The sequence below is a fragment of the Dicentrarchus labrax genome, unplaced genomic scaffold, assembly GCF_905237075.1.
Source record: "Dicentrarchus labrax unplaced genomic scaffold, dlabrax2021, whole genome shotgun sequence".
In the NCBI taxonomy this organism is placed as follows: Eukaryota; Metazoa; Chordata; class Actinopteri; family Moronidae; genus Dicentrarchus; species Dicentrarchus labrax.
Window position 1 is genome coordinate 11,053,319 of NW_026136708.1, and position 71,530 is coordinate 11,124,848.

Sequence of the window (71,530 nt, forward strand, 5' to 3'; positions counted from 1 at the left end):
CATATCTATTTCTTTCAAACTTGAATTTTTCCTCACTATGATAGACTCACAAGAGCGCACACACACACACACACACACACACACACACACACACACACACACACACACACAAAGACACTAACCATTCCAGCATTAAGAGGCTAAAGTGCTAATAAATATCCACATCCATTTTTCTTAATTGTGATCATGTTCACCACTTTATTGTGATAATGTTGTTAACCCGAGTGGAGCTTCACCAGGTCAGACAGTCATAGAAATTCCAATCCAAACACAGGTGAAGACTATAACTGAAATGTTTGTGATTCTAATTATAAGTTCACAATCATGTGCAGACTTGGCCCTCGAGACCCCACCATTACACGTGACTAATCAGACTAAACTGTATGTTTAAATAATGCTATTTAACTATGCATTGGGAGTGTTCAAAGATCTATTCCAGACATATTTTAGGAGATATAGATTTAGAATTTTTTAATTCTTTGAATAATAATAAGTTTTTTGCCTTATTTGAAATTCTTAAAATGACAGCTTCTGCCTCATTGACAAAAAACATATTTTATAAATACGCAAAACATTTTTTGTTTCAGAAGTTTAACTGCTGGACACAATATGTATCCAACTTCACTGAGAAGTTCACGCTCATAGTGTCAGTGTTTGCCCCGGAGGCTTCAGGTTTCCACCGTACACGTGTATAATATGTATATTGAACCTAGCTGTGATGTCGCAGAATCATGCTCATACTCATCTTAAACTAAGATTTGAAGGTGAATATAATGTATTCAGACCCTTACTCACTCAATAAAGGAGAGAGAGAGATTTAAAGGTGATCACAGAGAAACTTTTCACTTCAAGCAAATTAATGTGAAAATATCCTTCTAGTGTCAAACTCTGCACAAACACTATTCTACACAGTGAAGCTCAAACATCCACCTGAAGTTTTATAAGCAAAACATATTTTTGAGTAGAGGGAGGACCACCACTGTTGATTTTTTTGACTAATGACAAATCACACTGGAGTGTGACTATTTTGCAGTCTCTCTTTGTACAGCCGGGGTAAGAGATACCATTGGACCAAGTGAGAGAGAACCCAAAAGGAACATTCACTTCACTTAAGTCACTTAATTATTTCTGATAGTTTGACCAGGTCCTCGCTGGTTTCACACCAAAGCACCAATATATTTTCTCCCAGTCATTATAATATACTTACAATATATTAAACACTTTATATAACTAAATATATTGCATTATTCTTTTTAGTTACTATTGAAAGCGATCACAGAAATGCTACAAATACATTGTAAAATTAGATAGTTTGGCACTTGTCAAAGTGAATTGTCACTTCTTTATCTACCAACGATGGCAAGGAGTGGGAGATGAAGGTCCTTTGTTTTAGAAATGCAGGGAAAGTCACAGTGATCCTGCAGGAAAAGAATCAGAGTGTACCCGTACTCCGGGCCCAGACAACAAGGCAAAAAAAATCTTTAAATGTGATTGAATGCACACATGAGAGTATGGTTGTGTGCAAGGTAGCGGCACATTATGATAGCCTTCATTTTCTCTTCTTCCTCAGGGCTGTTAGGCCTCCACAATGACTTTTGAGCAGCACACTAGATGCACACTCAGCTCTAATGTTCACAGGAGATGGTAGGCAGGTTAATGCCACGCCGGCCTCACAGCAATAAAAAACAATCAAATCACAAGACATCAATTCAAATTATAAAGCACTTTTTAAACCAATTTGTCACAAACCGCTTTACAGGTCAACAAACAGGCATTAGTCATTTTAAACAAAAGAAAAACAGATCACAGGGCGAACATGTGAGCCAGAGAGAGTGGGTGAATATTAAAGAATACAAGGCAGGAGTTGCAAGAGAAACTCAGAGGCCTCTTGAGGAAGAGATCAGGATGAAGGCTGGTTAGGGTGGCGTAGGCTAAATAAATCAGACAGTGTGTGTGTGTGTGTGTGTGTGTGTGTGTGTGTGTGTGTGTGTGTGTGTGTGTGTGTGTGATTTCCACGCAGGGTCCAGGAACCTGCAGAGGGAGGGAGTACTGATTCTTTCTAGCCAGCTGTGCTTCAAATGTAAATCCTCCATCCTGTGAGCGACATGTTCAGGTGGAGCAAATCAATGATGCATTGTGGGCAAGGCTATTTTATGTTTTGTAATCAATACAACTAGCAATGAAAAAAAAAAAAAGTATACAGGATTTTTTTTTTCTATTTTGTGCTTTGATGCTGAGGTTTACCAGGTGGTGTTTAGGTCATACAAAGACTGTGCATCTACCAGTGAAGCAAAATAGGGCATACAACTGAATAACATGATACATTGTAGGACTCTAACATAATGAGTAATGAGTAGGTGTATTGCAAGTGACTAGCAGCTAATGGCAGAGTTCACTTTCGTCCATAATGATCAACAAAAGTCTAACATTTAGCAATGTATTAATGGTATCATGAGCAACAAAAGTACTAATTTAATCTCTTGTCTGTTCTGTTCTAATTTGAATGTGCAAAGATTGGTTATCTATATAAAATATCCAATATAAGGCAACAGATTATATCATATTTGATTAGATTCTTGTTAACCTTTACAGAGGAGTGGTAGAAAGCATAAGCCCAGGACAGGAGGACTTGGCAGCAAGTGACTGAAACCGACCAGAAGATTATTGGTACTCAGCAACCCAGCATCACTGATATTGGTGAGGTGAGGTGCCTGTGCAGACCCCAAAGGATCCTAAAGGACAGCACCCACCCCAGCCACAGCCTGTTCACCCTGCTGCCATCTGGAAAGAGATACAGAAGCTTCCACTGCTGTAGCACCAGACTTAAACACAGCTTCTTCCCTCAGGCTGTGAGACTGCTTAATTCAGCCTCATGCAAAATATATATTTTTTTATTGACTTGTAGATTCAAATGTATTGTCATTGTACAGAGAAGTCTGCAAGTACCGAGACAACAAAATGCAGTTTAGCATCTAACTGAATGAGCAGAATGATGTACATATGTATGTTGAGATAAGATATATACAATATGAACAGTAAACAATACGGGTGTAAATGCTCGTAGCAGACATTAATAAACAGCTGGATTTGAATATGATGTATACACTATAGGTACAGTTTAGACAGTAGTACAAATATGCATACCCATAGGGCAGATAGGTACCCTACATTGTTTTTTGTGACTATGTTTCATTAAATGATCTCATTCTGTGCTTCTATACATGAAATACTACAAAGCAGTTTCTTCCTCAAAACAAAAGAAAGAAAGAACAAAACAAACAAACAAACAAAAGAAAACAGTTTTTAAAACATATGAACATTTTATGAAAGCAAATAGGGAACCATATTGCTCGGGCTGTAGACAACATTTACAGTAGCATACATGTGCTACATTTGCTTTATAATGCAAATAATTTAAATAGTGATGAATCCTTCTGGAGCTTTTTCAGTTTTACCCATTGAGGTACCAGATGATAACTGTAGCTGTATTAAATGGGAATGTCTCAAAGCAAAACTCCTTCATTTGACACAGACATGACATCACACAGACGATAACTTAAATGTACAATTCCAGAAGAAGAAGAAGAAGAAGTAGACAAAGAAGAAGAAGTACCACAAACAGCTACATTTGAATAAAAAGATGAACCCAAAAACTGCTCTACCATTAATTTCATGAGCTTGATAAGACATAAAATAGCATGGCAGTGGGGTTACTGTTGGAACGTTGAGTAAAGAAATCAAGTTTCTCACAGAGCTTATGCAACAGATTTTTGTATTAGACTTGCACCCACGTTTAAGTCATCGTTATCTGTCGTGACAGAATGCTCTGATTTACTGGACATGCCCAAAATAACGAAACAACATCAGAACAAACACCAAAAGAACAACATTCAGAACAGAAGGTTGGATGAGACATTGTCTTTACCAGAAATTGAAAGAAAAGCCTGAGTGAGTAATGGTGTAGGTGTGGGTACAAACTGTCAATCCCTAAAATTTGCCGGAAGATGTTTGGCTCAGAACTCGTCAATAAATGTCAAAATCTGATCTGTGTGACGCAAGCAAGCATTTAATTCACTTAAGACAGATTTGGAAACTCAGTCACAACTTGATCACAATTTGACAGTTACTGTTGTAGTTACTCATCCAAGTCTATTAATGTTCTTTTAATGGGAAATGTAGTTTTGTGTTTGACAAGTTTATTAATAATTTTCCCCCAGATTCCTCCTAGGCACAGTGAGCAAAGTGTGTTTCATCAACTGTTATCTCTTTAAACATTCAGCTGCTGCCATAGAAGTTAACATTTTATTACCTTTCATAACAGATGCTAAAGTAAATCATCTCTGCCTGCACCAACACATTTGTCTAAGCATCCTGTTAAATAAAACATAGAGGTTAGGTTCCTCTATTGTATCCTGTGTAGGGCTGTGAAGTGAATATTTGCTTTGAAAGCTATTTTTTATCATCCCATCTTCATCTTTAAAAAAAAAAAAAACCCCATAGCAAAGCATCTTTACCTCAGAGGAAGAGCAGTTATTTGGTTTGTAAAGTAACGCTGGGTTTCACATTCAATTGAGCCCTGGCATCTATACATGCGTTCTCTATGATGTGGGCTGGAAAGGCCCAGAGCAAACCATTTATTGTGAAGCTCAGACAGGCTGCAACTGAAGCAAATACTGCACTGATTTGCAATACATCACAAACACACACACACACGAACACACACACACACACACACACACACACACACACACACACACACAGTATACATTTACACACTGCCCTGACAAATAAGTGACTAAAACGAACAAGCCGGCTATAGCCTTCACCAAGCCATCTGCTCTTCTTCTTCTCTCTCCAAAAATGTTCACCTCCTTAGGGAGCCTCCCATCAAGGTCGGTCTTTGTTCCCTCATGTGCTTTAAGGTCTCAGCAGGCAGACCTCTTCGCGAGCCCAAGAACTGAAGATGAAATCCTCAGGCAACAGCTTTTTCCTACCACACCCCCTTTCTGTAGAATAAACTCCCAGCTGCGATGAGAAAGACAGGCTCTCTTTTGACTTTGATTTCTAGACTCAAGTTGTATTCATTAGCTCTATTCTGAGTGCGCATAGCTTTCGATTTTACAAATAATAAAGAAATGACTTGAGTGTCTATAATGCAGTGTTGTGTGTAGTTCATGCTTAGCTAGCGTGGCAGTAGTGGAGATTAGCTGATGGAGCACATCAGCCAGCTGTTAGGATCCTACCTGATTCTCTACTGGGGTTAGTGGTTAGAAGTACTAATACCACAAAAATCTCCTGCATTTAGCAAAAGTAAACGTATATAATTATGATCAGGTACTCAAAGCATTAAGGAAGATTCTGAATCATATTACATATCATTTTTATGTATTAATCACTTTTTATTGCCAGTGTGGGAACAGGTTTTAACCTAACTTAAAATATAAGGCCTGACTTTCTCAGTTGCCGGTGGATTGTTTTTTTAAATTAGTTTTTGTGTTTCTAAGCTATAAGCTGGGGTTGGCTGTGCTGTTGGCTAATGGGAGTCAGTGGTCTAGATAAAAAATATAAGCACATTGCAGATAGTAACAACATTATAAATATGACTGTAATTTATTTTGCAGCATTCAGTCTTGTGCATGTCACTTTTGGCCGATTCCCAGGATGATGCTCCCTCGCCTTCGGACTGTGTACCGGTGTGAGTAACAGGATGTTGACTGCAGTTCACCTAACGGCCATTGGTGTGCATATTCTGACTATATAGTTATCCTTAACCTGTTTTATGTGCGTCAGGACCACTCATCAGGTCTACTGGCTCTGCCCTATCAGACAAGTTAGGCCTTCTGTGTTCCCAGGATTCTCTACTGCTCTTTCTTTCATTTTTCAGGTTACACCACCCTCTGCTTCAAGCTGCCCACACTGTCATACTACCTATCCTCCCAGGGATTCAGCCTACTGAACTCCTTGTTAACCCCTGCTACACCAACCTGGAACTGTCTATTTGGAACAATGTGAAGAACTGACACTGGACTTTTTTTCATTGGACTCATTTCACTGGAATCATTGCTGTTAAAACTCTCTGTTCAGTTTACTGTATTTTTTCATATGGCTCCTATTTCTTCATCCGCCATCCAAAATAGGGATGAGCCTCTCTATTCCTTCTCCGGAGGGTTCTTCCTCTTTCCATCTCATGTTGCTCTGCCATTGCTTGTTAGTCTGGTGATACTGTATATACACTAAAGATGCCAATTTACTTTTTCCTTTAGTTGGATTGTCTAAGCAGCCTTTAGCCTGTTCATGAACCTGTCTTATAGTTTTTATTGAATCTAGTCCACCTGGGTTGGCTGCCTGTCAATAGTTATTTATCTAAAGATCACCATCACCAGGTAGGTAGTCTAACTGACCAACTCAGAGCTTTTAAATCACTTTTCTGTCTGATTTTGAGCCAGGCCCCCCCCCCCTTTACAATCTATAATTGGTTAAAGAGGCAAACATTGCTTTGCATTGCTACACAATAATGTATGTATCATCATGCAGAATGTACATTCCAGGCATCCTTATTGAATTATGCAGTTCAGTATTTTAATCCCACAAATTTCTTAGAACTCTTTCAATGTCACCACCTAGTGTCCCTTTTTGATATTGTTATAAATTTCATAACAGCAGGAGATTAATAGATCACAGATGGATGAGTCTTAAAAATAAAAGCAGCATATACAACAGCACTGTGAACAAATGTGCCATGGAGTAAATCCATTAATCCAAAATAGGTTTTCATTAAGAATAAGAAATGAAATACCTGTGTGATTTTAATAATCCTCTCCATCTCCAGAGGGTTCATGTTTGGACACATAATCAGTGAAAACGGTTTGCACAGCCTTCGATAGGCATGGAAATCTAAATAGTCTTGTTTACTTCTGAGACCTATCCCTGTATCCTAATTTAAAAGTTTGACAATGCAGTGGCTTCAGGAAAAGACTGTGTTTAGTTCTTTTAAACAATGTGGTTGACTGTCAGACATCAGTTTGAAGAATGAGGCTCCAAGGACAGACAGATGTTAGTTGCTAGTCTACTGCCAGCAAAATACTAAAGTGATCCATGACTAACACATGTATTAAGACAAACTGTGTTTATCTAGGCAACGACAAATGATGAAATTTTTTGGAACAATTTTGCTATGTTTGTCCACGTTAGCAAGCAAGCTACATCAGCTAACATTAACCAGCTAAAACCACAATGCTTTGCAGTAATGTTTTGACTTTGGACTCTGGGTGCTGACTCTGTTTCAACGACACAGCAAGACATTTGCTCTTTTCTCTACACTTGTTTCCACTGTTTTTCTGCCGCCACAATGCACGCACAACTACAATGACGTGATTTGAAATAGGTCCAGAAATATAGTTTTTGAAAATATTATCCAATCAGGCTCGTTCCTCCAGCAGTCTGCAGCTGTTAATGTGTATACTGGACTGATATGTGTGGTGAGAGAAGCAATCAAATCTGCTTAGAAATCTGGTTACATAATTCAGAACAATAGCTGAATCAATTCTAACAGCTAATATTACTATACTTAAATTAGATGTTAAAAAGTGCAGGCTGCATGAGTATACAGACTGAGCTTGTGACTAAATAAGTCTCCACGGGACTTTGCATCTATCTTCATTTTTTCCTGGACTCACTTTAAACCATAATGCAAAAGAATTAATAAAAAGATTTTATTTATAAAAAGTGTGAATCTAAGAGCGGGTCCACACCAGCGTGCGAACCAAACCACTGCTCTTTGGTCTTGGAAAGGGGGTCTCCTGCTGTGAAGTGAACTCTGGAGAGGTTAATTTCTGGTATCACCACCATTCAAACCATTTACAGGCAGCATACCGTTGTATGTGTCATTTCATTGGTTAAAATGTTTTCTCTTCCTGTTTTGGTGACTGATGAACTACTAGAGTTTTTGCTCATCAGAGCCAGCCGTCTTCTGTGTTAAGACCGTATGACTGCAGAACGTCTTTGTAGAAATGCCTGCATCATTAAATTGTTAACTTATTAATTATGAATAAATGATCAAGTTCTTTGAAGCTGAGAAGTAAAATATTAATTAAAAGATTTGTCAGTGCTGTCCTGGTGAAGTAAACAGGTGTTGTTCTCATGTCATTTTAATATTTTGTTATAATTGTATTAATAGTGTAGTTTTCCCAGTCATGTTTATTGTCCCACTTGGATGGAGCAGAGACCCCACTTAAAAAAAGAAACCAAAAACCAGCCCAAAAATTATCATTTTATTCATAAATGTTTATTTTATATACATGTGTTTGTATTATTTCTTAGTGTGGTTATGTAATATTTCAGTTTTGTTTTATGTTAACTTACACCAAAGCATCCTACTGTCACATTAAAACAAAACATGATGTCCTTCCACAGCTTCATAGAGTCCCTGTGAAGGGCCAGTTCCTGGAGGATCACACATCCATGGGGCCACTTCAGTGAACAAAGCACAAGATTGAACAAAGAGAATTTCTTACAGAAGACACAAACCAGACGACATCAAATCGTACAGTTCTGAACCTTTTGAACTAAATGCACATCTTGATAACGGACCTGACTTCGGCGGCAGCGTCCAGAGACATCTTACTGACGGAGGAAGCTCTGCATGAAGGTCCTCCCTGCTGTGAAGATTGCGGCTGCTCCCAGTCCGTCAGCCAGCAGGTGAAGCTGCTGAGCTGGGCAGGCTCTCACTGCAGCGCTCAGGTGGCTGTGGAAGAACAAAGACAAACAAATCTATTAAGTTTGTTTCATTTCATTTCCTTTGAATGCGGCTGTACTACACTTAGATTCATAGATCCTGATCATCCACTGTGGTCTTACCTCAGCCCATTATTCAGCAGAGTGGTGAAGACACGAGCAGTTCTGCATCAGGGCTTCCAGGGCCTTGTTGGCCTCCTGCATTCAGAACTTTTAACAAATATGAGACCTGACTACATAGCTTATCCATTGTTGAAGTAAAACCACAGTGTGGTGTCAGAAACTCCTGATTCTTTTGAGCTGAGCAGCTTGAAGCAAAGACACCTTTCACAGGGTTAGAAAGCAGCTGCAGTTCCTTGAGTTTCTTGTTGTCAGCTGTGTGGAGGTTGCATGTATGTCTATCTTCTTGCCTTCAGTGACAGTCTTTGCAGGGTGCAGCAACATCCCATGTTGCTTTTCTCTCTTCTTGTGTGGGACCAGTTTTGGAAGAGGAGCTGGAGTAACAGGTGTCACTGTAGGGTTCCTTCTAGGTACTGAGGGAGCTGTTGGAGCAGGAGAATGAGTAATGGGTGCCTGAGGAGGTGACATCTCAACAGGACTTCTAATCAGCGAGATGGCTCTCAGCCCATTAGCAGTGCGAGTATCGAGTGAGCTGACGGAAGCTGATGGGCTGGAGCTGCGTTCCCTGCCGAGATGCTCCTCCTCTACCTCCTTGTGGTGTCTCTGGGTCGTGGATGTCAAGCTATTGCTCAACACCTCTGCATTCATGGTAGGTAAACAGGATGTAGGTCTGATAATCTGTCCTGGGACAGATGATTTAGGCCTTGATGTGGGTCCTGGGACCAGCTGGGGGCTGAGGTGAAAGTTTTTTAATAAGACTAATACGGAATTCAGTATTTTTGAATAACACTACTTCAGTGGAATTAAGTACTGTTGATATAAACAAATGTACACAATATGATCATTTCCATACCGGTAAACTGTTGCAACCTTATAAACAGCCTCTCTGTTTGATGGATCAGAGCCTCTGTAAGTCCAGGATCTTGCACTGACAGCTGAAGACTCCAGTAGTCTTTTGTCCCTGTTGGCTCTCAGTACTCAGAGTACTAGAAATAAACTGCTGGTTCACTTTACCACTGACGTCATTGAATAATGAAGTCGTCATTCAGAGCTGACGGAGGTTGAGAGGCGGACATTTCATTCAGAGCAAACAGCATGACAAGCTCCTCATTAGCAACAAAGAAAGAGTGTGCTTCTGTCAATTAGACACAAGTGTGATTCAGTACTGAACATAGGACACAGGACGTTTTACTCAACATATTCACTCTTAGTCTCTGATTAGTGCCAAAATCCCTTTAATTAAAAAATGCTTCAATAAAAACCAGATCAGTATTCACAGATGAACTAACTGTCTCCAAGAGCCTACAGCACTGTGACGTGCACACCTGACCTATTGCTTTCTAATGAGATCATTTTGCTCCAGCTCTCGTTTAAAACAGATCACAAGTCATGCTATCTGTTTGTGATGCATTGAATAAAATGAAAGGCTTGTGTATCTCTATCAATCAATCAGTCAATATCAATCTGTCTGCATCACCCGACTGCACCATTCTCAGGACAGATGTGTATCTGGATCACATGCCCATTACACCTGGTGGTTACTCATCATGATGCAACCATATCCATCAGATTTCAGTCTACCTCATACTACACACACACACACACACACACACACACACACACACACACACACACACACACACACAAACACACACACACACACAAAACAGCTGTAGATTTCGAGGTCTAGCTTAAAGCTTTTTGGCTGTAATAAATTGAGAAGACACTAGACTTAATCTATTCTATTCATCACTGTAGTCCCTTTGGTATCATGTATCATATCAACCCTATTACCTGAACGCACCACAGGGACATGTTAGACTTGAACGTAAGTAAGTAAAAGGCAGAAACGGCTAGAAGAGGGGGGCTCAAGCTAACACAGATGGTTACTGTCTTTGATGTTAGCAGCCCCAGAATCACTTTCTGAGACTGAAGGATGGAGGACACATGGAGCAGATGGACTAGTCTGTCTGGGGTAATGCATTTTAGATGTTAACTTAATCCTGGCGTCATTTGTTTGGAGAAGGAGAGTTGAAAAGTCTAAGGCAAGAGAGCCATGATCTGTCATTTTTCTAACTGACCTTAAATGCATCATCTGGCCTCTGCAGGAATGTAATTTTTATTTTATAATAGAGGTAACTCAAATGTTTACTGACTAATCTCTGCAAGTTTAATCAAAGTCTCTTAAATAAACCCAGTGGAACAACAATGAGGTGAGTTTTATGACCTTATAGTACCTGATGGAACAGCACATGTATGCTATGCATCAATATATAGATACTGTCAAAGGTATCAACTCACGACTTGCATTATGCAGTTTACCTCTGTGCCACCAGAGGGCACCAAATTGTTATCCATGACAAGACATTTTAAGTGATATTCTAGTCAGTTTTTGTTTGTAGTTCACACATTTAGTAGGAGGCAGTATTTGTCATATCATCTATGGACAGAATAATAGAATCTGGCCAAAACAATCACTGTAGTAATCACTAAAGAAATATGACCCCATAAGTCATTATATTCATAGACTGAAGCTTCATGTAAAATCTATTGTTGCTTTGACTTTATCTTTATTTTACAGTGTCAGTGTTTGGTTTGTTGTTTTAAAGGCTTAAATAAAGGTTTGAATGAATGAAAAAAGTAATTTACTATTGCTATGTTCGAATTATGAATAAATAAATTGGTCCCAATGCTCATGGGTTTCCCACATGTTGAAATTTTATTTTGTGCTGTTGAGAAGGGTGTGAAGCTGTAAAGCAACATGAGCCGTAAAAAAACACAAGCAAACAAACAAACACAATGCAGTATCCTTGCATCCTTATTTACCTAATCAGCATATCCTGTTGCATTTTCCTGCAGATCCTCAAGGAAGAAAGAATAAATTCCAAAACGTGAGGATAAATCTGTTTGGGTGAGTTGTAGCCATGCTGTCCCTAACTCCCCAGGATTATAGGAGATGTGTTGGAGAGATTACATATTTATGGGGCATGGAGGAAATGTGGAGCTTTTATTTTCGTAATGAATAAGTAAATAACACCTGTGTGGCTTTGTTAATCATCTGAATCTCCAGAGGGTTAATGTTTTAACACATAATCAGGGAAAACAATTTGCAACAATTTGTCTTTGGTAGACATTTCTTGTTTACTGCTGAGACCTATCCCTGTATTATAATTTAAAATGTTTGACTACGGCTCAGGATAAACTGTTTAAATGAGTTTGGCTTTCAGAGGAAAAGGGTTATGAGTGTTTCCAGACCTCAACCTCCTGAATGACCCTCTCTAGTTATGTTCTACTATATATTAAATGTTAAAGGGAAGAACCACCATCAATCACATAGAGCCACTTTAACTTAAGTACAATTACAAAATAACTGCATTGTGACCTGATCTGACTGTATCGTTAAGGTTCAAAACCAGTGGAAAGCCCAAGGCAACCGTTCCCCTTTTTTATGAAGTTTTTTTCTATTTCGCAAGTCCGTTGTATCCAGCCGGCGTGTTTTTGCGGACGTACCGGTCTCGTCAAACAACAAATTAAAAGAAAAGCCAACCAGGTAATTGTACGATAAATCATTTTAGCATCACTTAAAAACGTGGGTTTCTGTTGTGTACATTTACAGTGTGTATAATATTAATATGTTGCCTCAAATATAAACATGACGGACGAGCTCTACGACCTGTCACGATTAGCTTGCTAACGTTAGCCACTTCATTTCCTGAATCAAGCTAGCTTTAACCAGCTGACAGATTGTTTCAGTATTTACCAGCTCAATGTTTATTGACATCGACTTATACGATATGTTTCTTTTAAAAGCAGCTCAGCAGGGCTTTAGTTAGCTAACCAGTAAGTCATCGTGTCCATATGCACTGAAAAGCCCCACACCCACATCCTTTCTGTGTGTCTTCTGCAGGTCTGATAATGGAGTTTGCAGAATTGATAAAGACACCCAGGGTGGATGGGGTTGTCCTGCATCGGCCTTTCATGCCCACTGTGGAGGGGACCCTGTGTTTGACTGGCCATCACCTGATTCTCTCCTCCAGACAGGACAATACAGAGGAGCTGTGGCTGCTTCACTCAAACATTGACTCTATAGAAAAGAGGTATTGAGCTTCTTATTTTTTCTTTACTATTGTGGGGATTTTAAACCTTTTTACTGAATCGATTCGCTGGTAATGTCAGTGTCAAATTGTTGCTTCATTAGTTGCGGTTTAAAAAGACTGACACATGAAAAAGAGGAGAGGACATTGAGCAATGCATTTTTGCCTCGTTGCACTTCTTCATGAAACTAGAAAGATCAGCGGGACATGTATTTATGAATTTCATGAAATCATTTTGAGTAACAATGGAGAAAATGGAGTGAAAATAAAGTTTTGTGTTTGACTGTGGTTACATTTCACATTGCATGCCCCAGATTTGTTGGTTTTCACTGGCATTTTTTTTTTTTGACGGTTGTGGCAGGAAGTTCAAGTCTGACTGTGTGCTGTCACTGTGTGCTATCACTACAGTTTTTCCCACAGGTTGAGAACGTATTTTGTGTTGTTGAGAAAGGTGCGGAGCAGTAAAGCAGCATAGAGGATTAAATGTGGGCCGTAAACACATCGCAAGCAAACAAACAAACTAATGATTGCACGTGAATGCTCTATCCTGGTATCCTTATTTCTTAATCAGCACTTTCTGTTGCATTTTCCATGCAGACCATTGGAAAGGAAGAAAGAATAAATTCAAAAATAAAACCTGTAAGGAGGAATTGTAGCCATGTTGTCCCCTACTCTGCAGCCTAATAGGAGATACATGGGCAGATTACCAATTGTTTACCTTCGTGTATGCAGTGAGCATGGTCTGCATTACACTTTGGAACATTAGAACACATAAATGGGACTGTTTACACCACAGGTGTTCAAATCTATAAAAACACATTAGTGAGTTTGCTACAAGCAAGTCCACTTGATATTGAAGCTGTCATAAGATAAAGTAGACTTTACTGATTTACTGTGGAAATATCTATTCTCACCTGGGGACCCACTGGGGACCTGGGGACCCACTCTAGCTCTGAGGCCTGTGCCTCTAGTCAAATGAGTTTTCTCAGGGCTATTCTCGCTGCGAAACAACCTTGCCAGCATTGAGCATTTGTGTCTTTCCCATGACAGTAATTGTGCCTGCTGTGCTGTACAAGTTGAATAAAATCGTTAACTTCTCTTTCAGATTCGTGGGGTCTCTGGGAACCATTATAGTCAAATGCAAAGACCTGAGAGTGATCCAGCTCGACATCCCTGGCATGGAGGAGTGTCTTAACATTGCCAGCTCTATTGAGGTAGTTAACAAAAAAAAGAAGATTAATTTCACTGCAAAAGTTTTCAATGTTACAAGTTGCCATATTTTCACTGTACAATACAATTCTACAATTTGATTAACCAACACATATACTTTATTCCTCTCTAGGCTCTGTCTACGCTTGATTCAGTCTCCTTGATGTACCCTTTCTTCTACCGACCCATGTTTGAAGTCATAGAAGATGGCTGGAATTCATTTCTTCCGGAGGATGCCTTTAAAGATTTGGAGTCCATGGTATGAACATGATCAGTGACAAAAACATTCACACCTGACATTCGCTCAGCCGTCTGCTGAACACCCCTCTTTTAACCTGTTCCCATTCCTTTTATCAGACAGACGAGTGGAGACTGAGTGACGTCAACAAGGACTTCAGTGTGTGTCCATCGTACCCCCCTCTAGTGGCAGTGCCCAAAGATATTGACGATGACACACTGAGGAAAGCAGCGACCTTCCGCCACAGTGGCCGTTTTCCAGTACTTAGTTACTACCACAAGAAGAATGGCATGGTAAGCACCTGGGAAATGGAGTTCATATGATTCCGTTTCAAAATGTTCTTTGTGTATTTAAACTTGTCCGTCTAATGGTCGATTGTATCATAATAAAACACCATCCACTTTCAGGTGATGATGCGATCAGGGCAGCCTCTGACAGGCACCAACGGGCGCCGGTGTAAGGAAGACGAGAAGCTGATCAATGCCACCCTGCGGCCAGGCAAACGGGGCTACATCATTGACACACGCACTATCAATGTTGCACAGCAGGCCAAAGCTCGAGGTGGAGGATTTGAGTCTGAGGCTAACTACCCCCAGTGGAGGAGGATCCACAAGGCACTCGAAAGGTACGAGCACTGTGTTTTTCTTATGTTCTTTTTCTTAACATGAATAGTGTTAAATCTCTTTGGTTAGAAAGTGATACTGATACCATGCGTCAAAAATTTGTTTTTCAATGTGTAATCGTATTGTGGAAATGTATATACAATATATATGATATATTCAGACATTTCTTTTGATGTTGTCATTTCCAGGTCCAATGTCCTCCAGGAGAGCCTGATAAAGCTGGTAGAGGCGTGTAACGACCAGTCACACAGTATGGACCGCTGGTTAAGCAAACTAGAGGCTTCCAGCTGGCAGACTCATGTCAAAGAGATCCTCACCACTGCCTGCCTGGCTGCCCAGTGTATCGACAGGTCAGGGAACGAAGTTTGCTTGTTAGAATAATCCTGGACCAGTAAATACTAAGCTGTACAATATAGGCAATACCTTCACCTTTCATCTGCTCTGTACACACTGAGTTGATAAAATCATAGTTTTCTGTATTAAATCAGACAGTAGAGAAGTATGTGACACTCTGTAACAAACTGTAATCATGTGTGTTCATGTCAGGGAGGGAGCGTCAGTGCTGGTTCACGGTACAGAGGGGACAGATTCCACCCTGCAGGTCACATCCTTGGCTCAGATCATCCTTGATCCAGCCTGCAGGACCATTAGAGGCTTCCAGGGTCTGGTGGAGCGGGAGTGGCTCCAGGTGAGCTTACCTGACTTTTCAAGCACAGACCAGATCTTTTTCACCTTATTGATCAAATAAATAACTGAGAATGATCTTGTTTTAAAAGCTTCGCATTTTGTTTTTAATTATAGTTTGGTATTTAAATTTAAAGCACAAATTACGTTAAAGAGACATATATCACCTCACATAATCTGAAGTTCATAAACTTTTCCATAAAGGAATACTAATTCTGTCCAGCAAGCATTTTAGTGTCATAATGGATGTATTCTTTGCATTTCTCCTCATGACCCCTCTCACATCTGTGATCTTCTATCCCAGGCGGGTCACCCGTTCCAGCAACGCTGCGCCCAGTCGGCCTACTCCAACAGCAAGCCTCGCCAAGAGTCTCCTGTCTTCCTACTCTTCTTGGACTGTGTGTGGCAGATCCTTCGCCAGTTTCCGTGCTCCTTTGAATTCAGCGAGAGCTTCCTGGTTCTGCTCTTTGAACATGCCTATGCTTCTCAGTTCGGCACCTTCTTGGGCAACAGTACAGCTGAGAGGTAAGTTTGTGGAGGTTGGCCTACCAGCTTATGTTAGCCATCTGATTAATGATTTTGTTTAACATTGGTGCATTTAGCATTGTGCAAACAATTTGACTTTCCTTCACATTCTTAAGCTATAGGCAACTTCTGTTCCACAGAACTAGACTCTCTCTGCCTGAGAAGACTGTATCCCTGTGGTCATGGGTGAATCGGCCCCAAGAATTGGAGCGTCTGACCAACCCGCTCTATGAGGCCAACAGTCTCGTGATCTGGCCCTCCGTGGCCCCCCAGAGTCTGCTGCTGTGGGAAGGTAAGACACAATCAGTTGGTAACTATAATTATATATAGAGAGCCTAGAAGGTCATTCTATTTAAGAGAAGGCAATAGTCATTTTACAGTTGTAACACACTGCAAGAAACAACTGTCTCAACGTTAAATATAATTAATTAAAGCAGCAACAGTGGGTCTGTGTAAACACACTAAAGCAGGTTTGAGATAAACTAATATGCCTTTGTTTGAACAGTTGATGGAAGAGCCTTAGAGTTACTCTGCTTACCATAAAACTGTTCAACTGCTCAGTGTCACACTAAGATGTACATTGTCTAAATTAAATTTCCAGGGCGCAAAACTTTAATATTTTGTCACTTTTGCATGGAAACTATCCATTTGAGGAATGTGTTAATCATTCTATCCTTTCAAAATACTTGTGTACATACACAATACTGCACATTTGACTAGTTTAAATGGTGAATATACGCCAAAGCAGACTGGGAGTAGGCTACACCACTGATAGCAATCCTGATATTCTCGTTTGATACAGAAAGCCTACTTCTGTGTGCATCAACCAATAGCACTGCCTGCTGTGTACATGATGTTGTGGGTTGTACTGAAACCAAGTCTGGTTTATCACAAACCTAAAGGAGATGTTAGCAATATGTGGGAAATATGTTGTCATAGCCACAGGTATGCTACCATAGCATTAGTCATTCGTGATCTATGATTTTTTTGCTCAGCCCCTTTGAAATGTAACCAGAAGGGGGCGCCATTGATTCCACCATTTGCACTACTGATAAACTGAGAGACCCTGTGAGCCACTAGTAAATTATGTGATTTAAATATTTGGCCCCCATATACATTCACATACATAAATGGCTTTGTAACATAGTTCAGTAAATAATAAACAATCTAAATACTTTTTATTGTAATAATATCATTATTAATAGATGTATTTTAACTGATATTTAAAGTACAAATATAACAAGATATAATAAAACAGTGAGCATATGTGTGTATATATATATATATATATATATGCATATCTAAGTAGTGAATGTCTTCCTTATGAACCATAAAGAGGCCAAACTCTGTATGTCGCCATTTAGCTTTTTTTCCCCCTCATTTGGCTTTCAGCACCTTTCACATTATCAGCATTTTTCACATTGCTTCCCGGGCATCTCAAATGATGTGTTTGCCTTACATGTTTGTCTTATTATAGGTTGCACAGAACGTATCCTCCTCCCTGACACCTGAGCCAGTGACGGTTTACTATTAGTTATCAGTTTGCAGTCACATGCACACTATTCTTAGTCCTGTGGCACGCTTTCATTCTTTTAATTCTTCCATCCTGTTCCTTTGAAATGAACTATGTTACATTTCAAAGGACCAAATGGTGGAAAACTAATTGAGCAGCGATACATTGATGGTTCCATAATGCTTAAGAGAATTTGTGTGGGTGAAGTGAGCGAGAAAGAGCATACTGCTTTTCTTTTTTCTCAGCAGCCTCTCAGCTACAGGGTGAGACTGAGATTGTATCAGCCGCTGCCTTTTCTAAGCAGAGATAGTCAGTTTTGTCGTTTAAGAAGAACTGAGTTAATATTTCTATAATTTTGGGCTCAGTGACACCAAAAACGTTCCAGTGGAATCTATGCTTGAACGTGCTAGATGTTGCATCAGCTCATTCATAAAGAAAAGCCTAGGGGTGGGGTCATCAGGTTCAGGCGATCCTGTGTGAGAGGCCCTATTTTCCTGCCTAAAGTCTAAAAAGCCACACCCTCATTTTGAACTGCTACTGTATGTATGAGAACTACTGAAGTATGTGAAATGCAACAAAGAACCTGCTTTCACAACCCCTTCATAGAAAATTACAAGCACTCCTGGGCCAACTTAAAAGACCCCATAGAAGTGCATATCTGTACATTTCTGAGGGCACACTTGCTTCAACTAGGCAGATGACTTCAAAGGGAATATAGGAGATAAATACGACTACAAATGTGTGACACGAGTTGCTGTGTTTGCATTTGTTTAGATTTGGAGTTGAGTTTTTTTTAGTAAAAATGCAGAGCAGTGTCGTAAAGACTCATAGCTCTGTTTTCTATTGCCTAGTATTTACTGTGTAATCCAGAGACAAAGATGCTTAAATCCTTTCAGTAATGTATTTTTATAATATTTATGTGCCATCCAGGAAAGGAATTTGCTCCTACTAAGCTAGAACACTGTAATCCTCCAGCTACTTTAGAGGCACACGTTTTTTTTTCTAGGTTTATTACTTCTGTGAGTTTGAAGGCGTTTTCCTATTGACTAGTGAGTTATGCCTTTCTTACTGTCATTATGATGGACGAGTCACCTCCTTATTGTGTTGTACATTCCAGTCATGCAACACATCTCTGTGGTCACATTTTCCAGTGTATCAGTGCCTCAGCTGCTCTGTCAAAGTCCCCCACCCACCATCATAGAGAAAGTGCAGAAGAGGAAGGTTTTGCAGTTCTTTTTAAAACTAGTCAGATCTGATTGTGAAACCTCAGTAACCCTTATGTGTATCTATTAATCTCAATGTTTCTACATAAAACTATTTATGTTGATCCAGTTTATCCCATGTCTTCTGATTTATTCTTGCATTTTTGCATAAATTGGACAGTCAACAATAACAAAGTTTGTTTTATTTACAGTTTCATATTCTTTAACAACCCTTTGTGTATTATAAAAAAGATAGATATCCTGGTTGCGGTTTTTTAGCCAGCCTGTTGAATAGCACATTTGGTGCAGATGGGCATGGTTCCAAGATGATGAATCCTACTGACTTTGGAGATCTTTTGACACACACACACACACACACACACACATATGATGGTAAACATGGTAAACAAATGATTATGATCATTATGATCAAAGCACTGCTGTGGCTAAGCAACACAGAGACTCTTGCAGGGTTGTAGACTCTAATTTAGAGTTAGAGAATAAGAGAAACCACTTCCTTGTAATAGGTTTTGATCTCCACAGATTACTTACTGTTCTTCACCCCTTTTTCAATTACAGGAGTGTTCCTTCGCTGGAACCGCTCCTCGAGGTGTTTGGACGAAGCCTACGAGGAAATGGTACACATAATTGAATACAACAAGGAGCTTCAGAACAAAGTAAACAGCCTGCGCAGACAGCTGGCCCAGCTGGAAACTGAAGATCCTCTGCTGCAGACACCATAGTGTGTGAGAGAGAGTGAGAGAGAGTGAGAGAGAGTGATAGAGAGCGAGAGAGAGTGATAGAGAGCGAGCGAGAGAGAGAGAGCGCTGCAAAGGGAAGCGAGATGGAAGAAATAGGTAGAAAATGTGAAAATATGATCATTGTCAGCCCTGTTTTAGGCTTAGGTTAGGTTTAAATGTTTTTCAGATGTTTGAGAATATCCAAACAATTATAATTTTGGATTTAGTACATGATTGTTGTTACATTCTGGTGTCCTGCACAGAAAGATGCAATGGAAATTCCCATAGCAGAAATGAACTTCAAAATCAACCTTTCTTCAATTTTGCATTCATGCACAGTTTACATATCAGAAAGGACTGAACGAGTGCCCTGACACTTACATACAGAGAGAAACATAAAATTGTATCTCATTTTACATTTCACATTCAAACTAAGCCGGATTCAGAGTACTATTTCTCAGAGTGCTGCTAATATAAGCCAAACACTCATCATCTCATAGTCCTCTAATGTAGAGCTGACATGATTAATTGATTAATAAATTCGCAGACAGTCAAAATGTTTTGGCAGTATTTAGATAATCGATTAAGCATTTCAATTATTTTTACAAGCAAAAATGCCAGACATGCGCTGTTTCCAGATTCTAGAATGTGAGAATTTGCTGCTTTTCTTTGTCATAAATCATTGTAAATTTGAAAATGTCAGCTTGAGACATTTTAATGGGATATTTTATTTTTTTTATTTTTTTTCATTTGCTGAACTGATTTATCAAGAAAAATAATCAACAGATTTAATAATACTGACAATAATTGTTAATTGCATCCCATTGCATCTTAATATTAATGTGCACGCAGACCTGTGTGTACAGAAAATCCTGTTCCGTTACTTAAATTATGCTTCGGCTTGTCAGCTTGATTTCACAGTTGCTTAGCCTTGTCGAACCCCCGCGTCTCACACTCGCTGACTCCCATTTACATACACAGATATCTAAAACTTCACTGAGCGAGTCCATTTCCTCCCAATGCGTGTTAATAGATTTCTCTGACTTTCTGGGCATTAATCTCGTTCAGGAGGGAATACTGGTCCTTCGGATGTTCCTTTACTTACAGGGTACACATTTGCACCAAACATCCTGCTGAATGTATATGCCACTGAAGCACTGCGGAGTAACTATGGAAACATATAGGGTGCTATAAGGCAGCATGTGACTTGGCTGCACGTTGAGATGATATAATAAGCGTAGGTAGGGTCAGCACCTACTGTACTGTACAATGAGAGGGGAGGCTTATTTAATAGAAAACCTGACCAAAATATCCAGATTGTTGAATGTTTATGAGATCAGTACTTGACATTCCAGTAAGTAGCATTGCCAGAGGTATTGAGAAAGACTTCTTTAACTCCAATGTTAAAATGTTAATGCGCATGATTTGGTTGTGTTTTTGTCACTATCTTTAATTAACTTTAATCAAACTTATTAAGTATAATAGTAAAGTAGTCAGTTATGTTTGAGCGTATGATGTAGAATAATGGTGGTACAGAGGGTCTTGTTGCCACAGTAATGGGGGTCATGTCGGTCGTATGATTATTATAAAGACTTTACAGAGTTAAACACGAAGAGTTTTGTCTGCTTAAAAACTGAACATATTATATTAATGTGAGATTATTGCTTTAAAGACCAAATTATATTTTGGTAGTTAAAGTTATATTTGTTGTGTTCAAGAACTTTTATTGAACAAAATGCATATCTGCTGTTTAAGTTTAAGATCCAGAACTAATGCACTTTGTATGAAAGGCATACACAATATCAGAAACGTACTCCTGTAATTCTTGTAATCAGCATCATTTTTGTTGTAAGTACTCACCAGCTGTTGCCATATTAGTCAATAAATGTCTTACTATTAAACATGAAAACATGCCATTAATCAGCTACTGTAAACTCAGACTATTAGACTTACTTCAGATGACACAGGCAGTGTCTCATAGGAGCATTCTCACTGACCCAGGACTCGTCATATTAAGACCAAAACCACAAAAAATGTTCTTCTTCTTTTAAACCTCCTTAAAGAGGCTGCTCAACACGTTAAAACAACTTCACCTAAATTCTCTTTGCTCATCTTTCAATGCTGTCCATGGTTGACGGCAGCTTCCATTGGCACAATATTACACTATAACACTATAATAAGAGAGCTTAATGCTGCACGTTAAATACAAACTGGCAGTTTTGGGGTTAAAATTATATCCAGTGTTCATCCTGGACCAAGTTTTGTTTGTTTTGCCAGTAAGAAAAGGCATTTTCTCTGCTTTCTCTTGTCATCTTCATACATTTACTCTATTTTGCTTCAAGAATTATGTAATGATCACACTAAACTGAATTCCAGCTACTACATTAAAGTGCTTTTATAAAAGGAAAGTTGCTTATAGCTGCACTATATACATATTTTTCTTTTGCCAAAAAAAGACACCTTACCTGCCGTTGCTTTGTGTGTGCATGAATGGAACAATTAGTTCAATCGAGGTAATGGTGTGCGAATGTCCTATGCTTGCATTATAAATAATAGTATCCTTAAATGATGGTTGCTTTGTCAAAGTCAACAAAACTCTAAAAGATTATCAGCACTGTGGACAAATACTGCTTTTGTATGTTGTACTCGTCAGTTTTGTGCAATGCCTTACTGCAAAATCCGAATTCAAAATAAACATTTCAGCTCTTTTATCACTGCTGATCAGATGTCTGTAAAATTATATTATTGTTCAGAAGATTGAATGTTTTTTTAAGTTTTCATGCCATTAAACATTATAGCACAAAGGATGTTTGATTTTGTAATTATTCATTCTCTATTTGTGTAACCAGGTTTTTTCCCCAGTCTTAACATTTCATACTAGTATATTACTAAACTTTAAAGCTGCACTAATTTATATTTTTATATATAAAATGAATCAGATAACTCTGAAAGGTGTAGCTGGTAGTGTTGAACCCACAGAGAATTATCCCCTCAGCTCGTTTTAGTGTCTTTCAGCTCATTGTTTTGGTTTTACAGCCTCCAACTTTCTTTAGCAGCCAATCAGCCATGCTAAAACGTTCATCATAGCAACCTTATGTGGTTATATATGTCAACGTTGTCATTCATCTGGCCTCAAGTGGCCAACAAAATCATTTATTCTGACTTTAAAGATATCGGGATTGGTGGTTTATACAAACAAAATACCTATTGGGGGCCATGGTCACGTTTCCACATACCCTGTCCCCATATGGCTCGTCCAAGGATTAGTTAACAGCAACCCAGCCACCTCACAAATGTTGCCATCCCTGTGACGAAAGGATCATCTGATGAGGTGACCTGGGAATAAATAGCCAGGACTCAGCTGCTTCATGGAGGCATGTGATGGCAGCCAGTGTTTACAGTGCTATCGTCCAGCCATCACTCTCCTTTCCATATTAATGTGGCCTTGCCTATGTCACTACTCTGATTTCCAGACTGACTTCCAGTGGAAAAAACTGGTTGGCGCAGTTCGCTGAACAGTTTTTGTCAGTGGTGCTTATGTTCTCAGCTGGGCTTACACAACTACACTAACACTGAAAGAAAGATTTAATCTAAAACTGTTTTACACAGTTATCAGATTACATTTTCCTCTCATGTTCCCTGGGAAAGAAGGTGTGGGGGGACTTGGGTTATATAAGTTCATCCACATAAGGCACAATATGTCTGATTTTTTAAAATGGATGCAATCTAATTTTTACGATAACCAGGTTTTGTGTGTCAGTTTACAGATGAACTTGTTTTTAAGCAAATAATGACAGGCATGGGGGTGTGCACCCGTCCACCACTCACGTTTCAGCACCAATCTTTATGTCCACCCTTTTGCTCGCTCCCCTCAGAGATATCGTCATCATCACCCTCTTTGGCCCTCCCTATCTACCGCAAACAGACCTCAAAGTCAAACAGAGGGTGCGTGCATATTCACATCTTCTCTAGATAAACATGAATGAATTCTGTTACATTCAAATCAAATGCTGTAGAGTTTCACCAATCCCTGCCAGGTCACAAAAACCTGCAACGATTTGGTTTTAAGTGCCCTTTAAAACAATATAATTTGCTCATCTTTAAAAGTGTTTGATTACAAGGACACATCAGGTTTATCCTTTGTTTTGCTTTATGTATAGTCCATCCACGTTAAAATTACTCATTGACTTGTCACAGTATTTGTATAGACTCATGAGGTCAATTGGCCCCACTTGTTGACAATGTTGTTACATTGGCCAAATGTTCAAACCCAGAAAAACTTTGTTTTGAATTCAAAATCCCAAAGTTTCCAGAGACAACAAGTATGTCAGGCTTTAGTGGGAGCATGTATACAAGGATGCTTAAGATGAGAATAAAATATTTCTATATGATGAAATGGATCAGCCAGAAAAACATGGAGTCATAGGTTTGACGTGTAAACATCTTACAGCTTTAAGATGCACAGTTTGGAACAAGATGATTTTTTCCAACCTTAAAGTTAGTTAAGTGGAAAAGGACAATACTGTATGTTAAGGAAACTAGTAATATAGATGATAATAAACTATATATTTAAGTGTATTTCAGGTTTAGACGGTTACTTTAACCAAACATGCAATTTAAAATCTAAAATAAAAGTAAATCTGGGCTTTGGTAAATTGTGATGTGCACTTCTTTGCTATTTTCTTACATTTAATTCTAACATATGATCATAACCGAAAATTGAATTGGCAGATGAATCTAATATAGTCAGCCATATTGCAGTTAGATGATCCCCTTGTTCTGCTACATAAACCATAAAGTTCCATCACTCCACACGCAGTATCAATCGCAGGAATAAGGAATCATTTTTTTCGGAGCCAATCCGTACTCGTGGCCCTCGGAGCTGGACCGGCAGTGAATGGACCGCATTAACGGGATTTGGCGGCGGGGGCGCTGGGTGTCGGCGAAGCGCTGTGGGAGTGGTCTGCGAGGGAGGACCGCACCTCCGAGGCTCGACCAATGCGAGAGAAAGCCGGCTTCCTCTCAAACCAGATGGCCGCTGATATATAGCATGAAGACGCAGCTGATGCAACACTGGACCGAGATAACACAGACATCGCGCCGGAGCACTGTAGCCTACAGGATCAGCTCAGAGAGGAAGCAGCGTCTCATTCTCATAAAGCGAGTCAGGCAGGAGTTCGCTGCTTATATCCTGTACATTAACCGGTGAGTCCACTGCTTCCTGCATTTGTCCGCCCATGTGGAGAGACTAAATGTGTTTTAAAATGAATGTTTTAATTTGATTTATCAATATGTGTAATGCTGTTGGTTTATTTCATTTGCCTGCTTCGACCATGTGCTTCTTTTATTCATTTTAGAAAGAGTTTTATATATATATGTTTAACTAATATTTCACAGTTTGTGTGATCATGTGGAGCTGCCTGTCTAGCCAATTGAGACCTCCTATTATTTTTTTTGTTGGCCCAAGCAACCAAACAGTCCTTAATTATATCAGACATCAGGTTGCCAGCTAACAGTGACGGGTTGAGCTCAGGCAGTGTGCCATGACAGCTTCACTCATGCGCACTGGCCTGGTTTCATTTGTCTGGCTTCTCAGAGACCCCCATTCTTTAAAAAAAAAAAAAAAACAGTGTATAGGCCTATCTAAAATAATATGCTGGTTGTTCCTCAGACTGTTCTCCATCACTTTAGTCCACGTGGACAGCATCCACACTAAATGGGGCTCAGCAGCCTTCTATCATTAACTACAGACATTACCTAGACCCAACGTGGCGCGCCGCTTCAGGTCCAAAAGGAGGGACTGCTCTGAGCACCCACCCTGTTACACAACTGGCTTACATGATGATGTTGGCACAACAGTGAGCAGCACATGTCAGGGTGGCAAAAAGGGTCAGGAAAGGAGCCAGGAGCGGCTTTTTTTGCGCAAAATGATCTACAACATTAACTTTTACTGTTGCTACTATATATGATCTGCCCAATAACCATAATACTAATCATAAAGGTCTTGTATTATATGATATAGTCTCCACATGAGATTTCCTCCCAATAAGGTGTTAGAGATGAAAGGTCCCTTATTCCTAAAACGTTCCAAAAATATTTCCAAATCCTGTCCCGGTGATTGTGGACCTGATCTTGGCACTGTTTTCGTCTGCTACTGTACGCCCTCTCTCTCTGATTGGCTCTCGTTGAAGGCAGGGCAGTATAAATACTCAAGTTACTTTCTTCCTTCCTTTTTTGGAAGCTCGCAGCTCCCTCGGTAAGTTCACCTTTTAAAATGACGCGTTGCGCAAAAAGTGGAGGCGGCTCAGGGATGGAATAAGTTCAGAAATGTCGGGCAGACTCGGGGCCGCTTTTCGTTAAATTAAACCCACTTATCCTCTTTTAAAATACAGGACACAATTGACAGCTGCTTTCTGTGTTCTCACTTAATGTTTTAATGTGTTCTGTAGCCGTGCGCGCTTCTAAAACTGCAATGCATGTTGGATTATTTATCCACAGTAAAGTCCCATTTTAAAGTTTTGTAAAAGTGTAAAAAGAGGTAGTTGATAAAATGTTTGGTGTTGCTATGCGCTCTGGCGCTCCTTTGCGCCTCTTTGGAGACAATAGCCTATCATTTGCATTTGAGTGTAGTCTACGTGTCTTCCCCTGCTGGTGTATTCTCTGCATCTCGGACCGTTTTTCTTTGTTCTGTAGATGTGTTGGGGGTCTCAGCATTTTGCCGCAGATACATTTGAAAGCGGTCAAGAGAAAAGCCATTTTTTTTTTTTTTTTTTTTTTTTTTTTTTTTTTTTTTTTTTTTTTTTTTTTTTTTTTTTTTTTTTTTTTTTTTTTTTTTTTTTTTTTTTTTTTTTTTTTTTTTTTTTTTTTTTTTTTTTTTTTTTTTTTTTTTTTTTTTTTTTTTTTTTTTTTTTTTTTTTTTTTTTTTTTTTTTTTTTTTTTTTTTTTTTTTTTTTTTTTTTTTTTTTTTTTTTTTTTTTTTTTTTTTTTTTTTTTTTTTTTTTTTTTTTTTTTTTTTTTTTTTTTTTTTTTTTTTTTTTTTTTTTTTTTTTTTTTTTTTTTTTTTTTTTTTTTTTTTTTTTTTTTTCACCTACCTTTTTTTTATTTTTTTTTTTTTTTTTTTTTTTTTTTTTTTTTTTAAATTTAATTTTTTTTTTTTTTTTCTATGTGATATTTTACTATTTTTGATTTTTGTAAAATAATTTCTCATATTTCTTGTGAAACACAATAAAAACACACAACCAATATCAAGCATTTTACTTAGCAATTGGAGAAATAACTATAAAACCTTATTTTTACCTCCAAGTGCACACTTACCATATTTGAGCTACTTAAAATAATATTCTCAATATTCATGGCTAGATGGTTACTGACTACACATCTAAGACTACACACACATCAATATCAACATTTTTACTGTAGCAATTTGGAGAAATTCAACTATAAAAGTCCTTATTTTTACCTCCAAGTGGCACACTTTACCATATTTGAGCTACTGTAAAATAATACTGCTAATATTTCATGGCTATGATGGTTACTGACTACACATCTAACTACACACACACTCAATATCAAGCACTTTTACTGCAGCAATTTGGAGACATTCAACAATAAAGGTCTTATTTTACCTCCAAGTACATTTCACCATATTTGACTACTGTAAAATAATATTGCTCAATATTTCATGGCTAAGGATGGTATATCTGACTTCAACTAACACTACACACATACTAATATCAAGCACTTTACTGTAGCAATTGGAGAAATCAACAAAAACTTATTACAAGTCATTACCATATTGATACTTAAAAAATATTGCTCAATATTCATAAGTTAACTCACACAAAACACACACACACTCAATATCAACTTTTTACTGACAATTTGGAAAATAAAACAAAGTCCATATTTGTACCTCCAAGTGGCACATTTCACCTATTTGAACTACTGTAAAATAATATTGCTCAATATTTCATGGCTAATGTATACTACTCTACACATAACACAACAATACTCAATATCAACACTTACTCAGCAATTGAAAATAAAACAAACCATATTTACCAAGCATATACCACAAACTTAAAATAATATTAAATTTCATGGCTAGGATGTGTACTTAACTACACACAAGACTACACACACACTCAATATCAACACTTACTCAGCAATTGAAAATAACAAAATTCTTATTTTACTCAAAGTGCACATTTACCATATTACTACTTAAAATAATATTTTAATATTTATGGCTATGATTTACACTACACACAAGACTACACACACACTAATATAAGCACTTTACTACCAATTAAATAAACAAAATCATATTTACCAACAAACACTTAAAAAACAAAACAGCCACATTAAACAAACACAAATATAACATTACACAATAAAATCAACAATAAATTATTTATTTTTTTTTTTTTTTTTTTTTTTTTTTTTTTTTTTTTTTTTTTTTTTTTTTTTTTTTTTTTTTTTTTTTTTTTTTTTTTTTTTTTTTTTTTTTTTTTTTTTTTTTTTTTTTTTTTTTTTTTTTTTTTTTTTTTTTTTTTTTTTTTTTTTTTTTTTTTTTTTTTTTTTTTTTTTTTTTTTTTTTTTTTTTTTTTTTTTTTTTTTTTTTTTTTTTTTTTTTTTTTTTTTTTTTTTTTTTTTTTTTTTTTTTTTTTTTTTTTTTTTTTTTTTTTTTTTTTTTTTTTTTTTTTTTTTTTTTTTTTTTTTTTTTTTTTTTTTTTTTTTTTTTTTTTTTTTTTTTTTTTTTTTTTTTTTTTTTTTTTTTTTTTTTTTTTTTTTTTTTTTTTTTTTTTTTTTTTTTTTTTTTTTTTTTTTTTTTTTTTTTTTTTTTTTTTTTTTTTTTTTTTTTTTTTTTTTTTTTTTTTTTTTTTTTTTTTTTTTTTTTTTTTTTTTTTTTTTTTTTTTTTTTTTTTTTTTTTTTTTTTTTTTTTTTTTTTTTTTTTTTTTTTTTTTTTTTATATTTTTTTTTTTTTTTTTTTTTTTTTTTTTTTTTTTTTTTTTTTTTTTTTTTTTTTTTTTTTTTTTATTTTTTTTTTTTTTTTTTTTTTTTTTTTTTTTATATTATATTTTTTTTTTTTTTTTTTTTTTTTTTTATATTTTTTTTTTTTTTTTTTTTTTTTTTTTTTTTTTTTATTTTTTTTTTTTTTTTTTTATTTTTTTTTATTTTATTTTTTTTTTTTTTTTTTTTCAATTTTTCGTTTTCGTCATTTGAAAGAGTTGTGAATTGAAGCGCTTCCCCCGCAGTTGCCGGTTTTTGCGTCGAGCTCTCTGTCTGCCTCATGGCGCCTGAGTTCTGGAGAGGAGCCCAAATCTCTTGACACAGAACTTCATGCTTTGGCCCCGAAAAATTTTATTAACAGAGGCCACCAGATGATGGCAGTCAAATATATTCTATGTCACAGCCTAAAATAAGCAGAATTTTCATGCTTAAAAAAAGGAAAAATACCTCTTGTCACACTTGATCTTGCTGATGTCTGTGGAATTTGACCACCCAAATGTCACCCAAAAGCGTAAACACATTATTTTTTTTCCTCCACAGGTATCAGCATGCCTGTTATCAGAACCCTCAGCAAGGTGGCCAAGCAGGCCCTACTCAGCACCCCGGGGTGCGGCTGCCAGCCCCTGACGGTGGCTGTGCGCAACATCAGCTTCTCCCCTCGGCAGGTGACGTCTGACGCCAGCTTCCACTCTGTGTCCTTCTCAGAAACGGACCACCCCAAGGTGCTCATTACAGGTACGCAGCAGAGTCCCTTTTATCAGGCACTGTAGTTGAGATGAGGATTATGAATATAAGTTGTGAGCTGATACAGAATGTGCTCTGCAGGGATTCAAGAGCAGCAGGATTTCTAACAAGTTTTGCAATAATAACAGTTAAAAACAAAGTGTGGGTGGTAAACGCTGACCTCTTTCTTATGGCCTGCTCTCCTTTACTCAAGTCTCCATGGAAACTGGGACTGATGATTATTACCTGCTGTTTTAATGTATGCAGTGTCCCTCTGATGACACCCAGTGTTTTTGTCTCTCTCCCTGTAATGCAGGAGGCCTGGGTCAGCTCGGGGTGGGGCTCGCCAAACTCCTACGGTAAGATTTTTAAAGCGTCTGTGCACAATATTACACATCGTTTATGGAGTCTGGGGCTTTTTCAAGTGGTATAACATTTGCTTCCTGCTTTACAGGAAGAGGTTTGGCAAGAACAACGTCATCTTGTCTGACATCAGGAAACCTCCGAGCAATGTTTTCCACAGTGGTAAGTAAATACATATACTGTACTGAGACAACTTCGTACGGTGTTTGGTTTTTACTTTCAGGAGAGGCTTGCAGGAGTGGGGGTATTATGTTACATTCATTTGGCAAATGTTTTTGTCCAAAGTGTGTTCAGCCTCAAGGAGCAAGAGCTAGCTGTCATCACAGTGCCATCTCTTCAGTGTGTAGACAGTCTTAGCACATGGTCCAGTTTGTCCTGGAGTGTAGCTATGACATACCCAGAAAATTCAGGCATTTGGCAATGACGGTTGTTAATGTGTTACAAATGTTCGCTTTAATGTCAAATAACAGTACAACAGCGTTGGCAAATAAATCTTATTGACTTTCATTCATTTGCGCTCATGAGGAAGTCATGTTTTCCTGAAATGCTGTTGATAAATTACTCCAAAATCAATATGGTGACACACGGGGAATTGTGCTGTAATGAGCTGTCTAAAGATGTAATGAATGTAGCAGTAAACAGCTTTGAGTTGTAAACTAAATTGAACAGGCCTTTTTAATATGAGGAATTGCTTTTAAGAAAGTCTGTTACAAGCTAGGTATTGGCCCTGAAACACAAGCAGAGTCACTGCAGACGAACAAGAAAAAATACAATCAATTCTGAATAAGCACTTTATACAACAGTTGATTCATAAAATCTTCAATCATCTCTGTCACCCTCAGGCCCCTTCATCTACTCAGACATCCTGGACTACAAGAACCTGCGGGAAATTGTGGTGAACAACCGCATCACATGGCTGGTTCACTACAGCGCCCTCCTCAGTGCTGTTGGAGAGGCGAACGTGGCCCTGGCACGCTCTGTTAACATCACCGGTAAGCAGTTTTAATGACTTGCTCATTTCTCATCGTATCGGCTCTAAAGATACTTTGGTCTTACAAAAGGTGATATGTCGTGTCCTCATGGTTGTGTTTCTTTGTCTGTTTCTTTAGGTCTTCACAACATCTTGGACATTGCAGCAGAGCACGGCTTGCGTCTGTTTGTCCCCAGCACCATCGGCGCCTTCGGTCCCACTTCTCCCCGCAACCCTACGCCAGATCTCTGTGTGCAGAGACCTCGTACCATCTATGGTGTCTCCAAAGTCCACGCTGAGCTGATGGGAGAGGTTAGAGCTCAGATTTCTTTTATCACTCTAAAACACTCCTCTGGATGCACAATTGAACATTTTCTGATTTCTGAAATTGTTTTTAATGTAACATGTTGGCAATAACTGCTTCCTCTCTGTTCTTCGGCAGTACTACCACCACCGCTACGGCCTTGACTTCCGCTGTCTCCGCTACCCAGGAATCATCTCTGCTGACTCTATGCCAGGGGGTGGCACAACAGGTGAGAGAGATGAAGCTCAGACCATATACAAGGTTTCAATTTTAATGGACATCTATTCCTGTAGCGTTCCTGTCATGTCACAAGTTAGTTATGTAACTGACTTATTCCAGAGTGCTGCTGTGACTTGTATTTTTAGGCCTTCAGATAACTTGATGCATCATCTCCATGTTTTCACTTGTCTGAACAGCTACCACAACCCCCCCCCCTCGCATTCCAAAAATCTGTAATCAGCTTGTTTTTTCATTACTGTAGTATCAGATTGTTGCGCTTTCTTTCTCTTTCTATAGTTGCTCGGAAAGGTTTGTTCCAGAATTTGTGTCTTCATAATTATATATTTTTTCTGCCTCTGACCAGACTATGCCGTCCAGATTTTCCACGACGCAATCAAAACTGGCAAGTTTGAGTGCAACTTGAAACCCGACACACGGCTGCCCATGATGTACATTGACGACTGCCTGCGTGCCACACTGGAGGTGATGGAGGCGCCAGCTGATACACTGAGCATGAGGACCTACAACATCAACGCCATGAGCTTTACCCCAGAGGAACTGGCCCAGGAACTCCAGAAGCAAATGTCAGAGCTGGAGGTCACGTATGAGGTTGACCATGTACGACAGGCCATTGGTGAGTCATCGTTTGATTTGTTAAAGCAGGAGTTTAAAAACCTGTTTACAACTGGTAAATACAGGACAATGCACATTGAATTTACCTTAATTGTTGCTTTAAAGACATCATTTGCTATCTGTGACATGCTAAAATGTAGTATAACACAAGCATGTGTAGGGAAAACTCAAAGTTAACAAAGTGACTCAGCAGCACTGTCAGTTACACAGCAGTATCTATTTAAAGTTAGGCTGTAGCATCAAAAACCTGAGCAGGAGTTCATTTTATTTCTCATGAATTGTACTTTTCAAGAGGAAGATTGTGAAGGTAAAAAGGTTATTAGCAAATAGAGTCTGTAGTTAAGGGAGGAAACTCTTATTTGATAACGGCTGTAAATCAAACCCTTTTGTTTGTTTTCCAGCTGACAGTTGGCCAATGAACTTTGATGACTCCAACGCAAGGAAGGATTGGGGCTGGAAGCACGATTACGATCTCCCAGAGCTCGTCCAGACGATGCTTAACTACTTCGGTGCAGACACGCTCATGGCTCGTGCCAACTGAGCAACATGGTCCGAGTATTCTTTGTACATAATGTAAAGACTGACCAAAGAGAATAGAGAAACATTGCCTGTACATAGTAGTTCTCTCACTTCTCTCTATAAAATCAGAAGGCCTCTGCTTGCCTGGCACAAATCTACAATGTCTTCAGGATGTAAAAGGTCAGCGTGGGCTAGACAATCCTCCTTGCTCCTGTCTATCTACCCCTGCTTTGCTCTCTTTCTCCTTTGAAACTGGGTGAAGAGCAGTCTGTCAGCAGAAGGTTGTCCGCATTATCAGGGATAACATTGTGGCCTGGAAATCCAAATCGGTCAGGGTTTAGTTTTCTGCAAAATTTCCAAGGATTGTCAAAAATCAGGTATCGAGGGCGTAAAAGCTCCTGGGGATGAAATCAAATGGGTGTACAAATACACAAGTTGTGTCCTTTTGATGCACTTTAGACAGATTTGTGTCTTAAAATTACTGACAAGTAAATGAGCCGAATCACCTGCAGGGGCGGTTTCTGATACAGTGCATCTGTATTTTGAGCATTGTGGAGTGATAATACTTAAGAATTGTTCTTCTGTTTATTCCACGTAACATTATTTATTCTGTCTGTTGATGTTAAATATGTGGGAGCTTCAAGTGAAAGCTTTTCTTAACACTTCTTGTTTCTAAGTGTTCCTGTCCACTTTTATGATGTTTTTTTTTTCATCAACTCTGTGGGAATTATTTTGCCACAAAAGCAAAATGTGACACTGTCTGCCACATTTATGTTCAGCCACATTTGGTGGTTTCTGTATTTTCAAAATTTTGTAAAAGAAATGCTGGAATTGGTTTCTATGTAGTCTTAGCAGGTTTTGTCTGTCCTTTCAATCGCAACAAGCTTTGACAATAAAACCCTTTTCCAAATACCCCTGCCTGTTTTGTGTTGCCATTTTCACACCTTCACAACATGAAGAGGAAATTTAATCTCTAACAAGCTCATCTTGATTCTTTTACATAAATAAACTGCAGGCGATGTTATCTCAGGGCAGTGGAGAGCGTCCTGACAAACATTTGGGTACAAAATGTCCTCGCAGTCTGTATAACGCATATCTCTGTCTGTCTTTACTAAAAGAGTTTTAGATCGGTTAACATTTAAATTCCCTTTTGGTTTAATACTGTTTTAAAAGGAGCCAAGCAGCCTTATTGGGTCGCGGGTTATGCAAGCTGTGGTGCATTACATGGATATCACTTACAGCATTACTGGCAATGTGTAACCCACAGCAGATATAAAATGAATCAGTGCGTGCATTTAGTGATCTTGAGCAACGGTTCTCAATTTGGGGGATGGGCCCACCTGGGAGCCATAGAGGCACTGTAAGAGGGGCATGGATTACCAGGGGGGAAATATGGAGTGAAACTGAGAAAGACGTTTGTTTATGGAGGGAAAATAAACACAGAGTTTACTGGTACTGACCATTATTGCACACTCCCTTTATTATTAGTTGCTTCCTCTATCATTGTTAATGATTAATAAAAACGTGTGAGGCTTGGGGGCCATGTTTTTGAGAATGTTTGAGAACCACTGCAGTGGAGTAAAGCTTTATTCATTTATTTTTACCTTTATTTTACCAGGATGTCCCATTGGGATCAAAACTAAATGACAAAGAGACCTGAATTTGACCTTTATTGACGTAGCTGTTGGAATCGTCAGCAAAAAAGAAAAAGTCGAATTGCATTTACCGCATTTCTGAACAGGTTGAAACCAGAATTGTCTGAGTGCAGAAAGGAGAAAATATGACTGTGTACAGAGGCAATGTGTGAAGGTCTGAGCTTGTGCTGTTGGCAGCTTAAACCTGTAATATATCCTATGAATAACTCTGTGTGTCCAAACCAAAAGTGACACAAGGCATTATAAGACTTGAAGAAGAATTGAAGAAGTGTTGGGATGTGCATATGTGGAAAATTGGGAAAAACATGTCAGGATACCATTTTACACAATGTAAGCGTGAACCTGCTTTACTCGTCGCTATTAGCGTACTGTACGGTGCTGTGTAATTTAAGGTTAAAGCTGCAATTTAAAGTTCAAGCTTGAAACCCTTTGTCTTATACAGTTTTACAGACACAGCGACTCCTCCAGCTGGAACTCCTGTTTTGTGAATTGTACTTGTGCAGGTGCAGCCGTCATTGTCGAGTACAGATTAAATTACGTTGCAGTTTTCAATGTGGACTCATAATGACAAATAACAGAAGGTGTTAATTTACTGACCTGCTATTTTTGTTTTAACACTGAGGGTGAAATTGTAAGTTGATGACATGTTTTAATACTAGATGTGGATAATCAGTGAGTTTGATATAAAACAATATTTATAGTGTACATTTTGGGTAATTTAATCTTACCATTTATTTCCTTCAGACAGACAGACTCAAATGAAAGCATCTGCTGTTCAAATATTCTTTAGTGTGTGTGAAATATATACATTTATTTCCCCAATATGATTTACTAGAGTGGAGTAGTTAATATTGCAAGCAGGTACATATGCTGATGGAAGTATTTAGCCCAGATGAGAAAAGTGTCCTCCTCAGCACGTCAATAAATGCACTAAACCGAAGCTGCTGTATATTCCTCACTGAACGGGATCATAAACTCTAACCCTGAGGACAGCGATGTCCTTCACTACACACTTGATAGCCTTTCTTCAATTTCTCTGTGTCAGTAATTGCAGCTGTTGTTGACCTTATTTGGTTTTGTTTCTCAGTTGTGCGGTGGAGAGAAAGAGAGCACAGAGGGGAGACGGACTGCCTGAGTGCACCCAGAGATTCACTTCATTCAGCTAAATTCAGTGTTAAGTAAGGTGAGGTGCATTTTCCATTTGGTCTCAATCATGAGCCACTGAGAGTGAAGAGCACGCACAAACACTTCATGAGCTATTGACACAAATTAGCACTTCTCCTCTGTGAATGTGTGCAAATAGAGCTGCAGGTGTGCTCTCCGGTTGGAATGAAAAATTATAATTTTCTCATTACGAATCTCGACGAACAAGAACTCGTGCACAGGCTTTTTCACATTCATCTCTGTGACTCCACCAGCAGGAATGATTTCACACTGTTCTCACAGACGTTCTACAAACAATATTATCTTTGTTTTCCTAAGATTTTGCAGCTTGTACAACAGGAGAAGACAAAACAGTGTTAACACCTCAAGGAAATTGACTTAGTCATGCTTACTAGCATGCCTACAAACGTGTTTAGAGTCGCTTTGAATGCAAAAAAAAATGCATTTTTAGTTGTTTTAAAATAATTTTTAAACATTTTAATGAAGTCCAGTTCATAAAGAAAGATAAGACAACAAACAGGCCACACCACTTGTGTTTAAGTTACAGCTACCTGTGATGGTAACTTTCTGTTGTCAAAGTTCTTTTAAAGTGTATTTCTGTTCTCCCTCGTATTAAAGATCCTGTTCTTCTACCTTCAGGCACTTGGTAGCGACATTGGAATTGCAAATGAAAATCAATATTTGCAGTGTTCCAAATATATCTCTAATGCAGTTTTCCAACTGTGGTGGAACAGAGTGCCTTTTTGCTGACATTTAGCTGCAAGTGTGAGATGATCTTAAATAACTGAGAGTAGCCTCGATGTCGACTAATGCATGACTAAAAAACATATAGCTTTCAGAAGTTACAACAAATGTGGCCACGTGTGCAGGAAAATGCAATGCGAGCACGTAGACCTATTCCAGGGACAAAACATTCCCACATTTTGTTTTACATTTCTGTAAATGAATGTGACTGAACATGTGTGCGCCTCACAGATGAAGGTGGTGGTATTTTGAGAGAGAGACAAAGAAGCATGTGACAAAATGTGTACTTTTTCCTTGGTTTTCTCTCTCTAGTAAGGGAGACCTTGCCTCTTATGTAAGATGTCTCCATGGGTGTGCACGTGCAGTTGCAGGCCCGCCTCCCACCGGCCAATCAGGGAGCTTCCTCGGTCGCCAGGGCCCCAGTGTTTTGTTCGTCAGCGTGTAATAAGATTCACAGAGTGTGCAGAAGCTTATGGTGGACTGGGGCAGAAAGTGAAGGACGAGACATGAAGAGGACCGGGGAGGGGGGGCAAGGAGGGAGCTGTTGGGCGGTGGGCCAAAGACGCCATAACACTCTGTGCCACAGCTGTTATTCCACATGAAGACCTGTTGCCATGGAAATAGAGCCCAAGACCCCACCACCAGCACCACCACACTCCTCCCACCATCTAACCTCAAGAGAAATGTGAGGGCCTACTGTACAGCACTCCTTTACAGCCACAGTACAGTCTCATGGCTTCTCTATTTCTCAAAATGTTTCACAGTTAACAGAAGTGAAACATTTTAGCATTTATTACTGATTTCATGCTTTTATTGTCTTCAGTTGTCTTATTTGGATTTTAATCTTTATGTTTTATGATTTTGTCTTTATGCTGCAAAAAGGAATTCCTCTTGTGGGACAGTTAAAAACTGCACTCAACTTCTTCTGTTTGTTTTTTATTTTGTTTAGGAAACACTTTTAGAAATCATTTAATGTCTTATCCACTGCTTCAGTAGTCTGGAACAGCTGATGGGCAGAAAATCAATTGTGACTTTGGGATCATGGTCACATTTATAAGAGTTACGATTCAATAATCCCTGAGCGATAAATTCAGAATGTCGTTTTTGACCTGACCTGACCTTTACATTGCGAGTGCACCGTTCGAATGAGTGACCTGTGCATACTAAAGCATTTTAAATCATTTTAAAACAGGCCATAATGCCTGTGACTCACAGAGAACTCGTTCAAGGATAGGAGAAAAAAAAAAAGAATGGCAAGATGAGGTGCAATGATACTGTAAAATATTATGAGCTCTATTGTCAGCTTCTTTGTAGGACAGCCTGGTTGAGGCAAGTTGACAATACTAATTTTCACTGATCCAACTGAGGCTGTTACACAACCTCACCTTAATCCCATGCTTGAAGTAGTAACTTTAACCACAGATTTGGGGCCAGATTAGAGCCATTATAAAAACAAATTTACCGTGCAAGACTCTTTGGCATACAAGATCACCAGTATCTTTACCTTGTATAGTGCATCTTTCACTTTAACTTTAACTATTACTTGTTTATTTATCAATTATTTATCTATTCAATCTATGCTGCTGGAGAGTGAGTGTCAGTTTTCAGTATTTGATAAAACCATAACTATTTCATTCAAGAGTGATTTGGATAAATATCTAAACAAATAGAAATGTAGACAAGGATGGATTTAACAAATTAAGGGGTTAAGTTGTGCTCAAAGTCATTATTTTATTATCACGATTAGAAAATAAAAACTATGTGCATCTGTCCAGTGGATGTATTAATTTAGAGTGGTGCCGTATAGTACATATGGTGCTGTACAGACGAGCGACGCCAAGATAAAAATAATTGCATCTCAGGAGAGAACATGTGTGTTACTGAGACTAGATTGGTGTCACTTTCTAAGGGAATAACTCTGAGCTAACAACACCAAAACACATTCCCTTTTTTGTTCTTTATCACATTTTCTCCCCTGCTATCATATCAAACATAAAACTTTCACTATAAATCTTTAACCTTTTCTCTCACTTAAATCCCCTTTTAACATTCATTTGACGTCAATGTTCACTTAAATTTTAACTTTTAATTAATAATTTACATGGAAAAAGAAAAAAAGTTTCCTTTTTAACATAAACTTGAGTACTTCTCAAGGCAAACGACTCCTGAAGGTGACTCAAGTCAGCCTGTTTTGTTTATCCTGGACACAATTTCAAAGAACTAAGATACAGACATCTTCTAGGACTATTCAGCATAAATAAATATTATGGTAATTTTTTGGCACGAAAGAACTGTGAACACTGGCCTCATATCTAGACTAAGACTTCTGATAGCGCTGATAAATGTTCCCAGAAAGTGTTTTATAACACAGAAGTAACTCAAGGACACTCACCACGTAAAACTACAAAGTAATCACCTGTAATATGGAGCCTGAAGTGTGCCACTGGATGGATATTAGACTTAGAGCGCTTAATTGTAATCATCTGAAAAAGCTGTAAACACCAGGCTCAACATCCCAACAGCAACTATAAGTGAGACCAAAGCAACCACCCAGTAACATCCTAGAAACAACCACTGACACTCACACTACTAGTCTACTAATGTTACTGTCACTACTATTACTGTCCTTAATATGGCAGCTATAGCTTTCTACTAATGCTTTAGTCACTGGTGGTGTGTTCAGCCAGTTGGTCCACATATCAGCTAGAGTTGTTTACTAGGTGGTTGTGGTGGTTAAAGCTGCTGCCTTCAAGTGCTCCTGTTTCAGAGTGAAGATGTTTTTGTTGGCAGTGAAAGAGATTCACAGTCTTGTTCAGAGAGGACAGAATGATGCTTGTCTACTCTATTTGGTTTAAAGCTGCTTCTTAGCTCTCTGGATAGCTCTCTAGCTGCACTATATTGAAATTTTCATGATCACTAGCTGTTATGTTTTTTCTTCCAGTAGTACAGGAAGCCGCTCTATACCTTAAACTGTTGAATTGCGATCTTGTGCGCTGCAGCTTAGGTTCAGGCCATCACATGCAGCAGTAAAAGCATTAGGAAATAATGACATTACACACAGGTATTGTAGCAAGACCACGTTATGCAATACTTTGTTTGAGTTAGGCACATTTTAGTTTTGGGTGGAGCGTGACTAATAAATCAGTGGGCTGATATCAGCTGATAGCGCTTATACTGACTGATCACAGACGCTACATATACATCTACATATATATATATCAAAAGATATGAAAAAAATGTAATGTTTTCAGTCTGTATTTTTAAAATATTTAATTCATGTTGGAGGAAGGAAAGATCACATATTTGTGGTATTTGTACTTTTATACAATTGTAATCGTTGAATTTTAGTTATATATATTGTATATTTATATGTATTTACTGTATATTATATAATCCTTCCAGAGTAGGCCAAGTTTAGTCAATACTTTAATAATTGATTTAAGTGTATGTGCATGAATAAAATGATATATTGCTAACATTTTTGGTCACATTTTCTTTACACTGATATATCAGTATCAATCTCACAGTATCAGTTAGGCTATAGCTGTGGGTTCATTGAACCTGGGTGACCCAGTCCACGTAGCATGTTTTTATGCTTTTTGTGGCTGTGGCGCCCTCTGTTGGTGAAGAGAGGTCCCTCGCAGTGCTACAATAAAATAACGATAATATTATTAGTAAAAAAAAAAAAAAAAGACTCATTAATATACTTTCATTCGTATGGAATACGACAAACAATAAATATGTTTATATGGATATATTTACGACAAACAACCAGCGTAGTCACATATTGTCTTCAGGCACTTTCTAGGAGCCCTTCTCGGCTTTGGTCAAGCTGTTTAAGGACCCCAGGATGTCCATGCTTGCCGAGCGTACGTAAATTTCTTCTAAAGTTTTAAAGGCTGTTTCCTTTCTTCTTTCAATGTAACGAAATGTATCTATATGTTTTGTGTTCCCAAGCAACCATGGCTCCCAGCGGCTAAGAGACCTGCTTATAAAAATATTCAGTATTACGTACTTTTGTAGTATTCGGGTAGCTAACATTAGCATCAACTACAGCAGCCTATAAACACGTGTTGTCTCTGCCTCTGAACTGCAGCGACCTGTTTTTAGCTACCTGTTTTGTCCATAATTGCCGAACATTTGTTATTTATGTGCAGTTTTTCTTGAAGTAAACTTGTTGTAAGCGGTGACACATCGTTTGCTCAGCGCATGGTCAAAGGTTTGATTCCGTCATGTTGACAGCTGGCTGTCAATCTTGGCTCGTAAACTATTACAGCGCATACACACTGACTGTCTTTCCTACCTTGGTTTGATTTGCTGGTCCCGGTTGTTTGTGTCGTGCTCTGTTGGATGACTGTGATGTAATAATATTGCTGCTCTCTGTCCAGCCCGGAGGAAACAGAAGTGGTCTGTTGACCCCAGGAACAGCGCCTGGAGTAAAGATGAGTCCAAATTTGGTCAGAAGATGCTGGAGCGAATGGGCTGGTCCAAGGGCAAGGTGAGCTTTGAGACGGATCTCTTCAGGTTGATTAAAAAGTGCTGATTTGTTTGGCAGTGAGTGGATGAGCTGGTGAAAATCTGTCTCACGTTATGTCTCCTCTCTTCATGTTAAGGGCCTGGGCAGAAGTGAGCAGGGCTCCACGGACCATATCAAAGTAAAAGTTAAAAACAACAACTATGGTCTTGGAACCAGCGCCAGCTACGAGGTGAGCACCTTCAACACTTACTGACATTAGTTGTATCGAGATGAACTTGAGTGTTTTCCTCTCATATTGCTTTTGAAATAACCTGAAAACAATAAAACAATATAAAGATACATGGTCAAATAACCATGAGTTTGAGAGCTGCTGTATTTTTATTTCTTATTCATATTTCCATTTCAGTATTACATTTTCAATTCACACCTTAAATCGTAAAGTGAGAAAATTGACATGTTGCATATTTACTAATGGTGGAACATTGTATGGCACAAAGAAAACAAATAAGATATCTGCTGTGTTTTCAGGACAACTGGATCGCTCACCAAGACGATTTCAACGAGCTTCTTGCTCAACTGAACAACCACCATGGTCAAAACAACAGCACTGGTATGTACAAATAGCAGCATTGAGATGTTAATATACTGCACTGTTTATAACTTCACAGCATTGTACTGTTCAAAACCAATTATCACTTTGACATTAAAGAAAATGTCTTAATTGATTTCAGTATAAAACTGAAAACAATGTCCTTAAATTTACCACCACAACTCACATAGTGTGTTCAAGTACTTCATTGTCCTCTGTTGTGTAAAAAGAAAAGTTACTATTCAGTTATTATTTCTCTTTATTTGGGTGCGTTTTAATATAAAAGTAGTATAAATATTTGTCCCATATGACTCAGCACTGGCACTGCATTCATTTGAAATATGTCTTTTGTTAATTGCCATCTTGACTTGATGCATGATGTATATTTACTTTCAGTGGTAACCTTCCCAACACTGTGGCTCTATATCACACTACACATGACTACATCAAATTCCAGTACACCTTTTCCTTGTTGGCTGTTCCATCCCTTGGACAGTAGAGGGCGCTGCACGGCAACATTTAGGAGAGAAAACCTTTACATACAGTCACTGCTATACAGTGAACATCTTCATTATTACTGTTCTGGGAATTATATGTTATGTTTGAGATGGTAAAGAGGCACAATGATACTTCAATTTGTAACTATATTTTCTTTATGATCTATAGCTCCTAAAGCTCCACCGGAGGAGCCGAAAGGATTCAGCTTGGAAGAGAAGTCCAAGACTTCCAGAAAGAGGGTCCATTATATGAAGTTCACTAAGGGTGGGTTTTATCTTCTGTTTTCGTTTTGATTCTCAAAAGTCGTGACATTGATTACCCGTAAAACTGTTTGTGTAGTATCATGTGACAAACTAGATTTGATCAACAGCCACATTGTAAAAAAAACCTCCTTAAAATGTATCAGCTTCGGGCCAACGGTGTACTAATTCAAGCCGGTACTGCCAGCAGCAACTCAAGTTTGTGCCTCTACTTTTTAGTTCACGCAGTTCACACACACACACACACAGACAGACAGACAGACAGACAGACAGACAGCTTCCTTTACCTGGTTGAGCCTTGTGCACTTGGCTCAGACCACAGATGCTGATCAGAGCTCTGTCAGCCTGTGCTGGGTCAGTTGGCCCAGGTCAGTGCTAGGGGAGGTTATTAATAATTCACCCTTCTACTTTCATTACTCCTTTACACGTCAGGAAGTCAAGATTTGCTGGTCAAGGCCAGTACACTGATAGGTACGAGGAGAAATTTAATGTTCAAGACCACTGAATCACCACTAGCCCATATTTTACTGCTGAGTTGCTTTACTTGGAGCATAGTTTAGTGATCACAGGCGCAAATTCTTAACAAGATTGTCAGGGTTTGCAGTAATTCTCCAAGTTCTTTTGTAACAAGGAGCATGTGCTTATCAAATATGACCACATGTTAAAGTAATTAATTTGTAATGGTATTTGTTATGGGGTTCATTTGTACCTCATCAGGTCAGCATACATGGGAAAACAAAATATCTTAACTTTTGCCTCACCTGGAAGAGCCTTTTACATTTTACGTCATTCAATAGCGACTTCCTTTTTCCTGTTTGGGGCATCTGGCATGTCCATTTACTGGCCCCCCCAAAAAACAACACGTCCCAGGGGCTGTGACCCACTAGATGACCCTGCTAGATAAAACGTGGCCTCGGTCTCTCCCCAGACCCTCTCACCCTGTTTTTGTGATCTTAATTTGGACAGAGCCAGAAAAAGACCTAGTCCCTGATGGATGAGATGCACCATACAAGGCACACATAAGACATGAAGCACGGACATTAGGGGTGTAATGAAGACTCTTGTTTTTTCTTATTTTCCTCCGGATGTTCTCTTTCCTGCCCTCACTCTTTATACATACTTTATTGAAGTCATACAACTCAACATAACAGCACATTTTCTGACCCATGTAGGCACCTGTGCCTCAGTTGGTGTCTCGTGTTCCCTTTGCTGCTTTGATTATTAATGCATCCAATGCCATCTCTAAATATCCCACCAAACTGAGCTTTTTGAATTGCTACACTTCTATTTAGACAGCTATCCCGTGTCTATCTCTCCCCCCAAAGCAGCCTCATTGACTCCACGCTTCAGTACCTCGATCACGAGTCATGCCACATTTGTCTGCCGTTCATCGCTGGACATTCATGCTGACCGTGAACTTGGGCCTCTTTTATCGTCTTTGCATTAGGATACACTGGCATCCCAACTAATAAAGTCTGATCCTGCAGGACTTTAAGTTCTAATCCATTTGAGAAGATCCCTTCCATTATCACCACCAGCTGTTTATAAATGTCAGGTGAAGCTAAGGAGCAGGTCGTACCTGACACAACTGCTGTTTGTTATATTAAGACATGTGGCATCCACTTTCTTTCAATATCTTTATTTTCTAAGACTGTCAGAGTATAGAGGGAGGCAGTGGAGGTGATGGGACGATAAGCAGGTGGAAATGTTTCCGTTGGAATTTAATCTTTAGCCAGTCCGGACTCTGCAGGCAGCCGGCCTGTCAATTCACTTGTCTTTGGCAACATGATACCACTAAAAGCTGTACAAAGAGTGTAACTGTTGTCATGCAACAGAAGGGATGCTGGCACTACTTGTTTTCCCATAAGCAACTCATAACTTCATTCGAAACCTGAGAGTTGAGTGCCCCGCCTGCCTTAAGTGCTCTGACAGGCATAAACAGTGCACTTCGACTATAAAAGTGTTTTGAGATGTATATTAGAGAAATATTTTTGGCCCTATAGTCGGTGACAGCTACAGGAAGTCTTACTTTATTTATCTGTTGTTTTTTTTTAAATCAACTTTGCTCTGTTGACTTACTGCGTTCAGCTTGTGGTCTAGATTGGCATGGGCAACCAAAGTGTTACCTGGAAACATATAACCTGCCACACCTGTTTGCATGGTTCCACCGACTGCCGGCTTCCCTGCCTGTGAAGCTGTTGCCAAGTTAAGGCTTGGTAATAGATTTAGTGTTGCTAAGCTTGTTACATGAGCGGTTGACAAACGTCTTGTACTACTCTCATAGTTCTGTATGGGCACAGATTGTCTGCGGGCAGGAAAAGGTCAACAGAGGAATCTACCATTAACCTACACTACTAACACTAACACCAAATTTCATGTCACATAAGAAATATTATAAGAGACTTTAAAACTATATTGTTTACTTAGTCTATAACCAAACTAGTCTTTTCTAGTCATTTATTATTGATTGATTGGTTAATTGCCCTTGATATTAAATCTGTAAAAACATTGCTGTGGCCACAGTAGCATCTGAGAGCCTTCCAAACATCTCCCTCTCTGTCTCAGTGCAGGCCTCCTCCTTACTCTCTCCTGCTTTTTTATTGATATCCTGTTCAGGCTGGCTCCCTCACTGCCAGCACTGAGGATTGATGGCCTTTGTTTGCGGGGAAAGGCACCAAACTCTCTGCTCTCTCTGCTTAGGTCCGGGGGCCAACAGCATAAACCAGTAACCCAGTTTTAATTGCAGCCTCCATCTATCACCTGTCACTGCAACAAGGGTGGTTGATGCTGAATTTAACTACAGCTCTCCATCCGTTGCTCTGTGCGGTTGGCTTTATGGCAGTCTTTGGCTTTTTAACGAAACACATTTTTGCATTTCATTTAAGAAATCACGACGGACCATAAATTACAGTATATTATCACCCTGAAGGTGAGCTGAGGGACCATAGGTACTGAGTCGTGTTTTACATTCGTTCCCCGTGACACATTGCATCTAGCTCCCGACATGTGTTTGATACTGTCATTTGTGATTCATCAGATTTGAGTATTTCCCTGTAGAGCTTTATCTGGTTTGACAAGTATCTGTGCTGGCAGTTGTTGCCATTTCAACCGTGTCCTTGGAAACCAGCATGTGTTCACTTTCTACTGCATGTTCGCTCATGCTTCATCCTGCGTAATGGCATTCATCCACCTTTTTGTACGTGTATGGGAAAAGTAGGGTTAAGCTCCTTTTATTTTTTTATCAGAACACTGTTATTTGCACTTTAACCTGAAAAGCCTGAGAATTATGACAGGTACTTCCTCATCCAAACAGCAGCAAGGTCAGATTGGGCATAATTTTACGTTTGACCTGAGTTCACTAGATGACAAACACCACTGGCCCCCCTCCTCATTTATTTTAGTTTTCAACATACTTTCTTGGTTTTACTTCTTAGACCTGCATGTGCAGCGACTTTCAAAGCCAAGAGTAGGGGGAGATAGAGGTTTAAAAGCAATAAATAACCAAATGTTATCAGAGCCCCGCTGAAGGAAGAGGATGCAGCTGTACGAACAGGACCCGGGCTTGAGACAGACGACTGTGTGCTTCAGGAGTCTTTGAGGCCCTGCTTGAAAATGGGAATCCGGAGGCGTGGCGTGGCAGACCTTGTCGTCGGTTTATTTTTCTTTGCTATTTTATCCCTGGAGCAAGAAGCTAACCACGCAAACCTCCCCTTTCTTTAGTCAAGAGACCACCTCCTCCTGCCTTCTAACCCCAACACACACACATACAGACACACAAACATACTAAGGCTTTTAACTGCAACCATTACAGGTTGCTTAGATAAAACAGCTGCCATTAAGATGTCTGCATTTGTGTCCTAATTCATTATTATTTTTATTGGCGGGGGGCTGGGGCTGTGAATTGTTTGTGGTCACCTTTTGGTACATATGCAGAAGTAAAATCCCACTAGTGTGTGCTTATTTTATGTTGTCCTGTTGTTTAAATTGGGCTTTTTTTCTATGTGCTATAACAATAGAGCCCAAAAAACAAACTTGGTTTGTAAGTAAATTTGCTGTATGATTTTTAAAAATTCTATTTTCCCCCTTTAGGAAAGGATCTGTCCTCCCGTACCGAAACCGACCTCAACTGTATCTTTGGGAAGAGAGGGAGATCTGCCAAAGAGCAAGAGCAGGTAAGAAATATCTAGATATATTTTCCATAATCAGAAAAAAAATGCTTTTAAGTTGAATTGAGGCAGCAATTTCTTTCTTCCAAGTTTCCATCTAAAGTATCTTATTTGATTGTTGACAAACAAAAAGATTAAATCCATCGTGAAACAAAACAAACTATAAACAGCATATAAAACAAAGTGTTATGTATGTAATTGAAGCATGACACAAACTAAAAGTTGAAACTTATTTCCATAGTTCCAAAGTGTGTTCAAATGATTGACAGTGTGCAGGATTTTTTTCGGGTCTTTCACAGTTTATGATCAGAGCCTCTAGGACATTACTGTATCATAATTACATCCAAACTAGGAAATATCACCAAGACTAATGCCTATAATATGATTTATATTTAATGTACTATTTCCAGTTCTGAAATATCTGTAGTCCAGGTGTTACTCTTTTTGCAGTGAAAACAGTAGTTTAAACTGCGAGGGCAGGCCTGTGATCTTTCTTAACCCAGTCAATGTCAAGTGTGCAATGGGGGAGGAGGTGGTATACCTCTGGCCAGGTGGCTCAAGCTTATCTGCCTCTGTCTTGGTAATTAAGAATGACCACTGGTGCTGATGCCTCCATCAGACGCTGCGGTATCGTGATCCTTCTGCTTCTACAGGGCCTAGCTCCTGAGCACCCCGTGGCCCTAGATTAGCCGTGTCACAGCGTGCGGCTTTAACACTGCCAACAGGCCACTGATTGCGGCAAGAGCACCTAAATCCAGTTAAAGGATTTGCACTCTTAACCCTCTACTCCTCTTTGTGCAGTTCCTCTCTTGGAGCGCTCACATCAGGTAGTTATAATGCCGGCGGGCATTATTAAAGGCAAATCAAAATTGGGGTTAGGTGTGCAGAAATCTAAAATGATGACGCTTGCAGAAAAAAGTTCTCTTTTTGCTCTTGGCATTGGTGGTTGGTCACTTCAAACGTCACTTTGCCATTTGGCGTTATGCTGGCTCTTATGCTTTTGGAATGTAGCTTACAGGCTCAGACAGGTGAAAGTTGCATTTCTGGCTCGGTAAGTTCCTTATCTAAAACGACACCTTACTTACTATTCAATTACACTGCGTTTGGTCTCTTCCATTTTTATGGTCTATTTAATTAGAAATAGGTTGCCTTGGAATGAAGACAAAAACAGTTATCCCCTTTTTAAATTAAACAGAGGTGTCTGCTAGTGAAACTTGCTGTACAGTTAAACTTATTTGATAAATGTGCAGGGATATATAATTATATATAATATATAATTAAGTCACTGCCTCACTCAGTTGAAAATACTGATGAATAAAATCATCACTTTTGAATAAGTATTGCATATTTAAAATCATAATAATCCCACCAGTGAGATTTGTAAGGACATTTTTAGATCCAGGATGTTTTGGAGGCAGTGTTTGCATGAACATTAACTGTGGGATTATCAGTATAAAGACATGAGAAGTGACAGGGGCAGACACATAACTTCTATGTATTTTATTACGAATTCATGAACCTTCATTTAATAAATTGGTATTTGTGGTGACCCCTCACAGAACCAGAAGGACAATAACAAATTTCGCTTTCTGGACTCAGACAGACACAGAAAAGCTTCTTGCTGGCTTCCTGTGTTTATCTCAAGCGTTTAGCTTGAAGAAATTGGCATCTTGTATTCCATAAATTGCCCAAGAAAAACCTTCTCTATTCCCCAGCAGGTGCCGAGCCATAACATCACAATGGCTGCTGCTCCCTAGCTGATTAACATTGGAAATGCAAGCAATACACACCATCATTTTCTCCCTAATCGTTTGGTTATGGGTTGTTATTTTTCAGCCAGGAGGGACACCATTGACCATATCGAAAACACTGAACACAATTACAATGGCTTCCCATGAGGCCTTTGGTTAAAGCCCAGCAACATCTGAGGTTGCTTGGAAGAGGTAAAGACGGTGATGGACCAATCAAGCTCTAGGCATTGTGTAGGATCTCCTGTGAGTGTCCTGTGAGTATGTCCGTGACACTGCCAGTGACCCTAGATGCACCCTGATCTGTGCTTACAGAACTGTAAATACACACTACAGCATACAAACACATGCAATCATCTCAATACCCCCGAAATAGTTATCTCGCTAAACAGTGACTATATCAGCGTCAGGAGCTTTGGTTTAGTGGTGGAGTTGATTTTTAAGGGTTTGCTCATGCAGCCACCAGTTGCATTATCGCATATCTGCATCCTGACAAGGCGAGGCCAGGAGACTCGACCACATAAGGATCAGTTTCTCCAGGACTGCCCTCCTTCCCGCTCATGAATCTTGAGCTCTTCACCCACCACCCACTGCTGTCTCTCCAGCCTCCCTTCCACTAGTCCCCCACTGCTGGGGTTTTCCTTCCTCCCGCAGTGATGTGCTTCCTGCTCGCCTCTTATCGCTGCTCACAACGCTCCCTGAAACGCAGACAGGCAGACACACACATTCTCACACACACACACACACACACACACACACACACACACACACACACACACACACACACACACACACACACTCACTTGTCCCACATGCCTCTGTTCATCAAAGGCAGCACTGGTTGTGTTGAAAAGATCATATGAGCACATGGGACAGATTATTATATTGTTTGTACGCAAGTAGCTATTAAGTCTCATCCATTATCGTGTTCCACTTGAACCACTGTCTTTAAATTATGTTAATGTTCTGACAGTAGAGCTGTGTTGTAGGTTAAAATCCCCCCTTTTTAAAGTTAACTTTCAAAATTGAAACATTTTCCAGTTCAATGAACCATGTTTTGTTTCGAAGTGTCTTTTTAAGTTGAAACTAAAATGTAAGAGGAATGTTTTTTGTAATATTCAAACACCGCAGACACACAAAAAAGACAATACAACAAGACCACAGTACATTAACTGTCGACACTCTGTAAGATTTAAAAAAAAAAAAAAAAAAACATTTATTGAGTTCACATATTTTGATCATTGAATTTCTGATCAAAGATTAATTAAACAAACCTAAGTAAGCAGTTCAACTTTAGGTACTAAAGGAATTTTAATCATCATTGCTAAAGACATATTTCAGATGATATTCAGGAAGTATGTTCAATTCCCAGTCCAGCTTATAAACAGAAGATTGAGTTTTGAGCACTTAAGAATTAAAAGCATATTAACTCATTCCTGCCTCAGGATGTATGACAGAGCAGGGATTTTAAGCTCTAACATCACATCTATTTATTTAGAACACACTTAAACACACACAAATATACACTGTCCACTTAATTACGTACACCTGTGCAACCTAATGCAGTCCAATGCTGTCTTATCATAAATTCATTGATGTTTTAACATTGAGGTCGTAGTGAGTGGTGGTGTTGTGCAGGACTGCATTACTCCAAGAGGTGTTTATAATATTCTGCCCCCCTCGTGTAAATGGGAAAGACAAAAAATTAGGAACACTTCTTAATATAATCCAGTTCAGTACACCACCACCACTGTAACTGTGACTTAACTAATAAACCAAAAAAATTGAATTCACACATTTCCTACAATGTCAACAAAAACAGAACATTATAAACTTTTTAAAGGTAAAATTTATGGCAGAGTTGTTGTATTAAATTGCTATAGATTTTACAGGTGTACCTACTAAAGTGGCCTCTGTGTATACATACTGGAATTATACGTTCATTACACTTGTGTAAAATTACTTGTTAAATATAAACAATTGTCGACAAGATAAATGGATGACCACCATTTTACCCACATCCTCTTTGCACCTTACTGTGTAGCCAGCTGAAAATGTATGCTTAAAACCATTATTTACAGTCCCTGACCTGTGAGGGTTATCAAGTTGTGGTGGAGCACCTGTCCATCTATGTGGTTCTGTTATCCATCACCCATCCCACGCTTGCGAGCCCCCTCCATCTCCTGCCTCCTCCTGTGCCCCTCAACACAATTACTCACAGTATGACAAACGACAGGCTCTCTCTGCCGAGATATCAAAAAGCCCCGGCCACTTCTAAATGAAGGCACTTTGGCAGCCCTGTGCTCCCTGTGCTTATCGGCGGGCGAGCAGTGCCCCTGGCCGTCCTGCGTCCCCCTCTCCTTCCCCCTCCTTCTACACCATCGTGCCCTCCTCAGGGGGTTTAGTTAGGGGAGCCACATGGAGGGCCAGCCCGGCTTGATTTATCTCCCTTGCCCCTCTGCCCGGCCACTCAGGCAGGCCGAAAGAGCCGACGAGGCTCCAACGGGCCTCAGCTCGAAAGCCCGGCATTAGCTGAAATAAACCATTCTGCCGCCCAGTGAAAAATGTCCTCTGATTGGCTAATTAATCAGTCAAAGGGGAGCGACGCGGCTTGTGACTTGAGGGACCCAAGCGGGCGACCGCAGAGGGCCTGCTGATAAATAGTCTCCCCGCCGATTCATACATCAACAAAAGTTAGTCATTTTTTAAAGCCGCCAGCTCAGATGAAAGGTAGAAACAAGCCATAGTTTTATTTTTCCACCTATATTTCCTTCTACATTTCTTTTTTGGGTGTGTGTGTTTTTGAAAAGGGGAAAAATCTTTTTTTTTTATAATTATTTTTTTACTTTTACTGCTACATTTTTTAGAAACCTATTTCTAAATTATATAGTATAATTGTAAAATGGTCATGCCTTATATACTGACATTCACATGTCTATTGTTATAAGTTCAATATTTCAGTTTTTTCATTTAGTCTTCTGAATATTGATATTGTTGAAGAATCCCCAGCATAATGTTTTATATGATTTTGTTTTATGCAATCACTAATTTAAATTTTCAGTTTATTAATCAGCACAGTAAAAAATAACATTCATATCTAATTAATTCTTACAGTCGATTAACAGAGACTATTTCACTATTAGAAACATCAAGATTGTTACCGTACTGACCTGTTCTTTAGTTCTGCACACACACAAAATCAGAGGGAAGAAAAGTGGTTGAGTATGATTTGGTACAAGGCTTGTTTTGACGTCTAAACCCTCAAGTCAGACAGTCGGTATGGTGCACCCTGCTCTCGGGTCAGCCTGACCCCTGCGGCCTCTCCCACTCCCACTCCTGCTCAGGCACAAAGGGCCGAGGATCAAGCCTCATCGGGTGGCACCTGTTGCAAATTTTTCCTGCCCACGCGTCGTCCACATGAAGGATCGCACGTCAGCGGGGGCTCCCCCGATACCACCGTCTTAAGGAATATGGGACAGGGGCGGCGGGTTGGGGGCCTGAGCGTTTGGCAGATGCGTCGGCAAGGCGCCAGTGAGCCGATGGGCGGAGTCGCAGTGAAACTTTGCTGACGGCGCAGAAGCAAAATATCTTTTCGGTACAGAAATCGTCTGCAACTCTAGTGCGGGTTTCACAGGTTGCTACTGAGGCCTGTGAACAGTGAGGTAGTGTTGAATTGTTATTTTGAAAGTGTATCAAAATGATTAGTAACTGTGCTGGTTGTTGTTGTTGTTAAGGCATAAAATGATTCCATTAACGTGACTTAGGTTACTAGAGTAATAATCAATTAAGACTATGACATCTTTTTTCAGCTTTACTTGATGCAAGTAAGCAGCCTGACAACTCTTACTATTTTTAACTTTGAGTACTGTCATTGTAAAGCTCTTTATTTTGTTAACTTCCATCATGAGGACCTTAACTAATAAAGACCGACTCAGATAGCTTTAAATGTGGCAAATAGTGTATATATTTAAGGATTTGTTTGTTTCAAGCAGTTTTGTTGTTCACTTATGGTCTTCCCAGGGTTAAATGTCTGTCCTGTTACTAAATGAGCTCCACTGCATTGTATAATTGACAGTATAAATAGTAAGTACGGGAGAGGATTTCTTTTTGGCGCACTTGTCCATCAACTTGCAGCATTAATCTGTTGAAAGGGGATGCCAGTGTAAACGTGCATTGTTGTAGTTTGGTTGCTGCACTTTGAATGGGCCAGTGCACTCATGCGGGGTGCTGGGCTTATTGTGAAGCCGAGGAGCTCTAATTCATTCTCAGATAACATCTAATTGCCTCAAGCAGAAGCTCTCCCTTTCTTGAGCATGTTTGTTGACAGGCCCTTTTGCTTCTACCGCCGAAAATATCAAGACCCGCCAAGTAAACCCCCCCTCCTGCAAAGACACACACGCACCACACATTTACCACCTACCTCCCTGGCAGTTGTGTGGACTGCTCCCTCCTGGCCATGCCAGCTCGCTGACACTTACAGATTAGCGCAGGACAAAAAAGAAAAAGAGGGTGTCCGTCTCTTAGTTACGGGCCTAAACTAGAATACATGGGGCCAGGGTAATTACCGCCTGGTGAAGCTAACCGCCCAAAGATTTCCAGCCCTCTCGGCTGTTTACAGCCAGCGACTACCGTTTAATCACTGACTCTTTAATCTAATAAATCACAGCTGGGGAAAATAATCACTGTATCTTCCCTCTCCGTGGTTGGGTGGGGGGACCCCTATGCTCTTGAGGGGGGCATTGTGTCGGCAAGCGTTTGCAATGTTGAACAAGCACAGGGCAGTCATGCTGCATGCATAATGTTGTCTTCATTTGTTACTTATGATAAACGTTCTCGCACCGGGCACAAAGTGCAATTTTTCAAAACCCATTTTTTTGTGTTTTGTCTTAACTACACACAGAAAGTATGCCTTTAGCAAAAGTATTGCTTTGTGGAAGCTTCCATGTGTGGCATTTAATGTACTTACAGTACATAATTTTTCCGTTTCTAACTTTGTTACTCTGTGTAAATATTATTTCTGTGGAGAACAAAGAAAAATCTTAGTATCAATTTAGAGGCAGTGACATTACTTAAAAAATATTGATGGTCAACCGAAGGGTTTGCTTATTTACCAGGGAATAAGGTATCAACCTGTTTTTCTGTCCGCCCACATCAGGCTCATGAAGGATGAGCTGCTGGACTTGTGTGCTCATCAGGGAGAGACAGCTGGCTAATCAGGGCCTGATCCATAGACCCTGAGTATCGCCAAATTTATTATTGTGGCAGGACAATGAGGGCACACTCATGCAATTACAGACCCAACCAATATTGGCTAGAAATTATTGAAAAAAACAGCAAGTAATGCAAACAGGCAGTTTTAAAGAAAATAAATGGGCAACTGCAGCTTTGTCAAATGCTAATTAACATGTGAGCCAGAGGGTGACTTTATACCTTTTTGAATCGCTGATTGGCGAGATATAACTCTTAATATTTACCTTTTAATAACTTACTAAATAAGTAAATCTCCCAACGATGCGTTTGAGTCCAGTTTACTATATGAGGTTTAGATTTTTCAAGACTGTATAACCGCACAAAATATGTACAGTATAACACCATTTGTCTTGATTCCTTTCTTTTTAGAAGGATGACCTTGTTACTGTTTGTTTTTGGAGCGACTCTGAAATAGCCAATTGAAAAATACAGTCAACAAGGACTGACATCTCACCCCTTTAATCTCGTTGGGGTGTTAACCATGTCTTCATATGAAATGTTACGTTACGTGTCAGTTGGGCTTTGCATGAAAACCCTCCAAACACTGGAGACAGAGTTAGATGCCCCAGTTTACTCCCATTTTGTGAGCAACTACATGGTTTTATTGGTGCATCAGAAAACAATGCTGCCAAAATACCAAAGCTTTGCTGCACATTTTACAAGACCTCTGTGTTCGTGATAACAGTTAGATGGTGTGTGGTTAGGAGTTGCTTGATTGGTAATGCTTAGAATTAAGGCCACAACTAACCATTGTGTTCATCATTGTTTACTCCATCTTTTGATGAATGACAGGATTCGAATTGAATCAGAAGGAAGAATTTATCCTATTTAAAAAGTTGTTAACAACAAATGTTTGATGTCGAATTATATGGTGTTCGCATATTAGTCTTCAGTGTGGCATCCAGTCTGCAAGATCGGGATAAGGACCAATCCAGGCAGATCTATACTGGCACTCATTGAACTACAGATACACAACGCTAAGGTATTAAAGTACTAAAAAATACCAAAGGAAACCAGCCATTCAGGTGTCAACAAAAAATAATTGTTTTACTAATTTACTATTTAGGTAGGCCTACTTTGCTCTACTCTTGTACTTAATTGTACACCCTGAAGCTAATGAATAATGTAGGGGGAAAATTTAAGAATTATTGTACTGGACTCGGTATTAGCAAACTTTAAAAGGCCTTGGAGTGGGATCAAAAAACTAAGTTAGGACACCCCTAAAAGTATTGATTTTGGAATTTGGATAGTCAGAAGTAAATTAATTGAATAAAGTTCAATACGTTTATTTGCTGATTGCTTGCTTGTTGGGTCAAAAAAAGTTTCACATGCACTCTAGTGAACCTTTCCCACCATCCCCTCTGCTGGCCTGATTGACTCTCCTCCTGAATATGTTGGCCTCGGTATCTTGGCACCTTGTCACATGTCTTACCGTTGGCTTTCCATCGGCTACATTAGCAGGGAGAGATAGAACTGGAGTGTCTTGAAGGAGGCAGGCTGTTGAATGTCTTCCCACCCTCTCCTTTTCTCTGGGACCCTCTGCGGGGCCCTCCCTATGTTCCCTGCCCAGCCCCAGCCCCCGCCAGGGGAGAGAGCAGAGCAGGAAGGGCCCGATAGCCAGCCAGGCCGCTCCTCTGCCGAAGGAGCCTTATCTCAGAACTGCACACAGTGCACTGAGCGCATCCTTTTCCTGGGGTTCTGGGTTCGGGAGGAGGAGGAGGAGGGGGAGGAGTAGACATGGCTGGATATAGGTGTGTTCTCCAACCCTCCACTCCTCAACCCCACTGTGTTGGAACCTGGGACTGCCTTTTTCAATCATTCTTCTCTATTTCCAGCAATTATGTAAAGTGATTTTTTTTTTTTTTTATTACAAATTGGTTGTGTCCCTTCTTGAGCTGGAGATGTTAGTTTCATGCAAATCCCTTTTTAAAGTGCATTTGCTATTCTAGGAAATAAACTTTGGTCTGCACAATTTGGTTTTAGCAGTCAGTATAAAGTTATGTTAAATTTAGTTTTGATCCTTAAGGCAGTGTTTCCTCTATGTTGATTCTGGAGCGGCGGCCAGCCCGCTGTTAAATTTCTGCCACCATGGTATCAGAACTGAGGCAGATGCACAATGTAGTCATGGTTGCCTTTTAAATGATCCTGCCGACACATTGCAATTTAACAACAAGTAGAACTATTCAGAGGTTATTGGGGCTCTCCAGTTTAACTCCACATACTGTTGTGTTGATGTAGTTTATTGTCAGAACGTTCGCTTTCTTCCAAGTCGACTATTAAACTAACAGCTCCACCAAAAACGTCACCGCGGTGGGTCCGTTTTAATTGGACAACGTTCAACTTGTCAGTTCTCAGCTCAACGTCCTGATATCAAACATCTGGAAACATTAAAACGGTAAATATATTTGTTTGTGTCGCAAGCAAAGTGTCACTTCTGTTTCATACGTAAAACGCCAACGGGGGGGTTCGGACGGGCCTGCCCCCACTGCTAAAAAAAAATGCTAGAGGAAACACTGCTTAAGGATCAACATTATCTACTGCCACTATCTAAACCCCCATTCACTATACACTGTATGAAAGGCTTAGTCATTTGTTGTCAGGGCTTCACCTAACCAGTTCAGTGACTAAAAATAGTCACTGATAAACTGGAAATTTGAAAAATAAAAATTAAATGAAGCTCTCTCTCTATATTAGAAGGCGTTTTACTGTGAGTCACCTGCAGGAAGTGTTGTCATTGTCCAGTAACAATTCAAAATGTAAATGAGTAGTGCAGTAATTTTGTTTAATATTACTTGGTAAATACATTAGAACTTTTTCAAATTGTTGAATAAGAAAATGTCAACTGTCTTGAAGAAAAGCAAGGTCACTGTTTTCTCCTATTTTTGTTTTATGTATTAATACTACACACAAAATCATGATCATATTCTTTAGAAAAGAAAGGAAGCATGATAAATTATTAATACTGCAGCACTTATATTTTGGTATATTTTAAATTAATAAAATAGCTTTTTGTGACTTTGCATTGTTAAAATATTTCATCATGAAGCCTGTATCGGGATATAGATACTCTGGTCTGACGGTATCATGCCTGCTGTATACTGTATGCTCTGGCACTCACACAGAAATGATGACTGATAATAACAGGCCAGAGAAAATAACACACACACCTGGAAATAGGGAAACAAGATCTCAAACATTACTGCTGAGTTGTTTCTTGGTAACATGTTGCCCTCAACACTCACCAACAAAAATCACCAGGGCTGCCAGTAATGCTGACTGGATCTGCAGGTCTGTATCCATACTCTACGTGTGTGTGTGTGTCTGTGTGTGTGTCTGTGTGTGCGCGTGTGTGTGCGCGTGTGTCGAGCACAGCACTTTCCCTCCTGTCGGATCAGGGTCTAATGGAGATCCCCAGGCAGCGAGGAACGAACCACATACCAAGTTCCAGCCGCTACCCCTGATGAAGATGTTTCTCTCAGTCACTCTGCTTCTCCTTTTTCCCCCCTCGCTCATTCACGCTCTCCCTCTCTTGAGAGTAATTTCACAGGCAGTTCTAAAGTGGCCCCCAGCCATCTTCCCAAATCCCAGTTACATGTTGTTTGGCGCTGTCAGCTCTAAGGCCCATCTCCACTCTCCCAAGCAGAGAGGATGCCATTGTGCAGTAACAGGGAGTATAGATTTTCTCTGGGAAGTTAGAAAGTTTTGTTTAATGGCACCTCACCTGAAGGGCCTTATCCCCCCTTGTTAGAAGTTAGGGGTCTTTTCTAATCGAGGTCTGAGGTGGCGGAAAACTTTGTAGTCCGTTTGCACCACCTCCCTGGTCATTTAGCCTCAACCATGTCCTCCATGATGGCTTCTGAATCCATCGTTTTTTTTTTTTTTTTTTTACTGTAATACAGTAAACAGAATATGCAGTAACTCATGTAATAGTCAAGTGTGTTATACTCAAAATACGTAAAATCATAATTTTTCATGACTAATTTATAGCCTATATTTGAGCCTGTAGTATTTTCACAGACCAGTCTTTTTTTTTTTTTTTTTACCATATTAATCAATATATTAGGTTGAAAAAACAATGGTTGTTTCCCTTATGGAAATATATTGACTATGAAGAGCATTTTAGTGGGTTAAGACTAATAGCTTGTAGGGCTTCACTGAAATCCCTGGTGGCTAGTTTAAAAGAAATGACACTTTTGTTATATGTAGATAAATATGGATACAGTACCCTCTGCATTTCAACCTGTTCAGATCTACATCCACATTGTTTCACTAGTCCATCTGTTTGCTTGTCTATCTTAATCAGTGTTGAGCATCAAAGTAGCCTAATCTGAATGTAAAAGCTTAGAGGCCAAACCGTGAGGTGACTTGGCACAACACCGGGTTTTCAATTCATCTCTAATCTGCAGGGTTTGAAAAAATGCCGTCCACTTCACCATCTCTGAGGGTAACACACAGAGCGGCAGTATTGTTTAGTGTGAATCTCAGGAGGAGCCTTTGTATTCTTCTGGACAAATCATTATGCATTGAGTAGGCCATTAGGAAAATGAAGACAAATGGGTCGCAGGGGTGAGGTGACAAATTGTTCACGCTGTAGAAAAATCTAGACCGTGTTGTACCTCAGAGTTATAAAGTTGGCCCTGTTTAATAATGTAGTCTAAAGGTTGGAGAAATGAGTAGGCAACCAGACTTGAAACCCCCCCCCCCCCCCATTGGAGACAGTTGGACCAAAACAAATGAATTAGTACTTTCCTCCATTTTAACATCTATTAGCACTTTCTGACTGCCTCACTGAAGCCTGTTTATCCCCCAAGCAGCTTCCACTTCCCAGAATGGGTCGTTCTTACAGAAATCTGAAGTTGCTTTGCAAATCGACAATTATTTCAGAGGAAAACGTCTTATTATCTCAAAAAGAATAATAATGGTCACACATGCAGTGGATCCTCACCAGAGTTGCCTGAACGAAAAGATGTTGGCTTAACAACGCTACAAAATAGTTTTGTAAAATTATTAGCATCCTAGTTGACAAGTAGGTAAGATCTGTATCATATGATCACAATATCCATGGTTCAATTCCAGCTGAGGATCTCAGTTGCTTGTAACACACTCTCTTGCTCCCTACGTGTCCTGTCTGTACAGTGTCAGTGTCTAATACAAGCAAAAGGCCAAAAAAATGTGATCTTTAGAAAGGAAAAAAGTTAAACACCTCTGAAAGTTTAATCCAAAACGGACACAAAAAACAAACAAACCAAAGCTATTAACTGCACAATTATTGTATAAAAAGTGTTTTTGTCTTTTGAATGAATTGTCATTGTTGGCTAATTAAAATAACCATTTATGTTCAAGGAAAGAAGATTACTCAGCCTAGTATATACATTTGAGTACTTTGTGTGATTGCTGTAACATTTAGTTAGAATTTGCAAATATTAAATTATATGTGTAAAAAATTCTAAAAGATGTCAAGATTTTCCAAAAGTGATATTATTATACTTGATGTCAAAGTGGTGCTGTAGTGGCACCATGTGAATTGGACACTGTCGAAACTTATGGTGTATTTATTAAATGAGATATGATCCATCAGGTACATATACTATTGTTTCACGCTAGAACGCTTTGCTAGCGAGCAGCTGACAGTGCAAGGACACACAGCTGGATGTGTAGCTACATACTGTTGTAAGAAGATGATGATAAATGTCAGATGCTTATTTTAAAGGGATCCTTTAACACCTATTGTTACATTAACATCCTATTTTGGGCTCTTTTCACTCACTAAAATCTGCCTGGTTAATCTCGGCACGATGATTGACGGTCACTTAAGCTCCTCTGTCCACCATTGTGCGCTGTCTATTTCTGTGTAGATTCTCTAAATGCTGCATTAAATCCTAACTATGTCCTGTCCTTTGTGTTTTTTGCTATAGGAGAGCAGCAGCAGTGATTCTCAAGGTGAAGCAGAGGAGTCTTTTACTCCTGCCTCTTTTGAACTTGACACAGAGTCCATCACCAAGACTGTGACAAGCACTCTCAACATGCAGGAGTATTTTGCACAGCGAATGGCTCAGCTTAAGAAGGCTCGTGGACAGGCCCAGAGTACAGCGCCATCAGTGGAGGCAGAGACCAACGAGACATCGGGTCCGTCTGAGGAACCCAGTCCCGTCCACATGAGAAACGACGACTCGGAAGAACCCAAAAAGAAGAAGAAGAAGAAGAAAAAGAAGAGCAAAAAGTCAGCAGATGAGCTGGAAGTGGCAGAGGAGAACAGTGCTGCTCCTATCGTAATAGAAGACGACGACGACGACGACGACCAACAGCAGGAGCATCTGGGGAAAAAGAAGAAAAAGAGGAAAATGGTCGAAAACGAAGAAGCTACAAATGAGAACTGTAGCTCCACTTCTGGTGTGGAACAGAACTACGAGGAGCCGCCGTCCAAGAAGAAGAAGAAGCTTAAAAAACACAATAAGGAAACTGAGCTACCAAATGAACATGGGCCAACGGAGGATCAGACTGTAGAATCTGAAGTTGTTCTGAAAAAGAAGAAGAAGAAACAGAGACAGGAGGTGGACGATGTAGTAAAAGAGGAACAGGAGCTGGTAGAAAAGAAATCCAAAAAGGACAAGAAAAAGAAAAAGAAACATCGAGAATAGGGTGGAATTAATAGAGGTGACCTCCAGTTCCACCAGTTGTTCAGGCTTCAGGGAGACGTTGTTCTCATTGTTATCCTGTTATCATAAACATGATCATGGTGGCACACATGTATGGAGTCATTGCCTTTATGAGCAAATCAAATGCCTTGTGTATTTAAACAATCTAATAACATGTTCATGAAGAACATGTGACTACAGTGAGGAGAAAGGGGTGGTTAAGAAATTTGATCACATTAAAAACCTAGAAGCTGCCCAGTAAAGCCACTGGGATTACGCCACTGTTGAAGCCGACGGTAAAATGCCTCAACGTAAAGAAAGAGGTAGACATTTTGGGAAATACATAATTGTCGTCTTGCTGAAAGTTAGATAGACGCATATCACTCTCATCTGTACCGTAAATATGAAGTTATGAAATAGTGTGCAGCTCCACGTAACAACGTCATTTTTACACTCAGGTTTTTGTAACTTTTAAACAGAGCTAGGCTAGCGGTTTCCCCATTTCCAGTCCATATGCTGAGCTAAGCTAACCAACTTCTGGCTGTAGCTTCATATTTAACAGACGAATGTGAGAGTCGTATCAATCTATACAACTGTAAGCGTATTTTCCAAGTTTTTGAACTATTCCTTTAATCTATTAGATGGATCTGTTTCTCTATATGAATACAAACATTTATGATGTTTGTATTATTTTGACCTACTTTTTAATGAGCCTGTTTGCCCATATCTGAGTGCTGGCATGTGTCTTGTCTTTTTGAATAAAAAGGGTCCAGATTGCTAATTAAAAAAACAAAAAAACAAAAATGCCAACAAATGATTTGGGAAAACTTTTTGCAATACAACTTTTTTTTCTTTTTTCAAATACCATCATTCTTGCCTTACCATCTTATGTGAACCAGCATTAAGGGTTATTTATGCAGTATTTCACAGTGGGTTTTATGTTCTTGTCAGCAATTAGTTGTAGCCATCCTGGTCCGGTTCTTCAGATGATGGATATCTTACAATTCTTCATTAATGTGACCCTGAGACAAGTATACAATTTAGTAAAAACAACACAGAAATGATCTTTTATAGTTTGACAAATGTGAACAGATGCTATTTGATGTTTTGCTAGTAATCTGGAAAACTTGTCTGATTCATTTATGAGCTGTAAGAAAACAGACAAACTTTGGCGCTTTAACAGGTCTTTTAAAATAAATCCAACTACTCATGAATGCATGTTTGATTGTTTTTTTCCTGGAATGAAATGAATGTGAATTTATCTAAAGAACATATAGGAGAGTGGTGAGGAGAGGTTTACATCATTTGAGCACTGAGTACCACGTCTCACCTGATCAGCTGTAAAGGTAATCTGAACATCTTTCCACAGTCACCCTTTCCACTTCCAAATATGATGTACAAAGTTACAACATCTTTTCTTTGACTTGACAGACGAGCTCTTAACAACCCAGTGTTGTTCAGCAATGGGACTGGGTGTTGTGAGTCAAAGGAGGAAAAAGGAAGCTACAGCTGTCCAGTCTTAGACGTAAAAACAACACAGCGTTGCTCGTCACTATTTTAGATTCGTAAGAAAAGGAAAACTCTGAAACTGGATTGGTCAATTTGTCCTATTCATTCTGACTATCCCTTTTAGCATCTCAGGTATGGGAGTTATTAGGTTTACACACCCATAAGTCCAGATAGAAGATAGATTAAATAAAAGTCCAAGTTATAAGTACAAAATAGATAAGTAGATGTTTTAGAAACTGAACCTTTATATATGCTCTATAAAAGATTATAGGGAAACTCATTTTATCAATTTAGAAAAGGTTTCTTAAAGATACCTTATGAAATAAAACATTTGCTTTCAACTGATGTTGCTGTTTTATGATCGAATAAAATTATTTTTTTCTCACTCACACTGAATATAATGCATAATTATGGTTCAACCACCAGTTTACTGACATTTGCACATAATGATGCTGCTCACTTTATTTTGAAATTTGCAAATTAATTTATAAAAGCAGGTTATGGAAATAATAGGCAGAAATAATAGGGGAAAAAGTGATCCATTTTTAGTTTTAGCCTAATAATGCTTAACACTGCATCCATTTTGCATTTTGGATGTGTGCGTAAAAAAAGGTAATGTAACTATGTTGAAACCTTACTTCTTAAAGCACATGGATAGAAACAAGCCCCCTCCTCAAGTCTCCAGTTGCCACATGTCTCTTACAGTGAAAGGGTGAACAACAGCAGGCTGATAGAGCTCTCACCCACACACTGGTTAACACATAGAGCTATTAGTCATTTCAGAAAGCCCCCAACTCAGATCTTTCATACGCTTAACTTCAAATTGCAAATATGATGTGAAACCTTTGCCCCACACGTTGCTGTAATGCATGTGCACCTCGGCTCACACTTGTTCTGTTGTGCTGACTTCACATCAAAGTCAGAGCAGCAAGAGTGAGTGCGGCCCTATATATCACTGATGTGCGTCCTCTGCGCACAATCTGTGGCTTCAGGTGCCGTATCCTGTTCCTGTGTGTGTGTGTGTGTGGGGGGGGGGTACGTTTCACACAAAGCTAGAGCTGACACTTCAGTTTGATGGGTGAGAAGGCACTGATTAAGATCCAATGTTGCCTGTTGATTAACTCTGGAGAAAGAAAGGTGAAAAGTCTTTAATTTCAGGAGTTAAAAAAAACAAAACCACTATCTGCAGTAAGTTCACTCCCTCCTCTATAAATATTACAAACCAAGATACTATCTGACCTGTGATCAGTAGCTGTATTTGAGCTGTGTGTGTGTGTGTGTGTGTGTGTGTGTGTGTGTGTGTCTGGCCTTGTGTGTGAGAGTGTGAGCTACTCCATGGCTGCAGCCCAAGAGTATCCTGTCAACAGGAACTCCTGGATTTGATATGCAGCCGTCTGTGGCCACAGAAGGAAACTGATTTGTTTGTAGTGTGTGCTCACTGGTTTTTATCTCTCCTCTCACCCACAGATGTGATCAGACGTTCCAAAAATTGATCTTCATCCAAACAGTAAAAGGGAGTGTCATTTTGTTATAGGCTTTTTGCATTTAGATTGTTGAACATGAATTATGTGGAAAAATATATGTATCAAGCTTGGATTGCTGTAAAATGCATCTCTTTATTAAAAAAAGAAGGAAGAAAAGGCTTTTCTAAAAATAGTAGTGTCGTGTTTCCACTTGCATATCAAGACTGACAGCCTGGTGCAGTTCTAGGAGTTCGGAGCACACAGAAATCGGAAAACAACGTTCAACCAGTGCAGTTACCTGTGTAATGTCGTGGGTTAAACTGCAGAACAGGTTAGAGAAGTTTGCCAAGTGAGATTCTGCTGCCTGACGAGTTAAAAAAAACAGAAGTTGCAAAATCTGTCTTACTCATCACAGCAGCACTGACGCAGTAGGTTAAATTAGAGATGCAGTTTCCTTTAATAATTGCACATTATTCCTGGGGGTATTTTTTTTATACAGCTTAACTAACTTTGGTCTTATGTGGATGTATAGAAATAATAGTCAGAATAGTCAAATGCTGACTTATTCTAACCACCATGGCTTTGGTTGAGCAGAAATGTCTTTATCGGTCAGTGGAAAGTGTTTTGTTGTGAGGCCAGTTTAAGTAGTTAGTAGTGTTGAAATGCTCTCTCTCTCTCTCTCTTTCTGTCTCTCTCTCTCTCTCTTCCTTTTCACGGGGCTCAACTTGCAATCAAGGAGGAGCCGAGCGTCCTCCGGGGCTTCTCCTGGAACCTGCTCCTCAAATATAAAGCGCTCCCCCCATCCACCAGGAAAGACTGAATCATAACTCACAAGGAGGAGCCGCTGCTGAGCACATCTGTGGTTTCCCTTCAAACCTGTTCTGACATCTAGTCTAGTTGTAGCTGTAGTAGTGTGTGAAACTACTTTCTAAAAAAGAAAAGCAGTTTCTGTAGTTGTTGTTTTTTTTTAAGAGAGAACCCAACTGCTTAAAGACCGAGCGAGAAGTTTGGAGAGGAGAGAGCGCGCAGATGGCAGCCCTCATCAGCGCGTACTCGTCGTGGCCGGAGTCCTTCGAGTGTCCTCCAGGAGACGGGGACGTGCCCGATGGACATGGCCCGCACAGGACTCCCGTGGACAAGGCACCGGAGCCGCGGATCAGACGGCCCATGAACGCGTTCATGGTGTGGGCCAAAGATGAGCGCAAACGGCTGGCAGTTCAAAACCCAGACCTGCACAATGCCGAGCTCAGCAAAATGTTGGGTGAGATGAAAGTTATTTAAAGTTTTAACTATTTTTTATTATGTACGAATTATTATTATTATTATTATTGTTATTATTATTATTATTTTATTATTATTATTATTATTGCTACTTTTTAACCGTCAACACACTTGTAATTCCCTTCAGGCCTCGACTGTTTTACAAAAGTTTCTAAGTTGTTTCCAACGCCAAAAGGATACGTGAATTAAAATCTAATAAAACGTTTACAATATGTTAAAGCGAATATAACCAAGACAACGTTTTTAATTGCAGTTCTTTAGACCAAATCAATTAATTAGACAGCATAACTTTACATCCATTGCAGTGTGAAGCGCGTCGCCAGAAGCCCCTCAATTTAAAAGTCGCTGTAAAATTGGTTCAGACTGTGGTCACAGGAAAAAGCAGAAATGTTTCATTTTGCGTTGGATTTTGGCTGCTTGGATCAGTGCTTAATGTTAAGCTCAAAATCTGGCACTCTCGCAAATCTGAAATCACCTTAAAGCCAATTCTAAAACAGCAATACATGTAAATATGCTCTTATAAATAAAGGTGAAATTGGCGCTTATTGGTCATAAAACAGGACATTCATTACTTGAGGTTAAGTCCCTTAAATACAGTTACGAGCCAAAGAGGATGCTGAATAATGAGTTTGGGTTAAAGTTTTATTATAAATGTTTTTCTTTCACTCTTCTTTCATTATTTTTAAAACAAATTGTCAGGCACCTGAGAAGTCAACTACAATTATGAGCTTTTTTTTTTAGAAAGTAAAGGAAGACTAATTTTCAATGTTATGTCAGTTTTATAATGCTATTTAACTTTTGTTTAATCTTTTGGAAACATGTCCCACCATTATTCCTATGAATTTAAGGAGTATAAACCTACAGTTTTAAACATGATCGAGAACATATTTATGGATATTTTTACAAATTGTAGAAATTGTTAGAGAGTGAGAAAATGTGTTTAGTCATTTTAATATTTTGGAGTTAGGACAGAGGTTAAACATTGAGTAAAAAAAAAAAGTAAATTGCAGACTAATTGTTATTTTTTTGTTAAAACTAAAATCTTCTGTCTGTTTGCAGGCAAGTCCTGGAAGGCCCTGACTCCCCCCCAGAAGAGGCCCTACGTGGAGGAAGCAGAGAGGCTTCGGGTGCAGCACATGCAGGACTACCCCAACTATAAGTATCGGCCTCGCCGGAAGAAGCAGCTGAAACGCATCTGCAAGCGAGTGGACCCCAGCTTCCTCCTGAGCGGCCTGGCCCCCGATCAGAACGCCCTGCCCGACCAGCGAGCCCTCTGTCACCCCCTGGACAAAGACGAGGGCAGCCCTAATGGTGGCAGGTTTTCCAGCCCCAGCCCTGCTCTGCCCAGTGTCAGAAGCTTCAGGGACCCGGCTGGTTCCAACAGCAGCTTTGACACCTACCCCTATGGCCTGCCCACCCCTCCTGAGATGTCCCCCCTAGATGCCATGGACCACGAGCACGTACCCCCCTCATATTATTCAACGTCTGGTAGCTCCTCCGTCTCCTCCTCAGCCTCCTGTCCAGATGAGCACCACCAGAATCAGACTCACATGGGCAGCCCGCCCCCTTACCACACTGACTACGCTCAGACCCAAATCCACTGTGGAGGAACACACATAGGTCACATCCCTCACATGTCTCAAACTGGTGGCGGTGGACTGATCCCGGGCCCTCCGCTGTCTTACTACAGTACCTCATCTTTCCCCCAGATTCACCATGGGCTCCACCAGGGACACCTGGGTCAGCTGTCCCCGCCTCCTGAAACACAGGGTCACCTGGAGACTCTAGACCAGCTGAGCCAGGCTGAGCTTCTGGGTGAGGTGGACCGCAATGAGTTTGACCAGTACCTGAACTCCACTGGGGCCGGGTACCATCCTGAGCAGGGCAGCAGCATGACTGTTACAGGACACATCCAGGTGGCTTCTGCTGCCACTGCTTCTGCCACTGCTTGTCCCAGTAGCACCACAGAAACCAGCCTCATTTCCGTGCTCGCGGACGCAACAGCGGCCTACTACAACAACTATGGCATCTCGTAAGCTGGGTCACGGCGCCCGTTATAGATGTGACTGATCAGAGACACTACAGGGTTTGAAATGGGTGAAAGAAAAGTCGGGAAGATGTTGCACGTGGGTGCTAATGAGGGAAGAATCTCTGTTCTCTCGTCTGTAATTTCAAATCTCGTATTAGCATCTATCAGCAACTTCCTCCCGCCATAATTAAAACCTTACTGAGCAATATGATTGTCTGGAGCCGAAGAAAGAACAAAGAGCAATTTGGAGGACTATGAAGAAAGGGGAGATGGACAACTCAGGGATGCAGACACAAAATACTATAGTATGCCACCTCCAGTTGTCATGAAGTTTCTAAACCAGAAGAACAATCGTAAAAAGACTTGTTGTCCACTTGTAAATGTCACCAGTTACTGTTGCCACTGCGGCATGTACAGATGCTCTTTAGAAGCTAATTTAAGTCCTTTGATGTTTCGCATAAATGCTAACTGTAATGCTATTATCGACGCTTTCCATTCGAATGTTTGTATTATATGTTCTCGCTCTCATTAGTTTGGGAGTCTTACCTCAGTAGTTGTAATTGAATGAGGTTTTAGTTGGACATTTCTTATGCAATTTAACAAAACGGTGTATAATGAAGAAAAAAGGCGTTTATACTTCCTCTCAAGTACTTAATAATATATAATCATAACCTCTACGATGAAAAATAATAATGGTAACTATAACTGTATGCTGATTTTAGGTTTGTGAAAGACAATAATTTAAAATAAAGTTCAATTTTTCTATAAATGCAGTTGCTATTTGGAGAATGTGCCCACAGACAACATACCACAGCAAAACAATTGCTTTTTTATTTTTTCATTATTACACCTAAACAGGAGATATTAGTAATAACTGATACATTTAAAAGGCATTGTGTGGCGGCAAACAAATTTCTCACACATATATATATAAAGATACATATAAGTAGCACCTAATGAAAACGATCAGATTCCTGAATAAAAACAATAAAAGAAAGTAGAACTCCTGCTTAGTAGTTTTTTCACACTACAAGTTTTCATACACAAAATGGGGAAAGCAATGGGGTGTGCTGCTTGTCCATCTTTGAATTCAGTGTCCATGTATTCTTCTATTGTGGGCTCTGTCTAGTTGTTGTACTGCAAGTGGCCCATTCTGACACCCACTCCCTTGCTCGCTTTTTCCACCCTCCATCACATCATCCTTCTCCATCCGTCTCCTCTCGCTTTCATTTCATCCCGGTTCAGAGGATTAGTGTAAAACAGGCACAGCCGTCGCCACCCGCCTCCATCTCCCCCGTCCTTTGTTTTCCCGGAGTCTTATTCTGGGTGCCATTCTTAGGCACTCTGGACCCCCCTTCCATCCCCACCCCCTCACCCCATGTTCTATCTTGCTGATGCAGACCTTTCGTAATCTGTGCAAAATAAATAAAAAAATAAATCCCAGGGCCTCGTTGACTGTTTTACACCCTCCTCATTTTTCTCTTTTTTACCCCCCCCTCCTCGTACTCCTCCCCTCTCACCCTCTCTGTTCTCTTGAATTTTTCTTTTTCGATAAAAAGGAATTCAGGGGGCTTTTGACAAATCCTGGAGTCTGGCTGGTCTTCCTGCATTTTTTGGGAACGGTTGAGTCGTGCTTCTTGTAAAGAGGATGTGGCGGAGGAGCGGTGTTTCCTGGCTGATAAGGGAAAAGCCTCTCTCCGTCAGGATGTTTGGGCCTGGCTGGGCCCGGCATTAAAGAGCCAGAGAGAGGGAAGGGAACCCGCTGTTCAGCAAGCGGGAGGAAACACTGCCGTGCTGATTAGCATCTTACTTACCCGTCTTTACTTACCCACCATTTTTCAGGAGAGGCATTGTCAACCTAGCCTGTCGTACAGTGACCACAGACGGACTGCAAACATCCACACAGCAATGAGCAGGTTTCTTACTCTGACCCCAAAAAACACAACACTTGTGGTGAACATATAACAAAACATGGCCTTTCTGTGTACCCATATTCAATATGATCGTGTGCTTTTGACACACCTTGCTCTGAATGTGATTAAACTAACCAAAATGACAACATTCATCAAGTACCAGTGTTTGCAGCTGGCCGGCGTCATGCTCATTTCTACGGGGTTAAATCATTACCCTTTGTGCCTGCAGGGGTTCAAAAGTCTGCAGAGGGTCCATCTGAGTGCGGCCGTATCTTGAACGGGTGGTGCCTCAGGCGTACGGGGTGAGAAAGTAGTCTTTGGTGCGGCATCAGCCCCACAGTTGTCAGGGTCAGCTGAGGGTGCTGCTGCAGACTCCCTTGGTAAAGATGCCCTGCAATCTCTCAACAATCACATCCACCACCTCAGGGTAGGACACTGTAACAAGGTCACAGACTCACAGATCACATTAGATACAGACTATGACACACGAGTACCTGAGCATTGATAATAGAAATAAATAAAGCCGTGTTTTATCATTATGTCTTATTGTTCCCATATGCTTTTTATATTCTAATATTATTTTACATCTAAACATCTCCACTACAGAGATATAGGCAAGGGATATACAAAGATAAAATGCAGTTCATGTCACATAAAAACCATGCATTTCCAAAATCTGAACTTTTGCTGTTTTCAGTTTGAATTTTTTAGATAATCCATTGTTCTTTTTAATTTAGCTGACAAATTTCTCAAACCATGAGGTACACTTAAGATTAAGATTATCTGCAAAATTTTAAATCACCTGTTTTGGAGATGGATGGTTTTCACTCAAGATCAAATAACTTAGAAATTCTTAGAAAGTTTTACATATTTACACTGTGTCTACATATAATAAAGGTATAATATATATGCATTTTCTACTAAAATTATGTAAAGTGGTGCTGTTGTTTTCATTTTTAAAACATGTTCAACATTCACCTATCAAGCCTCTGCAGTGATAAATAAACAGTAATAAACTAATAACTGACCAATTCAGGTCTGTTCTGGAAAATAACACATCTTTGATAAGCGCACCACAATCCCAGAGGAGCGCTACAGGAGTAGCTAATTACAGAGAATTGTGGATCCTGTGACGTTTAAGTTTTTGGGAAGTGAGGGCAAAACACTCAACTTGTCAGTCTCAATCTTTTCCTCCTCGCAGTAAAAGTTGACTCATCGTCATCATAACCTTTAGTCAGAGCCTTCTGCTGAAAACCTAAGACAGCCATTGCTGCTGTTTTAGCTGCAATAAATCAACGAGAGGAAAGAGAAAATAATGTGTCAACAGACTCTGGCATGACATTGTTGTGAACTGCATAAACTTTACACTTTATACACGCAGGCAATTTCAGAAATTACCTAATGCCCCTTCTTCTGTGTGAAAGGAGGTAATAATTTCTTTAATTTGACTAATTGAATCTTTCCCACATTTGCAGGATCACAAGATTTACAATATTTGCGAATATAAGGATATAGGCTGAACAAACAAAAGCGCCTCCTCTTGTTATTTCTCTCTGATTGCTGACTGGCTCAGTTCCAGTCTCAGGTCAAGCCTGTGGAATGAGTCTGTCAGGTAGTCTGTTATGTTTCCTATTTCCTTTTCTGCCGTCATGTCACTTCCCTGGGCAAACAAACAACTCTGCAGTCTAACTCAACACCAACTGTCAAGGTAACGACGTAAGGCTCGGTGTGTGTAGACAGGGCGCGGATCTCACACAGCTGTGTAAAATATTATCCATCTGCTGGGGCCGAGGTGAGCAGTGATCACTTTAAATATCGTGTCCTCCGGAGGCACGGAGGAGGCTGACTGTCTGGTTGGTCCAGCGTCCATTGTGTAGCCAGCGAGGGAGCGTCCAATCACGTCACATCTGGAGGTCGATCATTTGCGCTATATGACGTTCTTTGCCTATTAACTGTAGGTCAAGAGGAAGTGGCTGATTTGAACTACGTGACTAAGTCATATCAGTGTCTGGGACTGAGATGCCCTTTAAACATACATCCTATAGATACTATATGTTATGGTGTGTTTGAGCTAGCTTTTGTATCGTGGCTGCATGAAAATAAGTTACTACGAGCACAGCATGTTGCTTCCTTTGCCATAATAAAACGTAATGTATGCAGCTGGATATATCACAAGTAGTTATTTGCAAATGGATGAAGCAAAGTTATCATTCCAAGTGATTCTGGGGGAGTAATCATGTTTTTCCTGTTAAGCCTCGCAAATAGAAAAACAACAAAACCAATTACAGCATCCTCATCACAGTAAATGCAGTGAACTTTACACCAAATTAAACTACTCTGTGCGGCGGATAAAGACACACTTACATCAGTGAATACTAAATGTTGTCGGAGTGCATTTCCAGTTGGAGTGTGTTACAGCAGCATAATAACCTGTTTACAATTTGTACTTGGCCCTAAATCTGGCCAAAGGAAGGGAAAGAAGGAAAAAAAAACAAAAACAAAAAAACACACACACACATCTCACAGCAAGGGATTATGGGTGCAGCTATTCTTCATCTCATTGTGGCTCAACAACAGGCAGAGTGTGGGGTGGCAGGCAGGCGTGTACGTCGCCGGACGAAGAATGGACCAGACTCGTCGAGGGACAGGTGCCATGTGGCAGAGGATGTGCGGGGACACAGATGGGGACCCCTGGAAAACTTGGGGGACTGTACGAGCAGCCAAGGGCCTCCCACCCGTACCTGTGCTGTGAATGCTGCAGCCGAACGAGATCCGGCACCTGTTCTAAGCAGATACAAGCGACCAGCAAAAGCACAGAGGGAGGCCAGCACATGGCTGCCAACCCAGGGAAGGAGAAGGCTAGATTTCCATTTACCCATAAGCGTGGCCTGATTACCAAAATCGTCACAGGCTTTACTGCAGAATGTACAAAAAAGGATTGAGAAATGTGCTCTCTTCCAAAACTATGCGCATTTCAGTAAACTCCCTACTTTAATAAGAGCTGTCTTGTTGTGTAGTCAAATGTTTTACTCAAAGAAGAAACAGCCCCGGAAAGTCAAGAGGTATAAAATGCTTGCGGATATTTATTATATTTTAAAACAAGTGATGCAAAATTGCAGTGCATGCCCTATTTTTATAGCCTGGCCCCCATTGGTGTGTCTCTCTCTCTCTCTAATAGCATGGCGTGCACTGGCCTATGTATGCTGCAGCGCTATGTGGCTTGTTTTTGACTGCTGCAGATTCTCCCTGGGGTGGTGTAACTCTTCACCTCAATGTGGAGGAGGATGTTCCTATTGTGCTTCCTAATTGCAATGTGGTTGTTCCATTTAAAAGATAGAACATCCTTATACGTTCCGTGTGTGACGTCGTATTGTGGGAATAACGGGAAGAGGCCTTAGGTATTTTGATTCACGTTTTAATTAAGATAATTACAATATTCCATGCTGGCGTTTTTTTTTTTCTCATTTTCTGACAACTATGTTCAATCAAGAGTGAGGTGAGGCATGTAGTTGAACTGTAAAGGCTACAGCAAATTCTTGCAAAGTTTGGAAAGCCTAAAGTCAGTTGTCTTTCGAGATGTTCCTGTTTTCCAGCTGATACCATGCCCAGACGATAAGTGAGTTTGGACATTGCTCTTTAAAAGGGCTACAGGTCTTTGATCTTAAGTCACTCCCCATCTTTTCCATTTTAGTGGGCCCACAACCTGCCATCGTGGCTCTGGCCT

At 39.6% G+C, this 71,530-nt stretch overlaps 4 protein-coding genes across 5 annotated transcripts; all 4 read left to right on the forward strand.

Annotated features, from left to right (window-relative positions):
• Positions 1-12,288: 12,288 nt before the first annotated feature.
• On the forward strand, positions 12,289-22,486 carry mtmr9 (myotubularin related protein 9). Its single transcript, XM_051408910.1, has 11 exons — positions 12,289-12,403; positions 12,761-12,950; positions 14,053-14,161; positions 14,290-14,415; positions 14,514-14,687; positions 14,802-15,019; positions 15,206-15,367; positions 15,564-15,705; positions 16,006-16,226; positions 16,367-16,518; positions 19,521-22,486. Exons 2-11 carry the CDS (start codon positions 12,769-12,771, stop codon positions 19,682-19,684), a joined length of 1,650 nt encoding a protein of 549 aa, XP_051264870.1. The 5' UTR covers positions 12,289-12,403; positions 12,761-12,768; the 3' UTR covers positions 19,685-22,486.
• A 2,231-nt stretch (positions 22,487-24,717) lies between these two features.
• On the forward strand, positions 24,718-33,337 carry tdh (L-threonine dehydrogenase). 2 transcript variants are annotated; one of them, XM_051408924.1, is made up of 9 exons: positions 24,718-24,886; positions 29,235-29,429; positions 29,734-29,776; positions 29,872-29,942; positions 30,623-30,772; positions 30,890-31,062; positions 31,193-31,283; positions 31,638-31,907; positions 32,308-33,337. In XM_051408924.1, exons 2-9 carry the CDS (start codon positions 29,243-29,245, stop codon positions 32,445-32,447), a joined length of 1,125 nt encoding a protein of 374 aa, XP_051264884.1. In that variant the 5' UTR covers positions 24,718-24,886; positions 29,235-29,242; the 3' UTR covers positions 32,448-33,337. The 2 variants fall into 2 exon arrangements, with proteins under 2 accessions (XP_051264884.1, XP_051264885.1); XM_051408925.1 differs by lacking the exon at positions 24,718-24,886 and adding an exon at positions 25,855-25,937.
• A 6,461-nt stretch (positions 33,338-39,798) lies between these two features.
• On the forward strand, positions 39,799-60,825 carry pinx1 (PIN2 (TERF1) interacting telomerase inhibitor 1). Its single transcript, XM_051408708.1, has 7 exons — positions 39,799-39,857; positions 40,377-40,486; positions 40,602-40,694; positions 40,994-41,075; positions 41,721-41,816; positions 45,902-45,984; positions 58,892-60,825. Exons 1-7 carry the CDS (start codon positions 39,839-39,841, stop codon positions 59,612-59,614), a joined length of 1,206 nt encoding a protein of 401 aa, XP_051264668.1. The 5' UTR covers positions 39,799-39,838; the 3' UTR covers positions 59,615-60,825.
• A 2,101-nt stretch (positions 60,826-62,926) lies between these two features.
• sox7 (SRY-box transcription factor 7) lies at positions 62,927-66,662 on the forward strand. Its single transcript, XM_051408707.1, has 2 exons — positions 62,927-63,844; positions 64,924-66,662. The coding sequence occupies exons 1-2, from the start codon at positions 63,613-63,615 to the stop codon at positions 65,898-65,900; spliced, it is 1,209 nt and encodes a 402-aa protein (XP_051264667.1). The 5' UTR covers positions 62,927-63,612; the 3' UTR covers positions 65,901-66,662.
• The last annotated feature ends 4,868 nt before the right edge of the window (positions 66,663-71,530 follow it).

What these genes read in the sequence shown, in the direction of transcription:
- mtmr9 (XM_051408910.1), top strand. Translation starts at nt 12,769, where the DNA reads ATGGAGTTTGCAGAATTGATAAAGACACCCAGGGTGGATGGGGTTGTC. An exon ending in ACCACAAGAAGAATGGCATG is followed by an intron (nt 14,688 to 14,801) that starts GTAAGCACCTGG and finishes ATCCACTTTCAG; the next exon opens with GTGATGATGCGATCAGGGCA. An exon ending in GGCAACAGTACAGCTGAGAG is followed by an intron (nt 16,227 to 16,366) that starts GTAAGTTTGTGG and finishes TCTGTTCCACAG; the next exon opens with AACTAGACTCTCTCTGCCTG.
- pinx1 (XM_051408708.1), top strand. An exon ending in GAACCAGCGCCAGCTACGAG is followed by an intron (nt 40,695 to 40,993) that starts GTGAGCACCTTC and finishes CTGTGTTTTCAG; the next exon opens with GACAACTGGATCGCTCACCA. An exon ending in TTATATGAAGTTCACTAAGG is followed by an intron (nt 41,817 to 45,901) that starts GTGGGTTTTATC and finishes TTCCCCCTTTAG; the next exon opens with GAAAGGATCTGTCCTCCCGT.
- tdh (XM_051408924.1), top strand. Translation starts at nt 29,243, where the DNA reads ATGCCTGTTATCAGAACCCTCAGCAAGGTGGCCAAGCAGGCCCTACTC. An exon ending in ACGCTCTGTTAACATCACCG is followed by an intron (nt 30,773 to 30,889) that starts GTAAGCAGTTTT and finishes CTGTTTCTTTAG; the next exon opens with GTCTTCACAACATCTTGGAC. An exon ending in GCCAGGGGGTGGCACAACAG is followed by an intron (nt 31,284 to 31,637) that starts GTGAGAGAGATG and finishes GCCTCTGACCAG; the next exon opens with ACTATGCCGTCCAGATTTTC.
- sox7 (XM_051408707.1), top strand. Translation starts at nt 63,613, where the DNA reads ATGGCAGCCCTCATCAGCGCGTACTCGTCGTGGCCGGAGTCCTTCGAG. An exon ending in CGAGCTCAGCAAAATGTTGG is followed by an intron (nt 63,845 to 64,923) that starts GTGAGATGAAAG and finishes GTCTGTTTGCAG; the next exon opens with GCAAGTCCTGGAAGGCCCTG.